This window comes from Boleophthalmus pectinirostris, unplaced genomic scaffold (genome assembly GCF_026225935.1).
Source record: "Boleophthalmus pectinirostris isolate CB_2022bp ecotype Guang Dong unplaced genomic scaffold, ASM2622593v1 HiC_scaffold_22, whole genome shotgun sequence".
NCBI lineage: Eukaryota > Metazoa > Chordata > Actinopteri > Gobiiformes > Gobiidae > Boleophthalmus > Boleophthalmus pectinirostris.
The window spans coordinates 19164275-19225222 of record NW_026571190.1 but is presented as its reverse complement, the minus strand read 5'-3'; the positions used below and the strand labels follow the sequence as shown (position 1 = coordinate 19225222).

At 37.6% G+C, this 60948-nt stretch overlaps 2 protein-coding genes and 2 pseudogenes across 8 annotated transcripts; 1 reads left to right on the top strand and 3 right to left on the bottom strand.

Annotated features, from left to right (window-relative positions):
* Positions 1 to 1662: 1662 nt before the first annotated feature.
* Positions 1663 to 28965, bottom strand: LOC129410328 (dynein axonemal heavy chain 6-like; annotated as a pseudogene).
* Positions 28966 to 33777: 4812 nt separating this feature from the next.
* On the bottom strand, positions 33778 to 39602 carry sclt1 (sodium channel and clathrin linker 1). 6 transcript variants are annotated; one of them, XM_055158644.1, is made up of 21 exons: positions 39244 to 39602; positions 38943 to 39007; positions 38707 to 38792; positions 38571 to 38643; positions 38443 to 38498; positions 37927 to 38062; positions 37730 to 37852; positions 37516 to 37581; positions 36998 to 37068; positions 36831 to 36921; positions 36665 to 36756; positions 35871 to 36048; positions 35673 to 35771; positions 35518 to 35589; positions 35369 to 35443; positions 35153 to 35295; positions 34781 to 34973; positions 34502 to 34698; positions 34347 to 34425; positions 34186 to 34281; positions 33778 to 34060 (listed from the first exon to the last, which is right to left on the bottom strand). In XM_055158644.1, the coding sequence occupies exons 1-21, from the start codon at positions 39275 to 39277 to the stop codon at positions 34001 to 34003; spliced, it is 2085 nt and encodes a 694-aa protein (XP_055014619.1). In that variant the 5' UTR covers positions 39278 to 39602; the 3' UTR covers positions 33778 to 34000. The 6 variants fall into 6 exon arrangements, with proteins under 6 accessions (XP_055014619.1, XP_055014621.1, XP_055014624.1 ...); XM_055158646.1 differs by having other exon boundaries at positions 38740 to 38792; XM_055158649.1 differs by lacking the exon at positions 38943 to 39007.
* A 60-nt stretch (positions 39603 to 39662) lies between these two features.
* Positions 39663 to 43477, top strand: cunh4orf33 (chromosome unknown C4orf33 homolog). Of its 2 annotated transcripts, none has more exons than XM_020941272.2 (6): positions 39663 to 39728; positions 40264 to 40457; positions 41036 to 41096; positions 41165 to 41216; positions 41320 to 41519; positions 42910 to 43477. In XM_020941272.2, the coding sequence occupies exons 1-6, from the start codon at positions 39724 to 39726 to the stop codon at positions 43004 to 43006; spliced, it is 609 nt and encodes a 202-aa protein (XP_020796931.1). In that variant the 5' UTR covers positions 39663 to 39723; the 3' UTR covers positions 43007 to 43477. The 2 variants fall into 2 exon arrangements, with proteins under 2 accessions (XP_020796931.1, XP_020796929.1); XM_020941270.2 differs by lacking the exon at positions 39663 to 39728 and adding an exon at positions 39947 to 40194.
* A 6517-nt stretch (positions 43478 to 49994) lies between these two features.
* On the bottom strand, positions 49995 to 50111 carry LOC129410466 (5S ribosomal RNA; annotated as a pseudogene).
* Between the last annotated feature and the right edge of the window lie 10837 nt (positions 50112 to 60948).

Below are 60948 nucleotides of genomic sequence, written 5' to 3'. Positions count from 1 at the left end.
TTACATATTATATAGGTCAGCAATGTGGTGAATGCTAAATATAAGCTGTAATAACTTTATTTGATGTAACTGTCAGTAGGCCTGTCACAATAATTACAATATCGACTTTTCGTCCACTTTATCAAAGCAGGATCAATAATTTTAGGACTCAATATTTTCCTGCAACTAGCGGTGATGTTAAATTTTTGTTTTATATTTTGGTTGTAGACCTTTCATGTGATTTCAGATGCAGAGGATTGAGTAAGTACCTTCTATGGCTCATTATTATAAATACTAAGCACAGTGTTTTGTTATTCTGTTTATTGATTGCAGCTAATCTTTTAACAATATTTCACATTTCTTCTGCTGCTTTATGGTTATTATGTCAGTGGTATAAAGTAATTTCAATAAGATCGTTTATCATGACATTTTTAAGTAGCAATATATTAAACAGGGCTATTATAACAATGTGTTTCTATAGTCTTAGATTAATTTGAGTTAATTTTATGGCAGAGCAATTACTTTTGCTCAGTCAGTAGAAGTTGATTAACCAAAGTGACTTTGACAATAGAAAAATAATATTTGGGTGATTCTCAAAGTGTCCACAACTTTGATTATCTGTCTGTGGATTTCCTCAATTTGGCATATCTTAAAGTACATAAAAAAGTTCCTGCTCCTATTTGTGCCATGTCAAAGTTTGATCTAAAGTATTCTAGTCACTCTTTGGAAAAAAATAGCATTTAATTTTGGGGCCCATCTGTGTCAAACATCTACAGATTTCCTCTTGCCTTTGTTTCAATCCACGGGTATGAAAATGTGTGTGGGATGATAAAATATTGTTAATCTGGTTTCATAGTGACAGGTGCACATAATCTCATTTACTCCTTCAGTCTATGCCTCTTCAGTACAACTCTTTTTGAAGAACACCTCAGAGCAGCTACAGCCATGTAGTCAATCTTGGTTCTTAAAAGGATTGATTGGGGGAAATGGGGTTAATCAGCTGGGTTAGAAGTTCCCTAGGAGTTGGTACAATGGAGAAAAAGTGAGACCATAAATTGAAACTAGCTCTGGCAAATTATGCAGTTATAGTGTTGCTCAATATGCACTGTCCTTGTTAAAAAAAAAAAAAGTAATATATATTTTTATGTTCAAAAACTCATTTAAAACACAACTGGAAAGGGGCATTGGATTTTTTGGCAGTAGTTTTACCCCTGCTGATTTTTTTCAAAAATGTTCAAAAGCCACCATTTTATATTTGTTAAGACCTTAAGGGTAGAGTGGGTTCTTATACTACTGGACGTAACCAGTAAATGAACTGCTTATACATTTTGAATTGTAATGTTTCTTAAATTGATAATATATATATGAATGTATGCAAATTGTAAATCCTAAAATAGAATCTTAAATATTCAACCTAAAGCGGTAAAACTAAACAAAAATGGAACAAAAACTGCTTGTGCATTGTAGCTTACAGTGTGCCTGTGCCTTGCCCTTACATCACAGCAGTAGCCCTAATGTGTTTGTAGAGGCGTACTTTATGTCTTTGCACTGCATAACCTAAGTGACACAAACAGGCTGTGGATGTGAGGGGGCACTGGCGGAAACATTTGTTCATTTGACGATCATCACCGCTTTCGCCAGTCTACACTCATCTCTCTCTTTTAGCCAATGCCCAGCCATGTTTCTTCATTTACAAACCATTAAGATTGCTGCGTCTTCACTCACCCATCCACTCTCCCCTCTGTCCGTTGTCTGATGTCTCCGAGGCGTGTGGCGTACTGCAAATTTCAATGAGCACATAAGCCAACATACAGCTTTCTTCATATTTACAGATAATGTAGCTGCCTGTGAGAGGATGGACAGCTTTTTGTCACATCTCTAAAAATAGCATTTTATGACAATATACCACAAAAAACAGTACAGTATGTTCCAAATATGTTAATTTAAACATGAAGCTAAAACAAAAGCTAGTCATCCAACTGGCACAGTAGAGCAGAAGTTTTGGAGATCCAATAATCAATTGGTTGGCTGGACAGAAGCATGACTGTCACAACAAAGTTTGTAGAGTGGCCTGGATAGAGACAAAATATGAAAAAAATAAAAATAAATAAATAAACAGCTTGTATAGTTTGGATGGATGTTCTCTATTTTAATGAGGTCATATTTTCAGATGAATGGCAGAGGGCTATGGATCTCCATGGGGATTCGCTGTTTTAGAAATAAATATTTTAATTATAATAATATGACCCACCCACTTGGTTTCACAAACTTGCAATTTTTGTCTTATGGCTTTAACTTCTTTCAGCTGACAGCAATTTGGGGCATTCCCTTCTAAAGGTATTGTAACATAACTTGTAATTATTATTATTTTTTGTTTTGAAAGAGAACCCAATTAACTTTGTGCCAGTTTTTGTTTCATGAAGCTATACCCAGTAATTACAGATATACTAACCATAAACCATGTACCAGTGCTGGTTAAACTAAACAGCAAAACAAAAAAAGCTGTCCTCCAGCTCAACTATAGGAATGCTAGAATGTTGTGATGTAAAAACTGGGTTTGTTAATTCATGGGAAATACTATACAACCTCCCAGTACACACCAGTAGGGGAGAGAGTCCCAGCCCGAGCAGAGGTCTTGTACAAAGGAGCCTCGTACAGTTTGGGATCAGGGGTGTAGTTCTGCTGAGGCTCAAAGTGCACCACTGGTAACATGGAGTTCATCACTCGGGGTAAAGCGTCTGCAATCACCATGTTCTCATCGTCCCAGCGGCTCGCGTCCATAAACATCCCATGGACCAGTACTCCGTCCTTTGGATCAGGCAGCTGTTGTGAACCCAAGAAAATATACAACCTTAGCATTTAATGAACAGCCTCAAGATATAGGGTCTGTGCCCATTTTTTTCATGTAGTAAAGTGTCTAGCCCCAGAACAGATTTATTGTAAAGCTGCTCTTAGGGTCAAAATGAAACATGTCATGTGCTCATAAACAAGTCTCTCATACGTGTCATGTCTGCATTTAATTATAAGCTGTTTCTGTCTGTACACTGTTAGCATGTTATTTGTTTTGGTAGTTGAATAACATGACAGCAAAAACAATTCTCATCAGGATCATGTACAGCACTAAAGTTCATACATTATCCATTATTTAGACATTTTAAATTACTCCTTCACCTTGGTGTTTCTAGGTCTAGTAAAATAATGTATATGTCTAGGAACTACCTCTAGGTCTTAGCTGTCATGAAATTGATGTATACCGTAACCCAGCAGCCAAACAGTTTGTATCAAGCTAAAAACAAACATTGAATTATTGCAGGCATAATAAAAACTTTAGTGACCGCATATGAACATAGAGGAGCTTCATAGATTACAAATCCACTGCCATAGAGGAATGTGTGGCAAGTATTTTGAGCTCTGGAGGACACAACATTACAACATGTGCAAGGCAAAAAAAGAATATGTCTAGTATAATAATATAAAAATGCACTTTTTTCAGTCCAGCATTATTACCTCATCATCCATGTCAAGTTTAGCATTTTCTGGGAGACCTCATATCACTTCACTCACAACTGCCTGATCCCTGTAGGCCGGCACCATGTTAAAGCAAAAGCTCAACTCATCGATAGGCAAATTGTAATGTCTTGCATGATTCTGCAGCACTCCTATAAAAATAGATTAGAAAGATTACTCTTTATATAATCCAACCTTATGTTGCTGCTATGGTTCATTAAAAAAAATGTGATAATGTTTTTACCAGTGAGAAAGCCTTTAGGGAAGAAGAACCCAGAGATCCAGAACGATTTGGGCTGTCCACGTGTGATCCAAGTCTAGCAAAGGAGGGCACAGGAGAAGAGAAGAGCTGCTTTTTTTTTTTTTTTTGCTTTGCATGTTTAACTAACCATGGTGCATTACCAGCCTAGTGTATCTTATGGGACTTTAAAGGGACCCAGGTCTCTGGTGAGTGAACACAAGCAGTCTGAATCAGCAGCAAGATATTTTGAATCAAAGCCAACTTCTCAACATTTTGACTGTGCGTGTGAGAGTGAGAGGGCATTTTCAGACCAGTCTCATGGAAGAGGGGCCAGAGATGAGAGGTGGTAGTAGGTGTTTTTTGAGGAGATGGGGGAAGGACCCAGTGTTATGTGTTTTTTTTTTTTTTTTTTTAAATTAAAAAGCAACACACTAATACATGAATATGGATAGAAAGGTTCCAAATATTTCAGCCTAATATCAGAGTATAAAACATATTCTCTGATTGTTGAAATTTGATCAGATATCAATACTGAAAGAAATTAAATGGCAAAATAAATAAATAAATAAAATATTATAATATGAATAGGACCACATATAAAAAGATCTTTCTGAATAATTTTACTCAGGTATGGATCTAAAAAAAGCTAGACAATTCTAAAGTAGGTAAAGATGTAATAGCAAAGAAAAAAAAAAAAAAAAAAAAAAAAACTGTATTGAAAATTTCATTAAATGTTACAATGGCCTACTATCTAAATAAGAGTTAGGAGTTAAGAGTATTGAAATGTATTTTGAAATTTTTGTATTGTGACACTGCATCATGGCACTATAAAAATGTAATATGTGGTATAGACAGACAAATCAATAAGTATCAAAAATCTGCATAAACCTAATATTAGTTTAAAACATATTAGACAGTAAAATACACACAGATTTTTTATTTTTATTTTTTTGCTTACCTGAATAAAAAATGTTCTGAGCACCAGATCTTTGACCCAGGAGGGCGAGTGTTTTGAGGGAGGGGTATGCAGAGTTGGCCCAGTGACTCGGGACCTGGTTGTTGAGGAAGCTCGTGTAGATACGGTCCATCTCCTCTGACATCACTACCAGACCCCCAATGGCCTTTTGTAGAGTTACAAGAGAAGTCTAAGAGACAAAACAAGGTATATAGCCAACATTTTAACTTTTTTAACAAGGCAGATCTGTTGGAGAAAGTGTTTTTACAATTTTAACTAATTCAATCAATATTTTTTAAAGTCCACACTGATCTCTGCCCCTGCTTCTTTAACACCATAGGATTGGCAGGTAGACTTGACAAATGTAATCGCAGCATGCATTCCATTCGACCTAATTCAATTAAAATTTGATCAATTACACATTTGATAAATTTATATATATTTGATATATATATATATATATATTATATATATATATATATATATATATATATAAAAATGCACATTGTACAACAATGTACAACTTGACTTGAACTTCACAGTATACACAATGTATACCAAGGGCTCATTCAAAGTGCATGGTTTTCTTACTATATGAAAACATGAATCTTTTAGCAAAGAGCACAAACCATAAATATAGTCATGTGCCTCACCCTGAGCACTTTGAGTAAATTGTTGAATCGATCTGCCTCCTGGCCCAGCACTGTTGTGAGCGAGTTCAAGCGTCCCTGTTCATCTCGGATAAACAGGGACTCTGTAGCTTCAGTCATGTCCAGATGCTCTGCAGGTGGACAGAAAAAAAAAAATATATATATATATATATTGCCATACTAAATTGGACTGGATAAGAACAGATACAATATGCAATTTAATGGGTACTAACTAGGGAGTTTTTTCCAAGATGGACATAGCCAACTCACAGACTACATCATCATTACTCTTGGCCCCATGACTGGCTGAGGACCGAGGGTTCACATCCAGTATGGTGCTAATTAAAAATAAAGTTTCTTGTCGCTGCAAATAAAAAGTAAAACAAATAGTGAAATCATGCTTATAGGCACACAGAAAACTAAACCAAACTTGACAAGTCTAATTAACAAAATTAGATAAAAAGCCTTCTGATGTTCTCTATGAAGTTTTTGGAGACTCAATTAATTACCTGAAAAGCCAAGTTGGCGTTCTCGTGCATACCAAACACCTCTGGATCATCAATAATGGGGAGACTTTCTATATAATCCCTGAAGTCCTTGAGATGACTAGACTCTGGGGCATAGTAGATCCCTAAGCGCACAAACAAAACCAAAGTTAGAAATGTTGGCCTAGATTGTAAATGTTTTGTTTATATATACTATATGTAGTTACCATGGTAGAACTCCTACCTGAGGAAGAGTAAGTGTAGCCTGAACTCAGAGATGGAGGTGAGAAGAAGCCTTTCAAAATGGTTCTTAGGCATCGCTGATCCCAAGAATCTGTCACTCTGCCTCCATAGGTGATCTCACCTGAGGAACAAAAACATAGTGAAATCCTTTTAACAACAGGTTTGTAAAAAATTTTCTCATTCCCATTCCTTGTTTTTTAAAAATAGCTTGGTTAACAAGGTTTTAATGACATTTAGAACACATGTATTAATTATTGTGATGAGTGAAAAAGTGTGTCCCAGGAGACTGTCAGTTGTTTGCTTGCTTTGTTCCCACCACTGGCTCTTAAAACCACCATTTCACCAGCACATTAGAGAGTCCTTTCATTATTTACAGTTTGCCTGGGGCTGTGAAGAACTGCATCGACATGTGGGATCACCACTATTGGATCTCTACGTGTAATATTTGTTTCTTTGTTTCCAAATATGCATTGCTGTAGTGTGTTTACAAGCTTTAAATAATCTTTTCTGTATTTGTTTCTGGGCATTTGCAATTAATTAAAGAATGCAAAAACAATAAAATAATATATTACAAATGTTCTTATTTTGTCTATTAATGGCACCAATTTATATTGAGGGACAGTTATCAAATGTATATGAATAAAACAACCTTTATTATAAATTAATAATAAATAAACTGGTCTCTGTTGAATGCTCATTGTGAATTAAAGTGAATTAATGATTATGTCTTGGAATAAAAAAAAATAAAAAAAGTGTTAAACTCATCTGATTTATTACTTGTTTTGTTTGTTTGTTTATTAAAGATATAATTTACCCCCAAGTTCAAACATTTAATATTTAATGGTATAAATAGTTGCAATTTGAATTTGGCACAATATCTGAGACATTAAGTATTACATAAGAGGAGAATCCACAGGATATTCAGACAAATGTGAGCTGAAGCTTGTTGGATGCTGAAGGCAGTGTAAAGCCGCTTTAGTACCAGGAGAGAAACGGCTCCTTCTAAAAGAGGAAAGGCAATATCATGGTTGGTTTGAGCCCAAATTCTCTGCTACAGCCCCGGGTGCAGAAGATGACTCTTAGCATTAAGGATTAGACTAATAAGACAGAAGAGCAATAACAGCAATGAGAGACATCAACATGATAATGGAGTGAGACGCTCCACTGAGGAAGACAGAATCATTTAAAAGTGTAATTGAAAACCAGATTAGCCAAACTAATGAACTTTACATACAAGTGAGCTAAATAAAAATGTGCTCCTCATTTAAATTTTTACTATTTTTTTTATTCTATCAGAAACGTAGTAATACTTCGACATAATACATTGTACCTACAAACTGTATGAAATAGTAAGACAATGTACTTAGGGTTAAAATTGCAGTTAATGGGTCCATATTATGCTGTTTTTGCTATTTATATATAGTGAAAAATAAAAAAGTGAAAAATAAAGTAAGCAGATACAAAAAAGCAATTAGGTTTTCACCAAGAGTATATCTGTTAAGTACAATAAGGGCATACTACTATTCAGAGTATGCTGGCATCTGTTGTAGTTTTTTTTTTTTTTTTTTTTTTAATGCAGTGAAGAGGAAGAGCAGGGTTCGGAGCAGAGCCAGCGCTAAACAAACAGGACCACAGCTGCACGAGTGAAACAGGCCATCTTTGTTAAAGCAGAAAACATTAGGGCTTTCCAATTGCACAAGACGGTACAAATGTGTGCACTGTTGACAAAAACAAAGAGCACAGAGATGGTGCTGTCACTGCGCAATAAAGCAGGACAAACAACCTCCTGAGAATGTTTGGTTATGGATATTGGAGACTAAGCGTTTTTATTGAGTTTTTCCCACACATATGACTAGATCTCCAAGTCAAATTAAAAACCAAACAAAAGCTGGTACTTGTACTGATGATTTATAAAGAACCAAAAGTCTATATTTTTAACTTGTAGGCTTTACTAGACAGGACAGATTCAAGTGTGAAGTTGGTGTGAGAGTGTAGAAAGAGTAGTTTTGAACATGTTAATCACTTAATATCTATTAATACGATGTTTTAGAGCAGTTGGTACTTTGCAGCTGATGTCATCAACATTTCTTGGCGGTGTGAAGCTAACTGAAAGCACTGCTCTTCTAGAAGCTCTGTTGCTAATCTGATCATTATTTTAACACAATCTAACCAGAAAGAGCTGATTTGGTTGGAACTACAACAGATGAGATGATTTGTGCTCATAAACAAGTGTCTCATACATAAAATGACAGCATTAGTCAACAGTTTTTCAGTTAGTCACTGTCACATTTTTGTTGAAAATCAAACTCCTAAAAAGTATCACAAACACTCGAACTGATAACAGGCTCCTGAAAATGTGCGGTTTAAATATTTATTTTTTATTTTTTGAGTTTTCTGACAATTTTTAAACTTTTTTCTGTGTTTGCCAATGTGTGCATTGTGACACCATGAAAACTACTGAACATTGCAGCAACAGAAATGCATTAATGAACACCCCCAGCATGATGTAACTGCAAAGTATCAATAAAGGGTGCACACTGGTTTATTATTACTAAGAAAATGTTAAATAAATTGTTTCCTTTTTTCAAATTTCTCAAATAAAAATAGCAGATTGTTATGTATGACAAAAATTATTGTTAATATTCTCACCAGTGATGTAAACAAGTGCGTCCCACGGGATGGAGCCGTCTTTGCAGTACAGGTTGAGGTTAAGCAGAGCGCACTCCCTGTCACTATCATTGAACTCATAACGGATGTTCCAGCCTAGAGGGCCAAACTTCTTCCGCTCCTAGTCACAAAAAATAAAGCACAAAAGATATGCACATTGTGAATTATGCATGTTGCAAGACTTTAGGCAGACAGCACTTTATGAAGCAAAGAAGAAATTGTTACCTGGATTATTGCATGGAAAAAGCATATACCAAAGACGATTTTTCTCCAGTGGTTTCCTAGAACATGGTCCTCAAAGAAATTAGTGGTGATTTCTGTGAAGGCTCTTCTCATATTTGCTCGCAGTCCTTTGGGAGACTCATTCGTCACCTAGTAATCACATGAATTATTCAAATGGGAGATCGAGATGAATCAAAGCATTCAAGTATCAAATAGAATAAAGCCTCTTGTATAGGATTTATTTTTTTTTTTTTTATCAAAGACCTAAGGCTATATTCACTGTAATTTTGAAACAGTGTGATGTCTAATAATCATTAAATCCTACTTCCCTCCAACCTTTCATATAAGATGAAGTTATCTAGTAGCTGTGCATTTCTAATAAAGCAATAATATTTGTCTTAGAATATCAATTAATAGGCTTTTCACCACTGGATAAGATAACGGGTGTTCCATTGTAACAAAATATCATGCATTGTCTCATTAAGGGAATGAAAATCAGATTGATTGAGCTTTTCAATTAGCCTTATTGCACTCTTATCACACCAAAACAACAAAAGAACCATTCCCCGCAGTCTGAGGTTTGGTGATTACAAAGTCTGAGTGCCTTTTCACAAACACACATTCCATCCAGTCATTTTAAAACACTATTCCTAGGTGAAATTACATTGTAATATTTGAATTAAATCAGATAAACTACCAAAATAAATGTATAAACCTTAACAGAGTTTTGCAATACTGTGACGGGAAATACTTTTGTGGGCATAGAGCACAAGAATAAGTGCAAAAAAAATTTTTTTTAATGAATTAAATAAGACCTACATATACATAAATTTGGATAATTGAACTTGAATTATTGAATCTTGTATACCTGGTTCTGAGAATGTTTTGATAAGTTCCTCCATTGCCAGCATCCAGGACACAGCTAAATAACAGTTCTGAAGGAATACCCAGCTCCCACTTTCCATTTATTCATGTATCATCTTTTCGGCTATCGGCCCTTGTCCCTGCCACAATGAAATAGACTCAACCCTGCATATAAGAAGATCAAGTGAGCATAAAACTCCAACCAACATGCTTTGCCAGTAATGACTAGTAGTAATGTTAAATACGTTCTTTGGCAAAGCGCTGGAAGGCCCCCATGGGATCAGAGCCAGTGCTGAGGATGAACACGAGTGGGGTGCAGGGAGACATGTCGTTGTACAGGTTGGAAAGGTCAATTGGGGGGTTCTCCACAAACTGTTTCCCCAAACTGACAATCACAAACTCAGTAGCAGCGAATACAACCTGGAGAGGAGTGAACTCATTTACTTAAGTAACAAGAAACAGTGAAAAAAACAAAAAAAACAAAAACAAATAATGATCCTCAACTAATAATGAGCATGATGAACAAAATGTAATATTCATTATTGTTTTTGTCTAGAAGGGCCAATATTAAACTATTTTTGAATCTATGTTATGATGTTGTTACCTGTTGTCGTTTTTTGTTTTCCTTCATCCACACACGTTTAACACACAAGCCCTGCATATTTAGGCTCAGTTCTTCTCTCAAACAGACAACACTCAGTTCCACCTTGTGATGTCATGTCATTTTGAGAATGAGATATAGACAGACTAAATGAATGTGATTCTTCTAACTAGTTTCATAGTTAGTTAATGTTTGAGTTCAAAATACAAATTGTAATACCAAAGTGTAATTGAATTTTTTATCAGAAAAAAAAAAAAAAATCCACAAATTTTTCACGACATCAAAATATTTTTCCAAAAATGTTGTGGTTATGTATTTACCTTCTCTTCCATTAAGCACTTGATTAAGATTAATTTCTGGAAAGACCCCAGTCTCTAGTTCCAGTGACCCCTGACTCTGCCTTCCTTGGTCCTGTTGGATTCCTCAAGAGGAAGTAGATCTTTGACATAGCCCTCCCAGGTCTCTGGATTGTGATGCTTGAAAACGTCCTGGAGAAGAAAGAAGTGAAAAATGATTCCCAAAGGTTTATATGAAAAGCCTCTTTAAAAACCTTTATATGGAGCACATGCATTACAGAAGATGCATAATGTGTTGAAAATGCTTGACCTTCCTGGACTTTCCATGATACTACTAAGAGTGGTGCAGTTACCTAGTTTAATATTGATGTGAGTCTTGGTGATTTCATTGGATATGCCTTTGAAACAGCACAGGATGTGATCAAGCTGAAAACAAGTCCTCCAGTAAAAATCACTTATCCATGGTACATCAGGACGATCTCGGTTTTCCTAAAATCATAAAACAAAATGATGAAAAAACATGGAGTCGTCTGGCGGTGATTCAAAACAGCATGCACAGGTTCCTTCTGTAGAAAAGGACATAAGTGCTCATGCAAGACACATTTAAAAATCATTAGAGTTTAAGCTTCTGACAGCTAGATGACAGATGTAAGGATCATGGTGGGCAAATGACACTTGTTTCAGTGTGATGGAAAAAAGTGACATTAGCATGTGGTGCTCCAAGGCAGAATCTTTTGTGAAAGTAATGCAGTATAAATGAGAGCCAAATGGTGGTGAACCCAGGGGTATGTCTCCTTTGGGCATGGGTAGACTGTGCTGCTGCTTAAGTCTCTCAACCTTCACACACACATCAATAAAACCATGCTGTTATCTCAAAAGACCCTTAAATCTTTGCTCAGTGCTACCTTTTTACCTTAAAGCACCGGTTCTTAGGATCACAAACTCCCCCCCGCTGGGAAAGAGAATTATAGACAGAAGGAGGGCAGTGAATTCAAAGAGCTCATTCAAAGAAATCCATTGAAATAAACCATTTTGAATTAGTCCTCTGGGTTAAGTCGGGCTTCAAGGACATTGAATCATCTGATATGAAGTGTATTAGTATGCAACATGTGGGCTACAGCACAGACTGGAGAACTAAGATACTGTAATTCATTTCTTCTGTCAACCAAAATATTTGTGGGAGCATTTATAAGCTTTTTCAGCTACACTAACGTTGAAATAAAGGGGAAAAAAAAATTCTGCCACAGAGGTCCCAACAGGTTTATAGGGTTGTAAATAAGCAGCACCTAGTTAATTTAACATGAAGGTTATACAAGGAAGACATACAAATCACCCAAAACTACTGTACTAGCATATTTCAACCTTACTGCAGGGTCTAACAGTTTATTATTCTATTAGTAGGCACAAAAAAAGGTTTTAACAACACAAGTCTCTTTGACAGGTCTATTGACAGTAAAATTGATCTTATTTCAATCATGCCATGTTATCAGTTCACTTCTAACAGCGTTCAAATGTTAACATAGAGCACAATATACTGTAACTAGAATACAAATAGATTGCCATGTTCCATCAAAATGTTATATTTTCATACAATTCATACATTTACCTTCGTATTTATGACTAACATAAATTACATTTTTTTCACCATCTCTCCCTCTCGCTAAAGCTGTACTGTTACGTTCATAGTAGCTCACCTTGTCCGGTGAGGCAGCTCCTCAGAGGAAGAACTGCCACTCGACCTGAGAGATCTCTCGTTTCTGCCTGATGATGTCCACACAACACATGAAGCTGTAGATGAGCTTGTGCTGCTCAAACAGACTGCGAGACACGTTTATGTAGGAATTCAGCAGGATCTGGTCAAGTAGGATCTGAAGACGCTCCTCCAGGATGCTGCTCTTCTGGGATGTCTCGATTGTGGTGACAAACAGCTGTAGATTTGTTGAAAGAAAAACAAAACACAAATGACAGATGAGATACTGATGAATTTGGACAGAGTAAAAAATCAAAGTTGATCTATTTGAAAATGAGACAGCCAAGTGTTCCTTTCCTTTTCCTCAAAAACTTTTTAATTCTTTAGGGTAAACACACCTAATTTTTAACATAATAAAATAACACATTGCCTCAGTACAGTTGTAAATAAATAATACGATTTGTAAGCCATGTTCTTGAATTGTGATGGTAAAAGAAGCTTTTTTTTTTTTTTTAATGTTGGTCTACCTGTTTGAAGTACTTGAGTGAGAACTGGTACATTGGATCGATTTCAGAGAGACTGGCGACAACAAAATATAATACAGAGCCGCGGGTGGTTACGGGGTGGTATCGCTTTCTTGCTGTATTGATCATGACCTCTGTGGCCTCTGCTTCCTGTAGGCGAACTTTTATAGCCTCAGATGTCACCTGACAAAAACAAAAGCTTATTTTCTGATAGTGACAGACATAAAAAACATGTACTTCATATCAACATACTACCACAGACTCCTGCAGCGTTTGAACAAGCTCCTCATTATCAAGTATATTTCCTTCAGATGTAAACAGCAGCTTCAGTATGCGGTCCTCAATGTCTTTTAGCTGGTTGCGGTCTTTGTTAATTCGAACAATCAGCTCATTCCTCTGCTCTTCCAGATGGGAACTCTCCAGGCGAACAACATCACTAAAAATAGCATTCAAGACTTAGAAATTGTAATTGTTGGTGGAGCTATAGGGCATTTTCACTTACCTTAGTAGTTGATCTTCTAGGCCAGACTTGGTCACAGTGAAATTAATAATAGTAACTTTGATACACACCTGAAAAAGTGGGACAGTTACTTTAAAATAGTACAAAAACGTACATGTTTTAGCACTATGTCTCAGGTTCTTCTTGACCCATGGGAAACTTGCATAACCAGCAACAATATCATGTTTTATTACCACGATGTTAAAATACTAGAGAGGGCCTGTTCTGAATAAAGTAGATAGATACACAGTAGATGCCTCAGCAGGAGACCTGACATGAACAAGTGACATGCATTGATTTATTTAACAGTTGCTGCTCTGAAGCTGTAGGGATTCTGGGATGTGGCACTACTTTTATCTGTGCTTTTTCTACAATACAAAAACATTTACAAGACATTTATGTGTTTCTCACCTCTGGGAGATAATGTGGGTTAGCCATTTTTGTTGTCATATAAAACTTGAAGTTTTTGTCATACTCAATATCTGAGTCCCCAAGACGGATCAGAGTACGTCCACCTGATACAAAAGTCTGTTTCAGCAGAATAGGCTCCAAAGCAGGGTCCAAGGTCTCTTTAAGCTATAGATAAATTAACAAATAGTTGAAGGTCATTGTTTTTGACTAATATCAGTTCTATTATCACAGTAACAAGGCCTACCTCCTCCAACAGCACAGGCAAGCCGAGACGGATTGTATTTTCAAGTGTACGTAGAAAATTTGGGTCTGTTAATTTGATTACTTATAAACCATTTTTGCCTTCTTTGGAACAAATCCACCTGTTGGCCTATTGAAACATAAAAATGAATTAACTATTTGGATCATGCATGGTATTTTTTCAGAAAGTGGCCCATTATACCTGGTCCTGTGGATCTATCATGAGAGGCCAATGGCGGCCCTGCGTCACCAAGATGGCGTTTTCTGTGGAAACTGTGTCTCTAGGCAGACCTTCTGTGTTCCACTGACGAATCACATAAGAGTCACCCAGAATCTTAATCAGGCTGAAGCTGGAGCTGATGGGAATATTCAGTCCTTGGCACTGTTTTATCCACTGCTCGATTAGCTAAGATAATATGTGGAATGTAAAAAATGTGCTATGATGATAGAATTATTTCTGTTATTCATTCAGTTCTGACAGGAGCTTACACTTACCAGCTGTCTATAGTGTGAGGTAAATGCTCCATAATATGCCACACAGACAGCAGCAATAAAGACATTGCCCACAATGTTGATGATCTCCTGTTCAAACTGGGCAACACTCTGGTCCCAGCGAACCTGCTTGTCTCCAAGAGCAGATGTGAGTTTCCCTGCTCTTGTTAACCAAGCCTGTGTCAGAGCTATGGTGTTCACTAGGTACAAGAGATTTAAAAAAATATATAAAAAATTATACCATTCAGCGCCATACTGCCCAGAGGAAGAGGAGTAGCTCTTACCGAGATCCTCCTTCTCTCTCTTACTGCTCTTAAACTGTTCATGTAAGACACAGATCTTGTTCTCAACTTCCATTAGCTTCTGCTGCTTCTCCCTTAGGGTTAGGGTTAGTCACATCCAATTCTTCCTAGGGGTGGGCGATATATCGATATTTTAAATATATCGAGATAGTTTTTAAACTCGATATGAATTCTGACATATCGTATATATCGATATAATGCTTTTATTCAATTCTGTTTTCACCGCTTAGCTTGTTTACCTTCTCTCTCATCGCCTCCGCGCCCTCGCCTCCCTGATTTTGTTCGCTCGTGTCTCCTTCACTTCATATCGTGAAAAATATCACGTGAACGCCAAAAGTTTGCCAGTGAAACGTGCTTCAAGCACCATGAATTTTTTGGGGAGTCCACCATTTACACAGACAAAACCATCAGCAGCACATCCTCATATTCCACCAAGTCTCGTCCTTTAGCCCGAAAGAAGCTAAACGAGCTGAGCTGCGTGAGAAGTGCGCTGTTTATGCAAATGAGCCATGCGCTTAAGTTTCGTTTCTGTAAAATGTAAACACACGTGCGCAAAACTGCATTAAACACATTATTATCTCAAACGGGCTGATGTGGCTCTAAAGTCGTTATGCTTTATATATTGTAAAGTTTAGCAATGTAAAGTTTATTTATGCAGAAGATTTTAATTAATAATCTGCTGCAGTGTCACTTGTACAATAGTGTTTGGAAACGTTGGGTTTGATCTGCAGTGGATTGTGGGAAACCTCAGAGCTCCTTACTGCTGGATAATAACATGGATCTATTGAAATAAGGAACATCCTGAGCTTCTTCTGCTAAATGAACCCATGGTTCTGGTTCTGGTTTGGATAACAGAGTTAATGCAATGATGAGCTTGTGTTGAGTTGGTTTATTTATGAATGAAAAGAAGGAAATATGTATTATTTCTTTTATTTTACAGTTAAATTATTATTTATGTAATTAGGGTTTTTGTAATCTTAAATGTTCCTATATGAACTGCCGACCTCTTACACTTCAGTTTAAAAAAAGGACCTTGTGGAATTTGGCAGATTTGTTTTAGCAGTTTTCAGTTTTAGGGGGTTATTTTTTCTTGAACATATATCGAGATATATATCGTATATCGAGATATAGCAAAATATATCGGGATATATTTTTTGATCCATATCGCCCAGCCCTAGTTCTTCCTATATGAATTAGATTTCAAGAACTAATATTATGTAACAATATGACAATGTCTAATCAGGTCTATACAACTGACTATAGAACTGTAAGTACAATGCATTACGTACTACAAAAAATAGCATATTAGCTGTAGAAGGACTAGTGTTAGCAGTGTCTGCAGGCATACTTGTGCTTTGGCCAGTTTTTCTCTTTTAGGGCCAACTTCTTTCATAACCCTGCTGTACAGATCCATCGCTCTGACCCACATGCACATTGATTTGCAGGCTTTGGAAACTTTCTCTTCCTATACAAAAAATTATTAGAAGAACAATTTCCAGTACAAAACTACCCTGCTATGTATGAGTTTTAAATCATTTTCAGACAAACCTTTTCGGGAATGAAATCTGGATTGTTAACATATTTCTGTAGATTTTGCAGGATCTGTGGCTTAATATTGTCTTTGTCATAGTCAGTTAGACGCTTGAGAAAATTTGAATCTCCAAGTAACTGCTTAGCTCTTGGCCAATCTGGTCTGTAGAGGATGTAAAAATAGACATTATCTGGAAGTTAATGGGCAGTGTCCTTTGTGAATAAATCAGTTTAAGTTGACCCTAGTATCAAGGGTTTTAACATTGTATTTATGACTTCAGACCAAAGCAGGGCTCATTTAACATACACAATGCCTTCTTAGAAAACAATGGGCAGGCAGAAGATAATATTGCCCATACCAAAACAGTATTATTTTGACCTAGACCAAATCCACAGCACCGCAGTGAGGACTGATTGATTAAATTAGAGAGGTGACAGAGGGAAAGGTGCCAAGTCATGAGATGGTATGGTAATTCTCTGGATGCTGACTATAGGGGTATAATATGTGATATTAGAAAAGGAAAGTCACTCAGCAAAAACAGCAAAAAAGTGCTGAGGTTCTCACTCACTTGCAGTTGAGCAGGATGCAGACAGCTTCCATGACGGTCATGACCAGGTCAGGGGGCTTAGTAAACACTTTGATCTCTGAGATGTCAGCCTTGTCCAGGGAGTTCAGGGCCTGATTGGCTCCCTCCTGAGCAGGCAGGGCCTCATCTAGGTCCCTTTGGGCATCATCAGCAATGGCTTGCGTTTCTCTTGCCTGGGACTTAGCTGAAGCCTCATCTTCTTTAACCACACTACAGACCTGTTATATATACACACATAAAATATACACACATAAAATGACAAATATGACAAAAATGTTACATGTACAAAAAGCATTTGCACCTAAAATGTTGCACAGCTGTGTTTCATGCTTACCTCATCAGCTTTCTCCTGATCAACAAAGAGCTTCTTCATCAGAGCATCAACATCAATAGACTTTTGTTGAAGAACTGGCTCCAAAGCCAACAAGTCCACTTTCATTTTGTCCACTAGCTTATTGGTCTCAAGCAATTTTGTCAGTCCATTCTTCACACGGTCCTTTGCCTTTTAATGAACATAGATGCATTATTATAGGAATGCGTGTACACCTATGTAGAAATGCCAATGAGAGATATTAACTTACAAGGACTAATTGTTGTTTCTTTTCCCCCAACATGGACAGGTAGAGGTTAATGAGCTTCAGGTATGAGGTAGGTGTGGTGTAATACCTGCGTCTCAGCTCGGAGTAGTAGCGCTCAGCCATGTCGGACACACCCACATGTATCTCCACACACATGGTGGAAAAGCTCTGTTTCAGAAGAGCACTGCCAAAGTCTATGTTCTGGAAAAAGGCCTGAGAGACAGAAAGCAGAGCCTCCCGTGGCCAGTAGAGGAGGAAAAATACATATATTATTATTGTATATAGTACTGTGCATGCTAAAAATGGACAGTTATGTTTAAATGTACATATACCTGTATAAACAAATCAATAGTGCAACAGTTGACAAGTGAAGGGAACATCCGGCATCGGGTCCTAAAGGCATCACCTACAGGGCTCATGCACAACACTATGTGCAGTTTCTCACGAACACGAGAAATGAAGTACTGGAAAACCTAGAGCATAAATTGAAATGCAAGCGTATTTTGATAGGCATTTCACACTTCTTGTGACAGAAAACTTCTAAATATTGTTTGAACTTGTTTTGGTGTTTTGTCACTCTTTGCTTGTACCCCGTCCCGGTTCTCTTCACTTATTCCAGCCTTTTTCGCTTTTGGCCAGGTGGCTGCCAGGACTTGTTCCAACTCATCCTTCTCAAAAAGATTTGGCACTTCACCAGAATTCAGCATGTTGCTGATATCTTCTAAAAACTCTTCCACCACAATCTGCAATAATAAATAATTCAAAGTAAAATCCTGGATTTTTGGGCCCCTATCCATCAGAAGTGGTGCATTTGTACCTGAGTATCAGTAAAGAGAAACACCATATCTTTGCCTTCCACACCAGCCATCTTTTAGAGCCTCCTCAGGTCTTCATGAAAGCTGTCATAGTTGTAGCCTCGGGTTAGTTTGATTTCAAAGCACCGATAGCCACACATATGAGCTGCTAGTCTGGTTAGAGACTGCTTTCCTGTTCCTCCCACTCCCACAAGGAGTGCATTTCCTCTCTCTTGGCGAATCACACAGGCAATTCTAGAAGGAATATAAAATTGTAACAACTTTTTCCTCTTTTTGTCACAAATCTGAGCAAAACATAAATCTAAAAACTCAGACATACCTAGAGACATGTTCAGTAGCATCCTGGAAGAAAACCAACTTCGTCTCCTTGGAGAAGGTCAGCTTGTAGTCATCAAGGTAGTCCTGCAGGACAGCCTGTATCTTCTCTATGTCTGTTGAATCTTCATATATGCAGTCTTCTTTCTCTGCATCCACCTATAATACATCCTCACAATAATATGAAGTAACGGTTGCATGTGAACTTTCATAAAATGTGATTAATCTTACCCTCATAAAGTCCCCGAATATAATTGGATGTGTCACAAAGCTTTCAGGCTCCATAGTAATGCTAAAATATCTACCTAGGTGGTGAACAAAACTATTACAACACATTTTTGCACCCAACATAAAATGAATGTATGTTGTTTTTTAATTACTGGCCATATCACAGATGATGGTATTGAATCCTTATCCTGGTTGTTTATAAGATGGTCATGAAATACTCACTGGCATTCATGACAGAAAAGGCGAAAGATCTGATTCTTTGTTTTCAAATAACCAGAATCACACTGTAATATGTCTGTTTATTCATGAAAAAAGACAGACACGCGTAAATAAAATAATAATAAATTAGCTAGTCTTTTTATATTCATGCAGTATCATGTCTGTCTTACATAGTGGCTTCTGATTTAGTATCGTGTTTGGTTTTTATTATTCTGCAGCTTCATGCGTTGTAAATGTCATTTGTTCTTCACTTTGTTCCTAAACAGCACGCTGTCAGATGTGATACTTGCATCTGTTCTCCACGAAGGCCTGTGTTTACCTTGTGCCTTAAATGTCTGTGTTTGAAGAAGTTAAAGCATTACTTTGCATCTCACCTTGAACACACTTGGAAAGGTCCCTGAGATTGAAGACGTAGTGAGACTTTGCTGGAGTGGGGAGCAAATCCAAACTCAAACGATTGTAAATCTCCACAGCTGCGTCCACAATGTGAGAGGAGCAGGCCTTCACTTCCTCTGCAAACTCAGTGAGGAAACCATTTAGGATAGCCTGGAGCAGAGTTTAGAGGTAAAAGAGGAATAAGAGAAAGGGTAAGAGAAAAGGGAGCAACTACATGGTCTAGCCTCACAAAAATATTGATTGGAAGCTGAAAAGGTGTGACGGCTGAATAAAGTTGGTATTGTGAACAAATGGATTGGTAGATAGATAGAGGTTTTGCTCTCACCTTGAAGATCTGTTTGAGGCACAGCTCTGATGGTGTAGGCAAACACAGCATACTGAAGTGGCGGATAAATCGAGGAGTTATTGGGTTGCGGCCACCTCCCGGAGGAGCACATGCAGCTGCAATAGTCATGTCCTTGTACAGCGAATAGAATACTTGCATTAACAGGAAATACAAATGTGGTGTGCCAGACAAACAGTATGTAAGCCATGTTTCAAATTAGAGTAAGTTTCAAAGATCAAATACATTTACTTACAAAACATATAAAGAGGATACCTGGATCTCTTTCCAAAAGAACTTTCCTCTGTCGTAGAACCCAGAGAAGTCTTGGAACTGACGGAGGAGTTCGATGGGTGGCTGAGAACCATAGCTGTTCAGCTTAGGCATGTTCAAGTCATCCACAAAGACTACCAATTTTTTATTACCAGGAGCACCTATTAAAAACAACAATTTTACTTTACCCAACCACACAAGCATTATATAGGCTACATGTGAAAGAAAAGAGTAATATGTTGTGGCTAGTGTCTTCCAGTATTGTATATTTGTTGTTTACCAAGAATATTTTTTCTCTTCTTTTCCAGTTTAGACTCAATAATTTCTTGGGTGCATGCAGAGGAAGTTTGAGCAGAGAAGTTGATGAAGATGATAAGATATCCTTCCTTTTCTTGTATCCTGTTTAGTAGATCATGGGCAACAACTGACTATAAAAACATCAAAATACATGCATTATGTTTTTCAAATAGTGTTTATAACCTATTTTTATAATACACCATAACTTTGCATATATACCTTCCCCACTCCAGTATCACCAGTGAAAAGTACAGAGCGTTGCACAGAAAGCAGCTTCTCCATCAAATAGCCATATCGCACAGTGTCTGTGGTTGGGACCAGCATCTCAAAAAATGGCTGCTCACTATTGTACTTAAAAGCAGGAATGATCTTGTCCCACGGTTGGAGACGAATGTTCTTAAAATTCATGTGTACATTCCATAGAACCATTTGCTCTGGAATCTATAGTTTAGGATTAAAACAAACATCGAACAATTATTAAACAGATGCAAATCAAAATGTTGCTATAACTGTTTATTTCTTAAACTAAAGCATCAACCTATGGTAAATAAATTAATGTATGTAAATTATTAATGTTTGTACCTCGGCATCCCTGTTGCCTGAAAATTGTTCTTTAACAAAAGCCTCAAAGGACTCCCAGTATGTGCTTGTCAGATTACCTCTAACAGACCAAATATAGCAGAAGACAAATGTCTGGCAAATAACCCTGTTGAGATCATGTGCATCCTAAAAAAACAAGACAAATGCCCAAGATAAATCTTGAAAATGTGATGCTTTAAAATCCTCCACTTCAGTAAATAAAGGAATAATAATAGATGTGAATCTTTAAATTGTGATCTTCTACTGTTTGTATACCATTGTAAATCCAGGTCCTTCCTGGCCAAGCAGCAATACTTCAAGTAAAGCACAGAGAGTGGTGACTTTACTTATGTCCACTTGGCGAATAGCCTGTATACAATTCTTTGAGACAAACTGAAGACCCTTCTCCACATAGTTTTCAAATAACCCCAGGAGATATTTGCTGACTGCCTCTGGAAACTGAAAAAAAAAAGCAAAAAAAAAGCAAAATGAATGATAAAATATCAAGTTTCTTTTAATTAAATTAGCTTTTAGATTTTGCAGTAAATCATGATATGTGAGCATGTTATGAGTGGTAACAACACACACTACTATATAAAATATCGAATGAGTTTATGTAAAATACAAACACAGAATAGTGTAACCTTGTCTCCGAGACCACTGATCCATGTCTGAACATAAGGCATCCATTTGAGCTCATCTGGATCAATATATACCATTCCACATCAACTGACAGTTGCTGGAGAAGCCACAGTCAGATCTTGAACCTACAAAAACAGTTACAACAATTTTAAAGATGTGCAAAACTATAACAAATAAACTGATTAATGTACAGTATATGCCAACCTCAAACACCATGTGAATTGATGGAGTGAGCTTGATTCATTCACTATTGCCCAGACAGAGCATCTTGTTGTCATCAAGCACAGTGTTCATGTTCTCAATCCACAGGGCGTCCACGGGGCCATCACATATGACCCATTTGTGATCGTCAGTCGTGTCACTAACTGCATCACGAACACTCAACGCCATCAGTCCATCAATCCACTCAAGAGTCAAATTGTTCACCTATGGAGAACAGAAAAAAAACAACAACAAAAAACTAAACATTCCAGTACATCAATTTTCTAAAATATCTATTAAATTAGTGTTGATGATCAGCAATCCCTCGCCATAGAGTTCTCCCATTGTCACTGATTTGGGGTTGAGAACATAGGTCTTGACTGGCTGGTAGAAGGGGTTGGCTTCCTTATACTCTGAATTATAAAGGGTCTCCAGTGTGTTAGCCAGAATAGTGTAGACAGTAGTTTTACCCCCTCCAGTTGGCCCAACTAACATAACTCCATGGCGCACTAGCATAATCTCATACAACTGGATTACCTGAAATTCAAATTAAGAATACTATAGTATTTTTTTTTTAAAGAAAATGTCTTCTTTAAAAAGACAGAAAGAGTTGACAGTCATTACCTTTTTGGTCATTACAGGCAGAGGCTGTAAATTGCCCTTAACTAGAGACTCTATAATAGTGGAATGTAGAACACCGTAGTCATGCTCAGGGATTGTCACCCCAGGAAATAAGTCAGATAAGATCCCACTATAAGAATGCAAGAACATTTTATGAAATATAAAAAATAAATAAACAAATTAAATTAAAATATATATTTTCTTGTGTTTTCTAACATATATGACCAAAGTCGTTACCCAAATAAGACAGCATCATCTGTGAGAAACTTTGGAAGGTTAGAGTCCCGCAAAGCTCGGATAAGTACCACATCTTCACTGAGGTGGGGGTTGCTCCTCTTCAGGGATCTAAATATATAGACATGCAAAAATAAGAACAAGTAGGTGTATGCTTATTTAAGCTAAAAACACTGACACATAACAGCATAGAAGAGTTTTGCTTTGCCTGTTTTTATGATTTTTAAACAATATGTAGTCAGTGTAATCACAAATGCAGCACAACTTTTCCCTTTTCCTCTTTTTTATCACTCAGTTACACAAACAAATTGTGGGGAAAGCAAATGGCCAGTCGTGTGCAATGGCAGACAATGAATCACAAGTCAATTACAGCACAAAGAACTTTAGCTAAGAACAAAATTTGATCACATGATGCTCTCTACACTGGGTGGAGGTGCATCAATTTAAATGAGTTTAAAAACCCAAGCAAGAAGAACAAGCGCAACCAAAATTACCTACTCTCCCTCTCTACCTGATATGTTTGTCTAATTTGTCATTGATTTGTACACAGTCAGAGTAAATGATCGAAGGAGTAAACTTAATATGTTGCTAAAACTAGTTTACTGAATTGTGTAGTTTTCCATGGGGTTGTAAATTATGTTATGTCTCACTTCAATTCCTTGTGATTGTTTTCTGCTTTATGTAACTAAACCTATGTGTCTACAAGTACATGTGTTTGCGTGTTTATATTTCTCTAACCCAGCCATCACCAGCACAGATTTGACCGCTCTCATGCCAAAATCATAGTGGTCTTGTTGTGACAGCTGCTCTGAGCATAGCTTGTACATCTGGGTCATCTTCCTAGCCAGCGTCTTACTTGATTCGAATCCTTCAGAGTATAAAATCACCTGAAGCAAGAAACAGACACATACAAAAAGATAAAGTAAATACAAGAAGAAAAAGTTAAATTGTTAAATAAATTATGATACAAATATTACCTCAGCAATAAGAGCATAATTAGGGACAATTATGGCTATGGGTCTGAATAAAGCCTTTAGATTGTCTGGCAACTCTGTTCTACCAGCATAGCCAGGATTCATAGTAATGAAGGCAGCACGGGTCATCACTAGTCTGATCTCCCTTCCCTCAAATCGAAACCTTGACAGCTGCAAAATATTAAAAAGAAAGATGTTACAGTTTCCATGAACACTGTCTGAATCCAAAATGTATGATAATGAAAGAGTGAAAACATTCTTTAAGCAGACCTTTGAGGCTTTAGCATTTCGAATAGTGATGAGCTGTTGAGCAATCACAGACAACACTTCAATGTCAATTCGATTAAACTCATCAAAGCAACACCAAGCTCCAGACTGAGCAAGACCACTGAAGAAGCGGCCCATCATCTGAAAGACACAATATACATATTATTATTATTATTAATTATTTATGTATTCATTTTTAATATATAAATTATGTTTTATACATAAATGCAGCACAGTAAATGGAACCTCAAATTATGCACATTTTATTTCATTTTATTGTGTATGAGAGAATGACAGAATTTGTGCTTTCTTTACTTGTGCAACAGTGCCACCTAGTGTCAACATTATGTAAATTCAACATGTTAATTTGAAGGTTTATCTGGAGAAAAAGGCTGTGTTTACAAGGAACATGCAGGTGTCCGTACAAATGTTTTTAATTCCGTCTAACCTTGTAGTCCAACCCATCAGAACAGTTGAAGACCACACACTGTATGGCTAAAGCCTTGGCCAGATCCTTGGTGGTTTCTGTTTTTCCTGTCCCAGCTGGCCCTGCAGGAGCACCTCCGAGGTCTAACTGCAGAGCTCCCATCAGACATAAATAGCAACGATCCTGAAAACAAAACAAAGCAAAAAAAGGAAAACTATAAATATAACTATAATTAAAATGTGTTAAATGTTCTATTTAAATTATGTAATTGATAATCAATAAAATATGTACTCTAAGTGGAGTAATAACAAGCCTTGGACAGGCTCCAAGGTATTCATAGCCATAAATATAGGTAGACAGAGCCATAGTGGCAACACAGTTGTCCAAATCCATGTCCCAGTAGTAACGTAACTGTCTCTGCCATTCAAAGTTTGACCTGAAGTCCACCTGTAATATTGATATATGAATATAATTACATGCAAAGTAATTAATTTATTTTATTTAAACATCAATTCATATACATAACATGTAAAATCACAAGTGGTAAAATGTACCTTCTGTCGGACAAGATCTGTGGCAATGTCTCTGGCGTGAACATCAATGGTGATGAGCGCGGTGATTATATTCCGATGTAAGGATGGTAGTTGTCCCCTTACTAAAGCTGCCAAAGAATTCAGTCTCTAGAAGGAGATACTGAGGACTATAAAGACTATTTGAATGAAAGAAGGAAGAACACACTGAGGAAACTTACATTAAAGTTGGTTTGTTCAAACTGCTGTAATGCAACACAGTGGTCATGGTCCCCTTCAAGGCAGGCATTCAAAGAGAGATGAAAAACCTACACATCATTATAAAATATTGATGTGAATGATACAGATACAAGTATACAAACAAATACACAAATCATATTCTTAACACGGGTAAGATATGTACTTTTATTTTCATCCAAAAAAAAATAAAAAATAAAACAAAAAGACATTTACTTTCCTCCATCCAGGTTCAACAGAGTCAGTGAAAGTCTTGTGTTGCTTTACCTGTGACGGATGTCCAGCCACGACCCATTCCTCTCTGGACTTGACCTGGTAATCTGCTATGGCGGCTTTGCTAAGATGCTGCAGTGATACAAACATGGCCTCCTCCACCTTACACAGCCAATCTTCTACATTCCCCTGAGCCTTAAGACCCTTAGTTAATGACACCTGGAATGAAGACACAGAAATCATGAATTAACAAAACAAATTTACAGGCAACACCTAAGTTAATTAGATTGTTTTTTTGTTTTGTTTGTTTGTTTTTCATAATTGACCTTTTCGCCCTCTGGAGAGACCATTTTCAGGATGTCTTTGCTATAGATTTTGTCTTGCTGAGAATCAACGTCACCCTCTGTGGCATCTCGAGACTTTTCAGGCAACAGGGCAAACTCTAGGCGTATAATGGAATCAAAACATTTCCTAAGATGGGGCTGCACTGCCTGAGGATTTCTTGTCTGGGCCAGAATCTTAAGCAGCTCATCATTAGATAAGAAATAAAACCTGCAATGAAAATATATTAAATAGGTCCACATTATAATATAGTGAATAATTTACTGTACCTTGGGAAAATTACTCTTAGACTCAAGATAAGCCTCAAGACATTTATGTATCTCATCCAAAAGGGCATTGTTGCTTTTAAACGTCTCTAGTAGATCTTTGTAAAAAATAAATTAAGTTTTAATGTCAGCTTTAACCTTTTGCACTAAATTATTATATACTCCTAATAGTTACTCACGAGGCTGAGTCGCTGCTCTCAGAGCATTAGGCATTGTTTTTACCATTGACGTAATCATCTTCCAAGACTTGTCCACTTTGAGAAACATCTTCGATTCTGCAGGAAGCTGCCTCTTTATGTCTGGGTCTAAAAATATACTCTCCAGATACAGCCAATTTCTTTGGCATGTGAGCCACTCATCCTGAAAACATTTTGGAAGTTAGGTATAGTGGAGAATAACTGGGACAAGGTGTGGATTTTTTTTACTGTAGTATACAACCAGAGATATACTGGACTCTCTGTATACATCTCACTTAAAAATAACAAAAATGAATATTCAGTTGAACATGTTAGATCTAATTGATTTTACCAATGTTTGATTGAAAAGATGCAACTGGCTTAGCAACTCATCCACCCTGGGCTTGATGCGAGTCACATAACGAGATGATGCAACTGTCCCAACACTGATAATGCTGTCATCCAGGGCCACCTTTAAAATACAAAAGAAACACATAGAAAATGCCATTTTGTTTTAAATTACAAGATAATGCTTGTGTATGTACCTGTATTTCATCACTTCCACCCAAGATAAAAACTTCTTTGGAGTCGCCATGAGACAGAACAGTGAATTCTGTAGTTTTCCAAATATCCTCCACCTGTAGTTATTCATTAAGACATATGTAGAATGTACTGAATGGAGGAAATAATGGGGTAATTTCCACACCTTTTTAATTAGTGTCTCAACAGAGGCCTCTCCTGAAGCTTGTCCTGAAATCTGAAAATAAAATAAAGGAATCAGTTTTTGGAGCGGTAGTGTTATTAAGTAGTCCAGAATGATTTTGGGCTTCAGGAAAATCAAAGTAAAATAAAATTATGTAAAATACATTACCTCTTGGATCTCTGGCCCATAGCTAAATAGATCAAGCTCCTCTAATTCTGCAATAGTAAGCTTCTCCACCTCCAGACTTTGTCCCACCATATACCCCAGAGTTTCCCAATGATCAGGTTTTATAGATGGGTTACGGAGATCAGTTATCACAGGAAGCTAAAACACAGACATAAGATTTTTTTAGATTTCCAATAACATGTTGTTAATCACATCATGTTAAACTTACCCTACACTTCATCAGTTCCACTTTCTCCTTAAAACTTGGCACTAAATTGTTACGTGGCAGCCCCTTCTCCATTTGGTTTGCATATTTAGAGTATTTAGTATTGTGCTGCTAACATCTCCAGGTCCAGCTTCGAACGCAAACTCTGGGTGTGAGCAGTGAAAACTGTTTCAAAGTTTTGATGCAAAAAAAAAAAAAAAAAAAAGTTCATATGCAAATAAATAAAATAATTCTAATACATTTACAGTGTAGTAATGCAGTGATTATTTGTTATAATATGTTGTTCCGTACCTTTCGCCATTTTTCCTGTAAAGTGTCCCATTCCTCCAAAGAATCCCAGCTGCTTCAGTCAAACTTCTGTGGTCAACATATCCAAAGACTCAAACTTCACCTCCACCTGTTCGTTCATAAAGAGAGGTTCAGTGGTTTTGTCCGCTGACATGGTTCAGATAATAACAAAATATATATTTTTACATCAAATCTTTTCTGATAGGACATATAAGGGACTGCTTGGGCACGAAGCTCATCTACAGAAATCTGGATTTCACCCAAAAGCAGTCATACTTTGGCAGGGTCTGCATTGATATCCAGTATTTGTTTGTCCTAAAAATTCAAATAAAATATTTTTTGAAAAGTTAAGATCAAAATATGTCAAATGGCTTACAATAAAAATATTGTAAATACCTGTGATTTATGATCAAGTTCCATAATTTTTTGTTTCAGATCCTTCATATCTTTCTTTAGTGAAGAATTGAATTTTTCTGTTATGTCCTTTACGGCCCAAGATGCATCAAGAATGTTAACTTCCAATAAGCTAATAGCAGGTTTTAATGAGGCAAACAATGAGGCATCTTCAGGTGGTGTTGGAACTGAGTAATTGCCAATCAGATTATACAGCTGACTGATTGCTTCTTCCTCTTCTGCTAATCTATGGATCTGGTGACAGACCATGGTAACACCTTTGCTATTGTTATTTAAAAAAAAAAAAAAAAAAAAAAGATTATTATACTGAGGAAGTTAGTTACTTACTCTCTCTTGTATTTGTTCCAAGAAAATAAGGTAATTGGCTAATTCAGCCATGGTTGATGGGCTAACTCGCAGTTTAATTTCGGCATCATTAGTCTCTTTAAGAGCAGCGTCGAACTTGCGCTTAGCAAGTCGCGTCAGGAGCCCATTGATGACCTAAAACAAGAAGTAACTGTTGCACACGGTTTGCAAAAAAGAATTGTGATTACTATGATACAGGCTAATAATATGCTCTATTTCTGACCTCTAAACAATTAAGAGGGGACTTCTGTTTGAGTTCTGTTTGGTCAACAAGAAGTAAGCCAAGGCTCCTCTTCTGTGGAATAGTTAAGGTTTCATTGTGCTGATTGTGATATAGAGCTAATGCTTTTTTGAAAAACAGCAAACCTAAAAAGAGAAAAAATCATAATAAGGTTGTAAAGATTGAGTGACAACAAGGATTAGTTAGGCTTTTACCATGTTCTTTTTGTCGTAATGCTTGAACATCTAAATTTTTGTTTTCCTTGTAGAATGTCCGAAAATGCTCAAATGTATGAGCATATACACTTGCAGTATCAAAAGCAAAGTGAATTGCTGTCTAAACGTCAAACAGAACAGCAAAGTATCATTATGTTAATATTCACATTATAAAATACATTTTAAAAAATTATAATTAATAGATATAGAAAGTGCACCTTGATTTCTGACATAGCTTGTTGAAGGTGACTATCACTGTATAGAAGGGCTCCGAGACATGGTTGTCCCTTTTCATCCTAAACAGTTATATATAATTAGCATGAAACTGTCTAATCTAAAACAGCAAGCCTGAATGTTATATAATGTAGGAAGTGTGAGCAATTTTAACCTTATTTTCTTCTGAGAGGTTTATGAATTCATCCAAGTCTTGATCGGACATAAGGGCATGCACAGATAATACAGTCTCTTTAAACTGCTCAGTCAGCTCCTCAATAGCCCTCTTTTGATAGAATAATAGGTTACACATGGGTGGTATTCAAATAAAAAATGACTATTTATTAATGTACCTGAAATTTTTCCTCTGATGGGGCATAATGCAACATATCCACAGAAATTTGAGTTCTGTGACGAAAATAGGTTGCCCTTGGACAGCTTCAACAGCCTGATGAAGACGGGAGATTACTTGGATAGAGAACAAAGTACTAACATTAACTTCACATTAACATTGTAGTATCATACTGTGTTATTCTTATCCTCATTTGCTGCAGGCCCTGTTGCACCATTGGCCTGTATGTCCCAGTTTTGCATTTGAGAAGAATCTGATGTTTTTTCAACTTGCTCCTGAAATACCATCAATATTTTCTCCACGCCATGTAGCACCAACATGTGTAGTGTGTTGGTAATTATGAAGTCAATAAGATGGATAAAACTGGAAAGAAAACAAAAGTACATAATAGAACACCTATAATACTGAAAACATTAAGTAAATGTGCTTTTTTAAAAAGCATATCTAATATGAGGGAAAGCTCAAACCATATTTAACCTTGTAACCGTTTTGTGAGAGAATCTCGTCTTCTCTCATTATTTTCTTCCTCTGCAAAATATAATCATAGATTTACAGAGCAAGCCTTATCTTTGTCAACCTCACACGTTCAAATGAGCTTACACACCATATTTACCACAAGGCTTCAGCTGTAGGAAAGCGTTTTGACAAGCACTTATGGCCAGCTCCTTTACCAACCCATGAAAATTATCCAGATCATTATGCACCTTAAAACACACATAGTACAGTATACAAATTTTGGAAGACATCTCTATTATGCACCAGACATTGTGATTGCACCTCTTGTAGCTGTTCAATTTTGTGTTATAAATTTGTAAATAAATTAATAAATAAAGTACTAGATTTACTTTCATCCCTGACCTTTGAATGTGACTGCAGTAAAGGTAGTCGAGCAGGAGGTCGTAAAGATGCTATTCGATGTTGTTTCACTGGAGGTTCTGTTTGCCACACACAAAAAAGATAATTACACTTATAATACCTACGCCTTCATTAGCCTTAATAAAGCATGAAAAAAAAATCATAATGAAGAAATAGCTATCAGTATTTTATGAAGAATCATTCAGGCTTAATAATTACTTAATTAAGGGGTTAGGACTTAGGCTATTAGGAATAACTGAGCTACTATGCCTAAATCATTCATACTATTTGTTTATTATGAATTAAGTCTTTCTTTATGCTAAAATAAGCCTAACTGGTGTAGCAAAGTGTTACGAAAAAGACTGATTATGAAGGAGCAGTGTTTTATGATAAAATACAATAAACTGACTTACCTTTGGACTTGCTGTCTGAGCCTGGGCGAATGAGAGACACTGGGGTCTGCGATGTACGTATTCTGTCAGCTGCTGGCAGGGGTGGGAGGATGCTGGAGTGGACAGAGGCAGAACCTTCATTTTTCTTGGAGAGCAGTCGCATTTGGCGTGCCTTCTCCCCAAATTGCTCCATCCTTTCCCTCTCTTTGGCTATGGCCTCAGCCCGAGCCTGTGCTTGTTGTGAAGGACGCACACTGTCCCATCCCGGAACATACATCTTTTTCAGAATCTCCTCATGACTTATGCCCTGCTTCATGCCAGGCTTCAGGTTCATGGCAGGAAAAGACATGGTTTCTGTCCTTTGAATATAACCTGCATGAAGACAGATGGATGCATTTTGGCCTCTCAAAAATCTTAACTATAAAAAAATTAAATTTAAATATTGCTTTGTTGTTACAGGAGCTTGGCCAATTGGCTCCTTTAATTGAACAAAAAAAGGAGAAATGAGTGCATCAGTGGGTCAAGACAGTAATCATGAATAATCTACAGGTGTTCAGCTAAAATGTGGCCAAAAGATATTTAAAAACAGATTAGAACTGACTTGCCAGAGTTACCAAAAAGTCATCAGTCAGCAGTCATCTGAGGTCTGAGGCACTGTGAATAAAAATTTGCTGTAATAAAGGATGCTAATTGTGCTTACCACAGAGCAGAGGTGGGACCAAGTCATTGCTCAAGTAAGTCTCAACTCTTTGACATCAAGTCAAAATCAAGTCCAAAGTCAAATACAGGTAAGTCCAAGTTGAGTCTCGAGTCACTGGCCCATAAACCCAAGTCAAGTCAGAGTTGTATGCTTTTGAGCTTCAAGTAATTTCAAAACTTTAGATTTTTGCAATTTATATGACTTTTAAACAAATTTTTACTTAAAAATAATGGTATATTTTATATGAATATTTATATAAGAGTTGTATAAATGTAAATTTTTCCTTTTAAAATGTCTTGATAAGACCTTAGTGTGAATAATTATGGCTATTATAACAGCTATTTTATCTGCACTGAAATGGAAGGATCATGTTGTGTAGTTCCCTCTGTTTTACTGTATTGTACTGTATATTGCTGTAAGACATTTGAGGATACAATCTCACAATACTTCATTTAGATCAATTTTTAGAAGAAGCATCAACTTCTCAAGTCACAGGTCTCAAGTCCAAGTCGAGTACCAAGTCTTAGTTCATTTTATTTTTTAGTCAAGTCTCAAGTCCTAAAAATAGTGAGTCAAGTCTGAATTGGAGTCCAAGTCATGACTTGCAAGTCCCCACCTGTGCCGCAAGAGTTCCCCAGATCTCTATAGGTCTATGTGACGGCTATCACGCATCTTTTTGTAACACAGGCAAGACAAACGTAACCTGCCTTTAATTATCCATTAATTATTAGCCTGCTAATCAGTTTAGTGCAGGATGCAAGAATGTAGCTCAAAGCGAAGCATACTGTGCGAGGGAACTTCAGTCTGCCCCGCCCCAACTTTAAATAGGCCTAGTTAGTGGCCTGACATGAAAATGACAATGTAAGTCTGTGGTTAGGACTGGATGGGCCGAGGGTTAAAAACAGGACCAGCCTCTCGATCCTGCTTCAAACGCATCATTTATGTCATAGATTAATTATAAGCCGCTGCATTTATAAATCATTTTGCGTCTTCAAAATGAAGTTTATCTATGAAAGTAAAGGCGATACGACCTAACCACCGCAATATTACACAGTCAACGGTTACACAAACTGGGTTACACAGTTAAAAGGTTCTCCGGACATTGACAGCACGTACTTATGCCCATGACAAACCTTTTCGCTACAAAGCACAGATGAAAGAAATAATCATTTACACGTCCTTCTTACCCTTCTAAAAAAGAACTGACTAAGGTGACCATATTTCCGTTTGTGAAAACCCGGACACTTTTTTTTTGGGGGGGGGGGGGGGGGATCTCGGATTTTTTTTTTTGTGTGCAATTTTGCAATTTTTTACAGCGTATGAACGGGTATTGTGTATTACAGGCGGGTAGTAATTACACACGGGTGGGTCAGGACTAAATCATGTCTAAACCAGGACTAATCTTGGACTTAAGAGAGAAAACGCCGAGCAGTTTGTCCGCAAAGCGCGATCGGGCAACTGCCGCGTTTACCTCCGTGAGGTACGGAGCTGAGCCGGTCCTTTCTCCTGTGGTCACCTCCAAGCCCGTCCTGACGGTGAGTCCTGTTTCACTTCTGGTTTAGTACTGTTTTAGTCCTAGTTCAGTCGTGGATTAGTCCTCCTCTTCAGGGCCGGGTCGGGTCGGGCTGGAACCTCTAGTCCTGGGTTAGTCCTGGTTTAGTCTTGGTTCAGTCCGTGGCGTAGGCAGCGCAAAAGTTTGATATAATGTCGGGTTAACGGGCAGGTGCGGTCCTGTCCTGCGCGGGTGTAGTGTTGTACCGGGGGTCTCCAAAAATGGACCCGTGCGGGACTCTGCGCTGTAGGTTCCATTATGGAATAAATTAATCTTCAGTTTGTTACATAAAGGAGGAAAATAACACAAGGACGACAGCAGCAATAAGTTTTAAGAAGGAAGTAAAAAGGGTTGCACCTGCCCTGTCTGAGAAAAGTGTATAAAGTGTGTGCTGAGGGGTTTTACAGCCTTAAAACAGATATAATATTTGTAAAATATAAAGTTGACTACTTCGCGGATTTCACCTATCGCGGATTATATTAAGAACGTAACCCCCGCGATAAACGAGGGACACTGTCCTCTCACCTCACAAACTGTGCACATGGACTCCCACTTGTCCCGACCGGGACGGAAAACGGAGAATTTCTTGTACAAGTCATTGTTAAATGCGCATTTGTGCTTTGGTATGTTGCAGACTGACCGACTTCGTGTCTGCTCGCTCCTTCTGAGTCACAGACGCTACTAGAGACGCTCAGTTTAATGCCCCCAATGAACGGTACTGAAAACCCGGACATTTGCATCACTTTATAAAAAAACCAAACCCGGACGCCCCGGACATGACGCAAAATACGGACATGTCCGGGGAAAAACGAACGTTTGGTCACCCTAAAAGACTTTGACGTGTTTTGTTGCGCTGCGCTGTTCATTTCATTGCCCTGAACTCCGTGTAGTAAAGTTGATGGTTCCTAGCAACAAACTGGTTTCCCGGCGTGCAACGCAACTAAACAATGGCACGTTGGGCAGTGAACACGAATGGTGAAAATTGTATGACAAAACCATGAACAAAGATGTAAGGTTTAATGTTATCATAAAAAGGTAGAACATAAAAAATATATATAAACAATTTAATTTAAGAATAACTCAATTCACAATTCCATTACAAATATGTATTCTGTAAACATTAGACTATCACCTATCATCTCCCAAATGTAACATACACATACAAATACAATTAGTATTACATAAAAAAAAAAGGTGGAGGTTGAGGTGGAGTTGCCATATCATCATATCGTCTCTGTGTCGCCCATGGGTCTTTTCCTCTGACGTGATGCAATCATATTCAGCTGGAGGCAGGAAAAAAACAGAATATATGATGAGAATGAGTTTTGCACTCCTAAATAAACTCAATGTCAAATTATGTTAAGGATAATCCCATGCTACTTCCAAGGCTACAGACCAAATGTGTTACCTGATGTGTAGCTGTAGTTGCTTTTTGTTCAGCCTGTGTGAGGCGTAGCTGAAGACGGCTGGACTTCTCCTGATACTCTGCTAGCTGTCGTTCATACTGCAATGCATTACATAGTAAGAATATACCTGCACACAGACAGTATGGTTTGATTTCAAACTGACCTCTGCAATAGTGGCACGATCAGTTTCAAGCTGCAATTCAAGCTCATGTGAACGCTGCTTCTGACGATTCAGCTCTGACCTTAAAAAACAAAATACTATGGATAACATATTTACTTGAATCACATTGAAAGTGTAACTTTATGTTGTTTCTTTACTTGTGGCTCATTATTTTAGTCTCAAAGTCCTGGATCAGCTTTTTGGCCTCTTCTTTCCAGCGCTGAGTAGTTTTTTGCTGTGCTGTGAGAAGCCGGGTTAGATCAGCACTATTTCTTTTGCCTGTTTCTTCCAACTCACGAATCTGAGCATCCAGTTCTCGCTCTTTCAAGCAATACTCCTGTTCAATTTGTGACATCTGAAATAGTAATTGTAAATTGTTAGAAATCATTTGAAGTAATTACAGCTTCTCATTTCAAACCAATGGTAATAACCATTACCCGTTGCTTGGCTTTCTTTTGATCAATCACGTTTGATTTTCTTAAATCATCCATGTCTTTGCGGAGTTGAGTGTTTTCCTGCTGCAGCTTAAGGCGCTCCTCACTGATGCTTACGCACTCCTCCCTGGCTGTAGTCAAAGTGTTCTGCAGACGTCGTACTTCCTCTTGGCACCGGGACAGCTCTTCACTGTAGCTGTAGAATGGTAAACACATGAAAAGGGAAGGGTGAGCTGGGCAGATGGAGAGGAGATAACATGATGTTTCCATGCTAACATCATTAATAGTAGCAGATGGAAGTGTGCTGGCACCACTCCTGCTGTCACCTTACTGTTCCAAGAGGAGTGAGAACTGAAACTGGGATAGGCCACTTACTCCATTTCCATCTTCTTCAGTTTGCTCAGAGTGCTTTGTAGAGTGAGATTAATGTCTTCTCTCCTTCTCTCGGCCTCCAGACACCTGTGGTGAAGAGCCTCTATCTTTCTGAACTCTGGCTCCGCACGTCCCTCTTTATACACCTTAAATACAGAAATTATAGCAAAATGACTTCATTTAAAAAAAAATATTATTACTGTTCTTGCTGTAATCAACCTTCTCCAGTTCCTCCTCTACAGCCTTTCTCTCTCGAAGTGACCTTTCAGTTTGTGATTGTTTATCTGCACATTCCTGAAATGACAAAGGAAAAATGTAAGGAAGCCAATTTTGCTTTGACAAGATCTATCATCTTAAGAGACTCCTACTAGCTGTAATGCAGACAGCTCCTCTGTCATCCTGAGAATTTGAACACTGTACTGTTTCCGAACATTTTCAACCTGTTGATAAAAACAAAACAAAACATAGCTTTAAAACTAAATTTTCTCTTGTAATATTTTTGTAATGGGGAGTGGGAGCCCACCTCTTTTCTAGTACGGACTGCTGCATCCTGTATCAACTGCTTTATAGTCTCCTTTGTCTTTTCCAGTTCCTCTGTTTTCTGTTTTTCTCTTAACAGGGCCTTGAGGGAAAAAAGAAGCACAAGTACACCGTCAGAAAATGTGAACCAAAATGACAGACATATTTGCCCAGATGCTCTGTTCTTAACAGAACGATGTACCTGCTCTTTTTGCAGTGCAGCCTCCTCCGCTGTCTGTATGCTTTCTCGGACCTTGGTAAGAGCTGCATATTTCTCTTCCTCTAAAGTGGTGCAACGGGCTTGGAGCTCCCCAACCTTTTTTTCATAAACACTTTGCTCTCTGCGAACACTTTCTGCTTCCTGTGTTGCAGCATTTAATCTAGTAAGAGTAAAAAAGACTAGCATCACAGTCAAAATATTCTAATACTAAACATGCACTTTTTAAAAAAATCTATGGACTTGTGTGACCTTGAAAGGCCCATATTACGGTATTTTCTGATCTGTTATAATGTAGTTTTCTTATTAAAAACATACGTGGAGTTGCACTTTGTTTCTTTCACATGTTTAACACACAAACTCTATATATTAAGACTGCTTTCAAACAGAAAACACTGTTCCACCTTGTGATGTCATGTGATAATACAGGAAGTGCTCCACTGTGTTCCATTCCATACACCTTCACTAGAATCATTTGGATGACTTTAGCTCTGAAATTGCCAATCTCTACTCACTCTACTCGAAAATTACTACTACATGACATCACAGGGTTGAACAGACCATTTTGAGCTTTGGAGATGTAGACAGACTTGATAAAGGATTACTCAAACATGTGTGAATGAAACAAAACAAAATTCTGGGTATGTTACTGAAGAGGTAATGGCTTTCTAACATGGCTTAAAGCTCACAAGATTCAACTTTGTGTAAAACAGATCTTGTAATAGACTGAATAAATGAATACTGTAATGCACAATGCCTGTTAACTGAAACATCCTCACCTGGACTCTAGTTGGCCCAAGGCGGACTGAAGCTGCTGCAGTCTTCTGTCAGCTGCATTCTCCCGCCCCTGAGCCTCGGCTACATCTTCTTCCTGAGCACATACAGAGTACCTTGGTCAATTTTATTTTATTTAATGATTCCACTTTGTCCAATTTGAATACTCACCTGTCTTTGCATCTGTTCCTGGAGATTTTGCAATAATTTGGTCAACTCATTTACTTTGGCTGTGGCTGTCCGTAATTCAGCCTTAGACTGCCTGCAACAAGACAGCAACATGGTATATATATTTACCATGTCATCAGATTTCCACCAAATTGTAAAATTATAATTACCTGTTGTAACTCTGTAGCTCCTCCATCTCGGTTGTCTGCTCAGTTAAAGTCTTCAGAAACTGCTGGTTGGTCTGTGTGTGGCAAGAAAGACAGGAGTTCCATTTATGGGGCATATCTTCTAACCAAGATATTAGCTTATTTAAACTATGTTTCCAGTATAAAACTTCTGGTAAGTCCTTCTGTCTGTCCACCAACCACAGTCTCAAATATACCAAAGTCTGAGCGAAAGCCCAAGGCCAACCCATACATTAAATATTCATCAGAGGGCTATAGTATTACTCCCCATTGTTGCTGAAGTGTAGGACGCAGCTAACATGTCACTGTGTATGTATGTGCGTGTCCTTTGAAAAAACTAAGTAGATTACCAGGAGCAAACAAATTATGACAAGGCCTGGGTAGATAATACAGAGATACAAAGTTACAGAAGATATTGTTCACTTTCATTAGTCAGACAATTCGATCACACAATTAAAATAGAAGATAATAATAAAACTACCTTTTAATCAACCAACACTTACCATTTCCAGCTTCTGATTGTCCAGTAGGAGCTTTTGTGTTTGTTGCTGTAACTGGACAAGCTGATCCTATTAAGAAAAAAATAACATAGATAAAATTTAACTGCTTATAGTTAAACCAAGACTCTTAAAATCTAAAGCTTAGTTGGCTTCTGAAATGGCATTTTAATGGTAATGGCTCCATCTAGTGGTATGTGGGACACAATAATTACTGAACTGCGAGCTGCTTCTTTTGGGCATCATGCATCTGTGTGTCAGAAACAGACTTCTGATGGATCTGCTGAAGACGATCTAGCTCCTGAGAGGTTGTCTGCCACAACTCCATGGCCTGCCCTCGCTCCTAATTATTAAAATATATGAATTATTAAAATATATGAATAGGTGATGTGAAGGATTATAAATTCTAATAAAAACCTGTTCAGACAACTGTATCTGCTCCTGGAGGTTTTTGATGATGGTTTCCTCCTCCACTGTACTGCTCTCTGCTGCTGAGGACACTGGGATGGCATGTAACTGCCTCTCCACTGACTCTCTGAGCTCAGTGTGCAGCCTGAAAACAGTGGGAGTTCAAAAGGACATTTTTAAATATAGTATAAATATAGCCTGCCTCGCTAATGCCACAGTCATTCCGTTTTTGGCAGGTGATTTTAATTAACACATAGTCAAGTGGAAGGTCACTAACAAATGAACATGACCTTTGTCAAGACTAAAAGACCACCATATTTCCTGATGAATATTAATACTCTACACCATATAATATCTATTTAATACATTTTGTTCATTCCTCATAGTAGGCTACAAAATTCAAAGGGAAGCCTTGATTTTACAAATCAATGCCTGGCTAATGGCATTAGTGGCATTATCATATCTTGACTGCCTTGACAACTTGAAGTTTGAAGTTTATCTGGTAAAGGGCTAATATACGCATACCTTTCGTTCTCCTTGACAACTCTGTCCAACTTGACTTTTATGTCTGCCATTTGTACCTGTATATGTGACAGAAAAAATAATGGATGTTGTGACAGTTAAATTGTTAAAGTTAAATACACTAAGTGTACCTGGTATTTCTGTAGCTGTTCCATCATTTCCTCTATGTGACGATCATATTCATCGATCAAGGGAGCCATTATACTGTAATATTTAAAATTGTATGAGGAGTGCATTAAACAGCAACAAAATAAAATCAAGACCCACTGGCTGTATGTGTCAAAGCATGAGAAGCCAAACCTCCTGTCAGTAATCCAGGGAGTGGTGGGTTGTGCTTGTGCTTCCACTTCACCCTAAACATAATATATTTTTAAACTGATATTTTCTCAACTGTTTTAAAAAACACACTACTCCATGTCTTGAACTCACAGTGAAATAAATTAAAGCAATTTACGTGGTATGAGTTTTCACCATTATGAGCTGCATATCAAAGTGGATCATACCTGTGCCGAGACTTGAGGGTTATGCCCATGCTGATATTGGCTCAGGACAGAATTTAACCTCTGGACTGATAATAAAATATATATATATGTTAAAATGCCATATTATTTGTATTAATTATATAATTAATAAATTAATAATTAAATAATACAATAAAAAAACGAGCCTGAAAATACACACACAATTCCTACCGAATTCAAATATGGACTAAGGTTTATTGTAGATACGTCTGAACAACATCTCAAATGTTTGAATTTTGTATCAAATTGACAAGTTAGCTGCACAATTTTATCAAATTCCTACCTTGGTCCCGCAAAAAGTTTAATTCAGCTTCCATGGCTTTTTAAAAATTAACTCCGTATCTCTGTATCGTAGCTTTCCAAAAGGCATATGGTGTTGCTCTGACTGTCAGCTGTGGTTACCAAACATTAGCTCACAAAACTAGCTTTAAGCTAACTGATAAAGCTAATCAATTAGAGATTATATTATGGAAAATATACTAAATTGGTTTAGTCAAATAAAGTGTTTTCATCAGCCGTAAATGTATTTAAAACTATGGCTTTAAATAAAAAACAAAAACTTCATTCTATACGAAGATTAAACGCAAATCAGAGCTTTTTAAATCCCCAGATTCATGGTCGCGGCGCCGTCTGTTTTGAAGAGGAACAAAACCCGACCAATCAGCGCAAACTACAGGTACAACACTAAAAGTGTTCCGGGTACAACAACGAGGAAGAAGAGTTCCAGTTGTCTGCTCCTTTGGAGTTTCATTTCAAACAAGAAATGAGGTTTTTACTCTGCTTTTACTCATTACTTACGTACTTACGTTTAATTCGGATATTTCGTTTAATGTTAGGTATAAAGGATTAACTTAAATAAAGGATAGATAGAAAGGATTAAAGGAAGATTACGATAGAGCGTTAGCTAGTGCTTGAAGACTACAAAAGTTAGGCAACTGTATGCAGCTTGAAATACAATAATACAGGTATGGTTTGTGTGTTAGATGGAAACAGTAAAGGCCAATAGTGTTTATGAGTGAGACCCATCTTAATCAATATTTATGACATTATAGAGTTACTGGATAACAGAGCTATTATTGATAACAACACAAGATTAGCCTATGAATTCATAACAGGAAAGTTGGGAAACACACTAAGCTGAAACAAGGCTTGTAGTTTCAGACAACATGGGTCAAATTCGTGGATTACAGTTTTTGACTTTCCTTTATGCTTCTCTACAGCTTTCAGAATGTCTGTAAGTGAACATGTCTTGGCTCTTCTGTTACCACAACATGACACTATTCAGTCTGTTTCTTTTTTGCAGTCTCACAAACCATCTGGAGTTTGCCATTGAACACACCTGGGACAGTAATCCTGTCGACCATGATCCTATCAGGATTATTTTCTCACCCTGGGAAGGGGGTCTGAAGATGCAAGTATTTGGTCCCTTTTTTAATGACCCTGCAGCTCCCCCTGGACCTCCTGGACATACCTTTCCTGGACTCTGGGATTATGAAGGTACTGTATAAATGAACAGAGAAGAAGTAACATGCTTTCAGAAACACTTTGCTTTCAAAGAACCATCTTACACTGTTTATAGTTAGTAATAAGTTCTAAACAGGGACTTAAACTAGCCCTACCTTATAGTTTTAAACCAGATATAAAAACAGTCTAGTAACAGGAATAAATGTGGCTACTCTAGGGCTAGGTATAATATAGGTATACACTTGAACAAGTCTGAGGATCAGTTTAGTCGATATGCCATGAGAAGCATGGGTCTGTTTGTGACACTAAATCTTAATAACAAATTCATTAACATTAGTGACAAAGCAATTACCCCATAATGAAGATGAGTAATAACAGTAGAGTCTAATTGACCTAAAGTAAGTTGGATTTCTAATTAATGAGCCCCACGTATTTGGCCTCATTATGAAACATATTGAAGGTGCAACCCTATTATGATCTAAGTAGGTATAATCTTAGATCTATACTTCTATATTCTTTATTTATCTTTCCTTAAGTATATAGCCCATATTGTTGCCCTTTTTTATGGCAACATACATCTTATACAATATTTGCTTTTGCTCTTATTGTAGTTGTAGAATCATTCTTTCTGGACGACACTACAGAAAACTACCTTGAGGTGGAAGTGTGTCCGTAAGTGATACCTTTTTTGTGACAGCTTATTTAAAAATCTGTTTATAGTAACTTTTTTTTTTCTTTAGGCATGGACAACACCTCATACTGTTGCTATCAGGTGTTGGTCAAGCATTTGTGGTAAGCAGGAAATAATATTTATGGTTACCAGTAACCACAACATAGTGTTGTAAAACTATATTGTTGTTATCAGTGTTATAAATCATTCTTTTTTCCCCTTCAGCAACAACTCCCTATGGTGTTTAGAGCCACAATCACTGGAGATAGATGGATGGGAGAAGCTTTAATTCCCTGGGGTTACTTCCCTCCCAATGTTAATAAGATGAACTCTTATGCCATTCATGGATCTGGCGAGAAACGCACTTATGAAGCACTTTACTCAATTCCTAAAGAGGAGATTGTAGAAGGCCAAAAACCAAACTTGTAAGTAGTGTAGTTTTTTGTTTATTTGTTTGTTTTTTTTACAAAAAAATAATTTCATTATAAAACAAAACAATAATAAATAAATAAATTAAAATTCCTGCCCCCCCCCTAAAAAGATGTGTGTAAATAAATAAAACAAGAATAGCTGGTACTCACATTTGATTTGGCAACACAGCAAGGATTTAAATCTGAAATCTTTGTACGATTTGCTCTGTGTCAAGCTCAGCTAAATGTGCCTTTTCCGTTAAGCGATATGTGCGCTTTCGATTCGATACGGTTCAGTAAAAAATAAAGGCTAAATCATGGAAAATCTTTGTTAAACCACTTCTTGTGCAAAGTTCATATGAAACACAAACATTTTAATCCTCAAAACAGCGAAAATGTCAAATGAGTTTCCTTCCACTAAACAAACAACGAAACTGTAGCTGTAACAAAATCATTTAGTAAAATAAACCAAAAATACTCTTGGTGATATATCGATAGAGCAGCCCACAATATCGATACTGTGTCATCACATTAAACGATACGATATATCGATATTTCAATATTTTTGCACACCCCTCTACTCTTTATCACACGAAGACCACAGTTCTTTAGTTTAAGGTCATGGTTTAAGGTCAAGGGTATATTTCCTCTGTTATTTCTGGCCATTTTTGTTTTATAATTGAGTTGTTTTGTAAGTGTTGCTGTACTTACTGTTACGCAGATAAAAAGTGCGACCTACTCTGTGAAATCTACTCTGTAAAGTCTCCTCTGTGAAGTCTACTGTTTGAAATGCCACAATGCCTGTGGCCGTGACAGGTCACCGAAAAAACAGGAAATGAAGGCGTTATTCGCCGGCGTGCTACGGGCGAACCGTAAGGAGTATCCCAAAAACATGGAAGATTTGAGTGAAGCTATGTCTGTAGATGTGACATGTCAAATTTGAGCTCATTTGGACTAAACCCCGGGGACTTGAATCTTTTTGTAGACCCCCAAGTCAAAACGGTGCCGAATGTTTGATCCCATATGGCCGACTTCCTGTTCGTCATAGGGTCATGCTCCAATTCATCTTTTGGCTTGTCTCATTGTTCTCCATCACTGTCCCAAATTTCGTTTCCCTGCGACAAACTTTGCTTGACCCTACTCCCATAGGGGTCGAATTCTAGGTGGCGCTGTTGAGTCGGGTCACTTTGGTCATTGTCACGATGCCCATTTTATCAAATTTTTCGCCGGGCCGATCGATCTGAACCCCGGTTTGGGGACTTTTCGTCCATGTTCAGGGGGTCAAAAATGCGATCGTTTGGTTGGAAAAGGGAATTAAAAAAAAAAAAGAAACCGACGAAACTTTGTTAGGGCGAGGGCCAATAAGTGCATTTTCAGATATGTAATTGTCTTATGTTTCTTGTAGCCACCTGCTGCAGTATTTCCAAGATTTCCGACTGCAGAGCATCATGGGAGATGACTGGGTCCAGCCTGAGTCTGAGCTTTGGAAAGGAAAACCATAAAGTTCATATATTTTTCAAATTCATATGTTCAAACACCTTCTGACAATGAACACAATCAGTTAATATTAGTTAATTATATGTAACAACATAATACACTCCTTGTCAAAATGCATTAAACCTTAAAGACTGCATGCAGACAGAGACACACTTGCTGGCTTTTAACGTACTGTATTTGATAGCACATTAAAGTGCCTTGGCAAAGTGTGATCTGCAGCTGAGAACAGAACTGTACACATGGATGGTATTTAACTCTTACCTGTGTGTCAACAAGTGGTTGAATATCTGAACTGTTAATGCCAACACATTAAAAAATATAATATGCTGCAGGGAGATGAAAGATTCTGGATCATAAATACATTTGAGACAATATACTTTGCAGTGAACCAAGCATTAATAATTTGTAATTACAAAACTTCATACATTTTAAATCATTTTGTATGTTTGTGATAATAAAAATAACAATAACAATGACTATATTGTTGAAAGTTATCTTTGCACTATCATGTTACTAATTGTGTTTTGAATTGTGAAAATTAACTATTGCATATAACACATTTTTACAGAATCTAAAGAATTCTTAGTTTCAAACATGTGAAAGGTCAAATTTGACACATGCCATAGTTAATTATGTACCTACACCACATACTGTTTTGAGCGTATACATCTATTATCAGGGGTGTCAAACTCATTTTGGTCTGGGGGCCGTATCCAACCTACTTTGATCTCTAAGGGGCCTGATCAGAAAACTCATGTCATATAAACCCCAGAAATAACAATAAGTTCAAATATTTGTGCAGAGAAACACAAATCTGTTATCTTTTTAATTGATGAACTTTTTCTTTTACAAAATATTATAATATTATCAACAACCTGAAACTTAAAAAATACAGTTTCAACACAATGTTTTAAGATGAACTTGTTTTACATTAACTTGTATAAATGGGAATAAGTAAATTTTCTTGGAAAATCCTGCACTCGGCGTCCACTTTTCTCATTTTGGACATTTTGCTGATGAAGGTGTCACGGTCAACAGTCAAAACAATTGTCCTTTAAGAGCATTTGGAAAGAGACAAGTCTTCATTTATGCTGCTCTGGTGGGAGGGGCCATGTACAGAGACGCTGAAGACACTGCTGTGATAAACACCACAGAAAATTAACAATATTTTAATAAAAAATAGAATTAAAATATTTTAGTAGAAAAGTTAGGTCTTGGAGGGCCGGATTTGGCCCCCGGGCCGCATGTTTGACACCTGTGATCTATTATGATTATATAACCTTGTTTACATATTTGTTCAAAGAAATGAATAAAGCAAATAATGATAATACAATAACTAAATCTATAACATAGTTAATCGAAATAATTATGTACTATGAAGTATGAAAATGAAACTAATCATTACCCAGCTGGCTAGCTCCTCTCTTTCTCTTAAATATTAAAATTCAGATCACAGAAATAGTGCAGTCCTAAAACATCAGAGACTGTAGTCGTTAATTTCTGTCTTCCTTTAGGGCTCTCCTTCAGTCTGTCCATGCCGCTGCCCCCGGAGACCCCATTTTCATCGTCTGCTCCTGGAACCCTCCTGACCTGAAGACCAAAGAGCAGGTATTGATTCTCATGTTGTATGTCTGTGCATCACTGTGGCAGCCCAAAATCCCATATTGAGCCTTATCACTTTTAATTGGTATTCTCTACTTTGAAATGCACAAGCCAAAGGAGCGTGCTACTTCAAGCCCTGTCCCAGAGATTACCTGTGGAGCCAATTCGACACACATGCGTACATAGTCTACAGCATTAATTCCCTTTTACAAATTAACTGCTGACCTAAATAGATTAACAAGATAGATAGCAATGGCATTGGTTGTCAAAAATAATATTCATAACTTGAGTAAGCCTGGCCACCTGTGCACAGTGGTGTGGCGTGTGTCCCCACCAGCTCTCTCTAATTAGTGTGAAAAGATGAGAGAAAAGTGCAGTACAGGTATCGGGCTCCAAAACCCCAGCAGACAAGCAGACACAAGAGGCTGTCTTAGCCCTCTAAAAGCAGACCAGCTGCCTCTAAAACATTAAACAGCGGCTTAAAGGTGATTGGAAGTGTCAGAAACTTTCTGCTGATCACCCCGTGCAGGGTTTCTCCAATTTTTTTTTTCCTTTCCTGGATCTGATTTCTTTAAGTTTAAAAAGTGTTTGAGGGTATGAACGAGGATAAAGTTGTGATGAAAAATAGAACAACTGCGATAAAAGAGGGATCTCAAAACATGAAAAGAGTCAGAGATTGAAAAAGTGGATATGGTAATAACTTTGCCCAGGTTCAGTCAGAGAGGTCCAAATGAAAGATTCATACTGGCACTAATAAGGTATAATTTGTGGCTTTGCGAGCTTGAGCTTGAGCTTGCAAAGATCAGTGGTGTCCAAATTCCACACCACATCTTAATTCAGTCTCAGAATACTATTAATTAATACTAGCTCTGTCACTCCAAAATGTACTTCTCAGGGGATTATCGGCCAATACACTAAGAGGCCTAAGGGCCAAGAGAAATTGTTCTGAAAGTATTGACTCCTAGGCCATAGTTTGGACTCCTCTCATCTGGATGAATGTCGAACTTCATTCTCAAGCAACAAATGTAGTCTTGCTACTGTTACGGTCAAATCTATAAACATTGTGCAAACAATGGCAAGCTTTAATCATGTGAAACTTCATCAAACACAATCACTCTTAACTCACTCACACTCACATAATTATTAGGCAATCTTTATTTCAAGGTTACAGGGGTTGTAAAATATGTTATATAAGTTTTAGGTTTTGTTTATTCAATAGTTGTCTATCCCAGGAACATGAGGTAAATTCAGTTCAGTTTATTCAACCATGTCATCAAGGAAAAAGGAAAACAAAACAAAAAGAAATCACAGAATAATTGCACAGCTATCCACGTAGGACACATGCCTAGCACATGCATGTCTTAGAGAGAACTCACAGTGATACAAGGACCACGTAACCAGATGGTACGTTCTATTAAAGCACTTTTCACAAGGTTAAAGCCATCCAGACATATGACAGTAAACTATTGTGTCACTCTACAGCTGAGGTAAGTAACGAGGAGGCGCTGCAATGTTTCCCTGTGCGATCGCTGATTAATTTTACCTAATTACTGTCCAACAAGTCGATCATTACCGGGAGAACTGCAGGGGTTAAGGCTGGAGGCTCCAAAACATCTGTGCCCGGACGCCTCAGCAGAGCGCGCCGTGACACAGGAAGGACTAATTGCAGATGAAGCCAAACTTTGTTGCATACAGCAGGAAGAGGTGGTGAGAGGAATGTGGGATGGAGCAGTGGATAGAGACAGGACTAAAGTGAATACATGGGGCAGTAATGAGGGCCACACTAGGTTCTGTTCTCAAAAGCACAGCAGTAACAGTATGAGCTAAAAAGAAATCAGATTTTCACTTTTGTCACCATTCACATTAATTGGACTTCTAATAGGAGATGATCCAGCCCCACTGTAATGCTGAATTTTAATTTGACATTTTGTTCATTTTATAAACCAGTTTATTCATTATGGGGAGTTTAAAGTGTTGGTTCTCTGATCTGACTTTTGCTAGTTAATGTGTTAAGGTAATTGCTATTTTGACTATATTTATGCTGTACTATTTTAAATTGTCTGTTTCTACATTTTGCAATTTTGCTAATCTCATAGTTGTAGGTGACGGTCAAGTTTGAGATATGACCATAATAACATAAGGAGGAGTTAGTTAGTGTGCTGGCTTACCAATTGACTATTTGATTAAGAGTTTCACTTGCTGATTCATTTATTTAAATATAGATTTGTGCATGTCACATTGTGCTTGCATTCATGGCAGCATATGCACACTCTATCATTAAAGATGCAGTGCAATAGCTGCACACTACCTTGAAAGCCTTTATTACAAAGATATGTTAACATTTGCATTTCAAAACCTGTCAATTTCGATTTCACACATTCACACACGAACATGGAAACAAATTATTCATCAAAACACCACTAATATAGCCTGCACATTAATATTGCATGAGTTATTATATTAAACACTTTGTTTGCTCACAAACACAATGCAATGTATGCACGCCTATTTGGATACACACTGTGAAAGAAAGAAACATCTAAGTATTGTGAGTCATGCATAAGCATTAGGAACAAATTATATCAGTAAGAGAGGAAAAGAAAAGTAAATTAAGCTTGCTTTGTTATCAACACCGAATATAAATCATTGGCTGTTTTTCTAATTGATTCCATTACGGTCCCACCTGCCTGCTGCCGACTCCCTCATCCATCCGTGTATTGTTTATCTTCATTTGGTGCGAGATAGATGAAAAAGCTTGTTATTGAACCCAAAGCCTGTTAGATTTCATCTTTTTCTGCTAGCACATTAATTGGCAATTAAAAGTAGCAGGCATTATTAGAGAATATTTAGAAACATGCCAAAAATAATAAATCAAATAAATGAAACTTTATAACAATTAAAGTTTAGATCACTAAAAGAGATAAACTATATCCCCAAGGTATTTGTGTGCAGCCATCGATGTTTCTTGTGGCTACAATAATTGGCAATTAGATCTGGCATGCAAGCAGATCATTTAGTCATGACCAGAATAAATATACACAGAAATAAACAAGTAATATTTTTTATTCACAGGGGAAAAAACAAATGTAATTGAATGTAAACTTCAAAATTCTAAGAAGAAAGTAATTTAGAAACTTTTTTTGCCTGGGAGATACAAAATTGTCTTAGTGTTTAATAGCAAATAATAGACCCACGAGGTAATTTATGTGCAGCCTCGATATTAGTTGCTTGTAAGTGAGCAAGTTCGCTAAGTCTTAATTGGGAAATAAATCTTGCAGTCGCCACGGCAACGGCCACTGTTACACGGTAATGGTGAAATGAGAGCGTGCTGATCGTGTTACTTACGTTGTGTACATGTGTGGGTATGTGCCCACTCATGCATGTGTGTTTTCACCTCCTCTAGCTCATTACCAGGGGCCTTGTTAGTACAAAAGCTGCTGCTATGTACAGGAGGCTACATGCTTGTTCTGTTTCATTCCATTAGGTCTTGTTTCATCCACAGTGAGAGTGGACCCTATACTTCTGTTAAGACTTTAGTGAGCACACCACATGTTAAAAGGTAAATGCGGTCTATTTTATTTCTCTCTACATTTTTTTTTAAAGTTTGTATTTGTAAATATTGATTTTGTCCCCTGAACCAGATTCTAACAATTGTATTCCTTTTATTTGATCTTTTTAGCTATACCACGTCAATGTTATATAATACTGAATTCTGCCCCCTTGTGGTTGTGCCTATGCTTTTAAAGGGTTAAACAATTGACCAAAAATTAATGCAAAAATAAATAAATAAATACAGTATATAAAATGTATAAATAAAATTTAAAAATGGTTGGATTTCATCACTTTTCAAATGCATGAATAGAATTTTACATACTACACCTTTAGGGCATCTGACTGCGTGAGAAAACCCTTGGCAGTTGTCCGTCAAAAGATTAGCTTGAAAGCATTAACAAAATCAAACCAATAATAGATTGCCTCAAGTTCTGACAAGAAATAAATTGAGCTCGATGTATCTTCTGGCAAAACCAAAAAGGCAAAGTTTTCATCTTCATTAAACACTTGATTTCTTTCCAGCAGCACTGCGTTATGGTGCAATTAAAATTTCTAATCAGGCAAAACGATGTATTTATAAACAAGCATTATTTATCACCTAGGCTAAATAGTGTAACTTTTTTTTTTACCCTTCTGCCCTCCTGTGCCTTCCAGCTTCTCTATGAAATGGATTGAGGCAGAAAGAGCATTAGCCTAGAGATGAATGGATAGACCAGCCTAACGCAATCTGGCCCACTTCAGTCGACAATTTAATATGGACTCTCCCTCCACACGCTTACCTCTCCGGGGCACGGCACTAAATCTCACTTTGACTGGATCACATTGACTATGATAGATGCCTGTATGACAGATCAGAAGAGCGCTGTTTGTATGCATGTGTATGTGTGTGTATGGGGAGTGATGGATACGGGAGACAATGCGCAGACAGGTACGCTGGAAGAGCTCAGCCTGATAATTACAGTATTTATCTGGGTTAGGTGTCATGGCCGCCCCGCACCACATTATAAACAGATCAGAGGATGACAGATCTTCCAGAGCATTCCGTGTGCCAAACCAAAACAAATGCGGCGGAAGGGAAAGAAAAACAATGTTAAATGCGTTGGAAGGGATTATATGTTCTTTACACTTAAAAGTTTTGTGGAATAATTAAGAATCTTAGTTACTTGTCAATTCTAGCTTTCATATTAACAATATAGGTCACAACACAATTGCAGGGTAAATGCAATACCCAACTACTACAAAGCTCTTTTTTTTTTTTTTTTTTTAATCTCAACCTGTCCATGTGATAATGTGCAGTAATTTGAAGACCTGAATTCAGTGCTGTATAACCAGTCAATAAGAAAATGAAGAATGGTGGAAACTAGAAGTATTGGGTCCATGAAGATATTCATAAATTGCTCCATCAACATATGCAGAGTGATTATTATAGGGCCCATATTACCCTATTTTCTGATCTGTGTTATAATGTTGTTACATACCAGGAGTTTTTGTTCACCCATGTTTAACACACAAAGCCTGCATATTTAGGCTGAGTTCTTCTCTCAACTGGAAAACACTATGTTCCACCTTGTGATGTCATGTGATTGATTGAATTTATATAGCACCTTTCAAGGTACCCAAAGCGCTTTACAGTTCATTATTCAGTCACTCCACACTCACTGGTGGTAAGCTACTACTGTAGCCACCGCTGCCCTGAGGCAGACTGACAGAAGCAAGGCTGCCAATCTGCATCATCGGCCCCTCCAACCACCACCCATGCTCCCACCACTTTCATACTAGGCAATGTCTGTGAAGTGTCTTGCCTAAGGACACAACAACAGTGTTTTTGCCACTGGCGCCCCACTGTGGCACCTGGAATTCCTAGCGGTCTCCCATCCAAGTACTACCCAGGCCCAGCCTGCTTAGCTTCTGAAATCTGACAGGATCAGGCTTTTACAAGCCAGTATGGCCACACATGTGGTATTGAGGAAGTGCTCAATTATCATTTCAATTTCAGTCCTGGAATTGCCAATTTCTACTGAGCAGAGCATTTTGAGCTTTGGAGGTATAGACAGACACTAAAGGATAACTCAAACATATATGAATGAAACAAAACACAACTCCAGATATGTTTCTGATGAGATAAGAACATTCTAACATGGCTTAAAGCTCGCAATAGTCAATTTATGGGACCTTTATAAAAAAATTGTTTTAGTTTTCTTGCAAATTTCCACATTTCTGCTGGCCTAATGTGTCTTGCTAATGTGAAAAACTAACATAACCTGATGCATTGTATTGAAGCACTTACCACTGATTGGCACTCAAATGCATAACTGACATCCACCCATACCTGTAATTTTGGGCATTTTGAGAACATTTCAATGTTTCAGCCCAATAAATTCTCCCAAATCTTACCAAAAAGTAACTCTCTCTAAAGAGTTTATGTGTATGAATAGCCACTGCCATCGTGGAGACAAGCAACCTCTTATTAACAGCCAAGATAAGGGTCAAATCAATGGTTTGAAAGTCAGTGGATGATCACAGCACAGCCATCTATCTTCACTGACCCAATTTATTCCATTCTTCAGCACTTCGGCAAATCATTCAACGCAATCAGGCCATTTCTTAGAGCAGCCGGGCTTAAACGGCTCCTTGTTTGGAGGGAATCATTAACCTCCACACAAGCACAGAGCCTCGCTGATGACCAATTAGCACAGAATACAAATATGAAGGTGGTAGTTATGATTCATACTGTGGATTGGGCATTTGATGTAATCTTTCAACTCTAGATAAACACTTTGTAGAATGTATATATATATATATATATATATATATATATATATATATATATATATATATATATATATATATATATATATGTGTGTGTGTGTGTGTGTGTGTGTGTGTGTGTGTGTGTATATATATATATATATATATATATATATATATATATATATATATATTTTTTTTTTTTTTTTTTCATTTAACTTGTTTTTCTCAGGTGTTATAGGCCTGTTACAGTGTCTTCACAGCAGGTTGCAAGGCACATTTTCTCCCCCGTGTAATTGGAGAAGCACTGAAACTTGAAAGTGTTTTGCTGAAGGACACAACAACAATATGCATTGAGTCAGAATGAAAATCAAGTAAAATCCTGTTATTTATATAATATATCAGGACTTAATAATAACAGCAATTATATTCAAATGAAAATATCCATACTAAATGTATATCAAAGTAAGTCTCAACTCTGCACCTGACATTGCACAATGTATGCCTTAATGTTCTGGACGATAAGGTATAGCCTACTTTATTACAATTGGGGCAAGCAACCCAGTATAAGTGTCTGGGCATGATTATTAACTCTGTTTAAAACTTTAATGTCAACTGCAAGACAGTGTGCAAGACGGGACACCAGTGCCTGCACTGCCTCAGGAAACTTGCTGCTTTTAATGTGGAGAAGACTTTAATGTCATTGTTTTACTCTGTTTTTATTGAATCAATTTTAGCCTTCTGTTTGACGTTCTGGTTTGAAAGAACAAAAATGCAGTTTCGCAGATTGTGAAATGGATGGGCAAGCTGATCAGACAGCCACAGCGTGGTATGGAGTCTTTATACACCAGCCAGCTGCAAAGACTAAGCTCCAGTATTATGCGGGACCAGAGCCACCCCCTGAACTGTCTGTTTCAGTACCTGCCGGGTCAAAGACCGGCTGTGCCAAAATGCAAGACCAAAAGATTCAGAGACTGTTTCATCCCTGCAGCCATTATATTTTTGAAACCTAAATATACTATGAAATAGTCTTGGAATCCAAATGCAGTGCATGCTGGCCAACTGAGGTTGAGGTCAAACCATAACTGGTTACACAAGGTCACTTGGCACAACTAATAGTTTTATCCATTTTGTCTGTTGATTGTATGCTTGCACAGATGTGTGTTTGATGCTTCTTAACCACTGCAAGCCAAATTTAGGGTGCAAACCAAGGATACAAATAAATACACCATAACCTTGTGGGTGAATTGTCTTATTAAGAACACAACAGTTTCCACTAGAGCCACTGCTGCCTGACTGTCTTCCAAGTCTAAGTACTAAGTACACTGCCTCAAATCTAAGCCTAAATCTGGACAGAACAGAACAAAACCAAGTACATAAAACTAGAGGACCAAACCAGGACAAGTTGTGCAGAGAAGGGATGGTGAATATATTGGTTCAGTGAGAAAAAAAGAGTTGAAATTATAGCCTGAACATATGGAGACTCGTGAGCTCGAGATAATTGCAGTTGCAACAGTGTTATCAGTCTCTGCTTGGCATCCCATTTGACTGACAGCCTGATGAAGCCTTTATCAGTGAGATTTAAAGTAGGCACTGAAGTGAGAATAAGGAGAGACTGTGAGAGAGAGGGATAGAGAGGAACCACCAAAAAGTAAAACAAAAACATGAAGATGGAGTATATTCTAGTTTAAATAAAAAAGATAAGTTTGATTGTGCAGCTTCAGATCATAAAAGCAATCTGCCATAAAAATCAGCAGCAGCAATCTGAATGAAAAACTAACCATCTGTTTTTAGTTGCCTTTGTAAATTACCCCTTGTTCAACGTCTTTGCAATAGAATTAGGCCCAACAACTTTTTTCATTTTCAGATATTTTCATTTGTAGCTTTTATGTATTCTCTTCTCTGCTCTCTGTTAAAATGTTTGAGACTCCCTTTTTAGCTCTTTAACTTTAGATTATTCTGTACCACATCTTTGTATATTTCTTCACTGGCTTCCTTCCCCCTGCACTTTCCCTGTACTGTTGCAATCAAATTCGGATCACATCTCGATATCAAAGATGCCAACCCTCCAGGAGGCCCTACTTTCATGTGATGAAACTTGCTTATAATCCTTTCAAAGCTGTAAAAGGCCTAGGCTGCATATTAAAGCTTCACATTATTGACCTTCTCTCACACAAGGCTGGTTTGTCAGTTTTCAGCTCAGGGAAATGACTTACTGTTTGCGGTCAAACATTTTGGATCAGTTTATATTAACATTCTCACATAAGGTCAGTCTCACAATTTTCAGAGGTACTAAGTCTATTATTTGGCAACAAGTTCAGCCAAGTTATTTTACTGTATTGCCAATTGACATTTCAATATGTTCTCCTTCAGTATCATTATTCAGTCATGCAGTAGATGTAGTTGTGAGAGAGAACGAGTGGCAGAGTGTGTTGTGGGGTCCTAAGATAGGCCAACTTATTTTTTAAGCATTTGTATTCACACAATCCAATTACAAAGCTTGTCTTATAGGTTGGGGGAAAACTGTGCTTAATTAATTAACGTGACAGTCAATTTTAACAGCTAAAGCCTGGTTATAGCTTCCTAAACATTATACCTTTACTGGTAATTGGCTTGAAGGGTGGGCAAGAATCTGAGCTATATGTTCATTGTTACAACCTATTTATGCAAGTCACTTTGATTCAGTTACCTTTTCCCTTGCTACTAATCCCTGTTAATACTTTAGTTTTGGTCCCTGACACTTGCAATTAAGCGTTGCAGCTTAAAAAGTTAATAGATACATAATTAATAAGAGTAATGTGTCTGTACGGGATTTGTTTAATAATATATTCTATGTATTTATTATATTTTATATATATATATATATATATATATATTTTTTTTTTTTTTGTGTGCAGGGGAATTGAAATGGGTGGGTAAGGAACACACCCAGGGCCCTCATTCCCAGCTTCACCTCTGGGTGCAATGATAGACTGTATTTATAAATGGGCATAGCTAACCCTGGAGCCGCCATGTAAGCCACCAATAGGAAGTGTTTATGGGGCTCTTCCAGCTCCATCAACTCCAGTTGACCTTACATTGAAAAACTGCAACTCTGCTGCAGTGAGTTTCATACTTTTGGTCTTAAATTTTTTGTATTGACCTGCTCTACCTGATTCTGGTGTTTTAATTTCGCTATTCTGTCCGTAAATACATTTCTATAATATGGAACTCAGCTAAAAATTTGCCAGCATAACTGCCAGCCTTGTGAGCTTCAGCTAACTAGTCAAATGCTATGGGTGACATCCACTTCTTTAAGCAGTCTGTGGGTGCAAGAAGCTATTTGCAATGTGTTTGAATTTGCGTTAGTATGTCACCATTGCATCAGTTTAAACAGCCCCAAGCCTGAGGTCCTCATGCACTCCTGTCTGCACCGGGACAGCTTCGCCACATGGCCCATTTTTCATTTCATTTATGGAGAAGTAGCTGGATTTAATTTAGTTAAAACAAGCCCTGCGTGTGGCTCAATGGGTGAATAAGTGAGTGACTGAATAAGGATAAACTGCCACAGCTGCTCAGCTCATTTTCAGCATTACATGGCTAACGTGTCGGCGGTGGCTAATACCTCATTCGGCGGTCTAAATTAAAACACAATCACCTAATAGGAGTACAGGGAGAGAGGCGGGTCCTAACAGGATTTATGAGAAAATGAAGTGTGATTGGATGTGAAGTTTGAATTAGACGAAGCAGTGCAGTGTCAGGGTCTATGAAGGTGACTGACTGGAGAGGGGAACAGCACACTCTCCCAGGACCACAGCTCATCCAAAAGCTGCCCATCAAATTAGTGCCATAGGTCGTCTCAACACCGAGGTTGGAAAACAACTCAATTATGTCATACTTCTAATGGCCTTGAATGGCCTTTAGTAACACTAAACTGATGCAGTACACGCAAATATCCCTTTATTATAAGCAGTCACTCATATGTTAACTGCATGTAAGTCAGTCACAGATATGGATTGTTCTGTATTAATATACTTCACCCCCAAATCATTGGACTAGAATGCAGTAATTCTGTTTGTCATTTATTCCACATGCCCTCCCCAGTGTCGTCAGGCATGTTACATGAATATTACTGCAATTTATTGGCTCAAAGTAAAGGCCATGAGATTGGACCAATATTTAAAATTTTCTGAAGAACACAGGCTAAAATATGCAGTGTTTTTAAGTCCACTATGTTCTGTTTTTCCTTATAAGAAGGCAAATTTGTTTTGATACTGAGTAGTCATGCATCTACCTGACTGGCCACCGATCAATCTTGCCCATCTGAACTCAGGGAGAGATAACTGGTGTTCAGACTGTACATGTATTTGGATAGTATAGAAGTATTCTTGACTGGCTATAACCAACTAACGTTGTGTTAACTTCTTTTGGCATTTGTCCCACCAATTGACATTTCCTCTGTAATTATATCTTGTACTATTTAATTTCTGCTGGCTACAATGTAAATGGTAGCACTGGACTAGGACCCAAATGGCAAAATAAAGACCTTTTAAATTCTCCCTAGCCATTTTGTTTGGCCCCACAATCACTACTGCACTCTCACTTTCCCATTTATGCCCAGAGCCTTTTTTGTCCTACCCACAATGCATCTCTTCTATTGTCCACCTGCAGCTGAGATCCATTTTGGCTGTTCCCTGTAATTTTCAGGTGGATACTTCCAGGTTGGAGCAATAGTAACAATTACAGAAAGAGGTGTTGAAGGAAGTAGGGTAAGGAGGGAGGAGAGGTGATAAGGAAAGGAATAAGGGGCTAATGTAATCTCTGGTGGAAAGTGTGGTAATATATCATCTGCCACAGTTAATAAAATCCTGCAATGCCAAGGCCTAAGACGGCAGGGAAAGGTTAACTGGTGCTTCATATAAATGTACAGCAGCAACAAGCACAGGTGGAAAGATTAGAAGCAACACACAGGGATACACAGGGATTGGGAGGGATGTGGCAGAGTAATATTGCAAAGATGGGCTCATAAAGAAACAATAGGAAAGGAAATGAGGGTTGAATGCACATTATGCAGACTGTATTGCATCAGTGGAGTCAGCTCAGCCTGGAATAAAGACTAGTTTCAGCTAGAGTTTTAAAACCCATAAAAACACAATATACGGTTGTACACTGTTATTAATTTAATTCTATATTTGTGCTATATACATTTGTGTCTCCACTGAGCTCTACTTCACTATATTAATTGAAAGACATGCTTCCTGCCGCAACATGATAATATTTGAATTGAACCCCAGTAATATAATAGTTAATAATAATTAAAGGGCCCATATTACACTATTTCCTGACCTGTTTTAGTGTTGTTTCCTCATCAAAAACATACCTGGAGTTGTGTTGTTTCATTCACACATGTTTAATACACACATCATGCATATTTAGGAGTTCTTCTCTCAAACATGTTCCATCTTGGGATGTCATGAGACAATACAGGAAGTGCTCCACTGTGGGTTTTTTAAATTCCATACACCTTTGCTCATTTGGATGACTTCACTCCTGGAATTGCCAATCTTTACTGAACTAAAGGTAAAGGTAGCTGTCAACTTGAAAATTACCACGTAATGACATCACCCAGGTGGAACAAAGCATTTTGAGCTTTGGAGATGTAGACAGACTAATAATAAATGATTACTCAAAACACAACTCCAGGTATGATTTTGAGGAGATAACATTCTAACATGGTTTAAAGCTCACAAGAGTCACTTTTGCGCAAGATAGGACCTTTAAGGGATGCAGTCAATACATTTCCAGAGGATCAAAACCAGAGGATCAAAACCAATGGATCTTGCAGGTTGCAATACAACCAAAATGAATTTGCAGTTTTAGGTCAAGTCTGAAACATAGTAATTTGTTCACCAATACTGGATGATAAAAGCTTATAATGTGCATGATGATTAAAAAATGACTAGTTTTGTACTGACTACTTTTATAGTGGTTGTAGTAAGTATAGCTAGTGCTGTCATGCGATTAAAAAAATTGAGAATTTAATTACAGATCATAATTAATTAATCTAATTAATCTCATTTTAATCTCACCTAAAAATTGCTGAGAAAAGCCTTCAATTTGAGGTATTTTCATTTAAATTCATTATTACATTATTGTGGCAGATCAAAAGACTCATATAGATTTAAAAAAGTGACTTTATAAAGTCATTTATTGTTCAACAAATCTCTCCAAATTGGCTGTTGAGCCCAAGTCTCCATGAATAAGAAACTGTTTGCTGTAAAGTAGCAAAGATGAGGAAATCTGAACATAATAACTTTTGTCTACTTAAAGACAATAAAAAGTCCAGTCTTTCCTTAACCATATTAAAAATATTATTGATAGAGAAATGTTTTATATATGAGATCACTGGTTTTAGTCCTTGTTTTAGTCCTGGTTTAGACCTGGTTTAGACCTGCTTTAGTCCTACTTTAGTCCTGGAAAGGGTTAGTCCTGGTTTTAGTCCTGGTGTTAGTTCTGGTTTAGTCCTGGTTTAGTCCTGGTTTAGACCTGGTTTAGACCTGGTTTTAGTTCTGGTTTTAGTTCTGGTTTAGACCTGGTTTAGTCCTGGACTGGATTAGTCCTGGTTTTAGTCTTGGTGTTAGTTCTGGTTTAGAGGTGCACAGGAGGAAGCGCGGTTTACGCAGCGTAGCGAGAAAACACGATCCACACGCGGCTCACGGGAGCACGTCGGTGTCCGCGCAGTGTCTACGGAAGGAAACGTGGTCCGCGCGTTCTCAGGTTAATGACGATGATGAAGGTGTGTGTTTGTGTGTATTTGTGTGTGTTTGTGTGCGTGTCCCCTCATGTGGCAGGTCACTATAGGACAGTAGTGCAGAGATCATGAGCCTATGCAGGTTGTTTTCAGGCGATATTATATTTGTTATTTTCTTTTATATTTCACGTCGGGAGAATAATTTCCAAGACACGAATGCGTTTTTACCTGTGCACTGCTGACTCTGTTCTACTGGCTCTTCGACCTCGTCCATTGTGCGACTGACGCCGCCAATGTGACGTTTACATCGCTCTTACTGCGCGCGTTTTGTGTGGGTTTCCGACAATGAGTGGAATTACCGAAAAAAAAAATGTATAAATGTGTTTTGTGTGTGTGTTGTGTGTGTGTGTGTGTGTGTGTTGTTGTCCCAGCAACACATAAAAACTGGTTTAATAATAAAGCAACTCACATACAGAAACAGTAAAGTTAGAGATTAAAAATGAGATTAACGCGATTAAAAAACATAATGCGCTAAATATGACTGTAATTAATTAATCGCAATTAACGCGATAATTTGACACCCCTAAGTATAGCATTTTATTTAAATTTGCCATATACATTCATATATAACTCTTAAGTTGTTCAAAATTGCTTTACAATTTTATCAATTCTTTATTCTCTCCTCACTATTATAGCCACAGCTGCCCTGGGGTAGACTGACAGAAGCAAGGCTGCCTTTCTTCCATCCATAGACTGTATAAAGAAGTAAACTAAGGGAGTGTGATGTTACCCATAATGTTAGGCTCCAGTCAAATAAAGCTCACAAGGCTGCTATAGGAGTGGATTTGAAGCCAGGTCCATAGTAGGAATAGTTTATTTGTGTATAAAATATTGACATAAATAAATGATTACTCAAAACACAACTCCAGGTATGATTTTGAGGAGATAACATTCTAACATGGTTTAAAGCTGACAAGAGTCAATTTTGCGCAATGTAGGACCTTTAAGGGATGCAGTCAATACGTTTCATTATGTTCGAAATGGAGTGGGAACAAGTCAACACTTCATTAATCCTACCCCTGATATAGTTCATTCCTAATATAATACAATGATGTTGAAGGTCAATTCAATCTAATTTTCAATTCCAATTTTGAAGAACATGTTTTTATTTAGAATGAAATTTGGATTTGGTGAACACAAAATTGTGGTAATTAATTAAAGTTAAATAAATAAAAAGTCAAGTTTCTGTTGTGCATGAAAGTGCCTTTTAATTTCCTCTAAAGTTATTGTAAATTGGAACACCCAATGTGTTCCAATTACAGGGGAATCACACTTCTCAGCCTTCCCGGTAAGGTCGGACAAGCGCTGGAAATTAGTTTCCTCTGCAGGGTGGCTGGGCACTCCCTTAGAGATAGGGTGAGGAGCTCAGTCACACGGGAGGAGCTCGGAGTAGAGCCGCTGCTCCTCCACGTTGAGAGGAGCCAGTTGAGGTGGCTCAGGCATCTGTTCCGGATGCCTCCTGGGCACCTCCCTCGGGAGGTGTTCCGGGCATGTCCCACCGGGAGGAGGCCCCGGGGAAGACCCAGGACACGCTGGAGGGACTATGTCTCTCGACTGGCCTGGGAACGCCTCGGGGTCCCCCCGGAGGAGCTGGAGGAAGTGTCTGGGGTGAGGGAAGTCTGGGAGTCCCTGCTTAGGCTGCTGCCCCCGCGATCCGGCCCCAGATAAGCGGAAGAAAATGGATGGATGGATGGTTATTGTAAATTAGATTAAGTTTGTAGAATCAGCTCTGATAATTACAGTAGCAAATGTGACACACAGAAACATTAAAAACACATCATATTACAATACAGTGAATAATTTGGCACCATAGAAATCTTATCCCATTACCTCTATTTTGCACTTTACAATTATAACTGTAACAATAGTGTTATGTGAATATAATATAATTTAGTACAATCGCCAAATTTCTCACTCCTCAAAGTAAAAAAGACCTATCATGTACACCCAGAATCCGCTTGTCTCTGCCTCTCTTTGTCTTTTGCATTCACTCCATCCTTCTTTTTTTCTCTGTCTCCCTGTGGCCAGCTCCATCCCTCTTTTCTACTCCTTCTTTTCCTCTGCCCCGAGCATATCCCCTCCCACACTGCCTCTCTCTCCATTTATTTATATCAATGAGCAAAAGTCATTCTTTCATCTTCCTCCACAGAAACTAGCTCCACAGCTGCTGGACAAGAGGAGGAAGAGAGGAGCACAGAGCAACAGTTTCTCTCGTGGTCCATAAATTCAACTATTCCAAGCACGGGGATTATTACATAGTATATTACACAGTCTCCCTTGTTGAAAGACAATTTGCTAGGCTGGGGCTGGCTTTTTTGTTATGATTGTTATACATTCAGATTGCTTATTACACTGGGAAAATAAAGACCTCCTTTTAACATTCACACAAAGAACCCACTGGAGCAGTCTTGTGTTCACTTAAGCTCAGACCTTGAGCTCGAATCCCAATGGCCATGGCAAGAAATACTACAATAATGCATATGTGGTGTTGCTGGGAAACTATTCAAATAGAATATAAAACAAAGGGTAAATGCTTTACGTGTCAAAAACAGATGATTTACATGTAAATACATACACTGACAATAGTATGTATATGGTGAGAAATGTTAAAGGTTCTCCAAGGACATGCGCCAAGGAGATCTGATGTTACTGTTCTTGAAGCATATGACTGATCCCTTGGAATTCCAGAAACAAATGCTGAAATTTGCCAGCCCTATGTGTGACTATAGCTACCATCACTGAGTATGTATGAACGCACAGAATTGTAACGCATTCTGAGGGTCTGCAAAAGTGCTATATCACTGTAAAACTGGGAAGGGTAAATTAACATTAAATTGCAGGCAATTAGGTTGCCTGTAAGTTACTGTAACTTAACAAAAAGTAGAGTACTGTTGCTCTGTCACCATTGTTTTAACATCCCTTTTCACTCTTCAGGTTTGGACATGCAATGGATCTTTTCCATGCTCCTCTAACCCTTATAAATTCCTCACTGCTAGTCATTGCACATCACCAGTCACCATCAGCAAAATAGCTTCATATTTTAAAAAACACAGGTCCATTATTTTGTGCATTTCATTTAATCATTCATCAATTTGTCTCTTGCTATAACATTACATTAAACAATCCAAAAGGACAAAATATCAGTATTGTATATCATATATAATCAAATAAATGTGGACGTAAATCAAGCCGGGCACTATAGTTTGTATCCACATGTTGTAAAAATAACTTAATGCTAATGCATTCTTGTATGAT

Coding starts and splice junctions, on each gene's coding strand:
- cunh4orf33 (XM_020941270.2), top strand. CDS start 40,127: ATGGGTCAAATTCGTGGATTACAGTTTTTGACTTTCCTTTATGCTTCT. Junction 40,195..40,263: donor CTACAGCTTTCAGAATGTCT/GTAAGTGAACAT, acceptor TCTTTTTTGCAG/TCTCACAAACCATCTGGAGT. Junction 41,520..42,909: donor GAAGGCCAAAAACCAAACTT/GTAAGTAGTGTA, acceptor TGTTTCTTGTAG/CCACCTGCTGCAGTATTTCC.
- sclt1 (XM_055158644.1), bottom strand. CDS start 39,277: ATGGAAGCTGAATTAAACTTTTTGCGGGACCAAG. Junction 36,049..36,664: donor TTGGGCCAACTAGAGTCCAG/GTGAGGATGTTT, acceptor TACTCTTACTAG/ATTAAATGCTGCAACACAGG. Junction 34,699..34,780: donor AAAAGAAAGCCAAGCAACGG/GTAATGGTTATT, acceptor TTACTATTTCAG/ATGTCACAAATTGAACAGGA.